General features: G+C 41.4%; 1 protein-coding gene and 1 long non-coding RNA gene across 2 annotated transcripts; one reads left to right on the plus strand and one right to left on the minus strand.

Annotated features, from left to right (window-relative positions):
- Positions 1–1,359: 1,359 nt before the first annotated feature.
- Positions 1,360–42,895, minus strand: RCC1L (RCC1 like). Its single transcript, XM_039849588.1, has 11 exons — positions 42,453–42,895; positions 28,785–28,914; positions 26,289–26,417; positions 25,345–25,411; positions 24,700–24,751; positions 22,886–22,970; positions 15,418–15,599; positions 11,111–11,198; positions 10,123–10,296; positions 7,618–7,703; positions 1,360–2,391 (listed from the first exon to the last, which is right to left on the minus strand). Exons 1-11 carry the CDS (start codon positions 42,774–42,776, stop codon positions 2,314–2,316), a joined length of 1,395 nt encoding a protein of 464 aa, XP_039705522.1. The 5' UTR covers positions 42,777–42,895; the 3' UTR covers positions 1,360–2,313.
- On the plus strand, positions 41,968–43,795 carry LOC120591840 (uncharacterized). The gene is made up of 2 exons (XR_005650011.1): positions 41,968–42,298; positions 43,462–43,795. It is a non-coding gene; the product is annotated as an uncharacterized LOC120591840 (long non-coding RNA).
- The last annotated feature ends 28,294 nt before the right edge of the window (positions 43,796–72,089 follow it).

The raw sequence follows: 72,089 nt of genomic DNA on the forward strand, positions 1-72,089 counted from the left end.
GTCCTCATACCTCTCAGGCCACACCTTTCTCTTGGGCTCTGCACTGACCTTGGCTACTGACCCCACATACATGAATGGACAGAGTCTGAGTGTAAGAAGAGGATATGTCGGGGTTGGCCCATGGTCACTTCATTCAGAGTATCAGTCAAACGCTCACTAAATGAGAGATTTTGTATAGGAACAAAATGATAAATCATAGCAACCAAGCTAATGGCATAGGTGGTTTCTGTGTCTGTGTGTGTTAAGTGCTGGGAGGGACTGGGGGCAAGCAATAAAAGCTGAAAAGGGACGTGAGTTGTCCACAGAGGACAACTATGGAAAAGGCCTGGTGTGTGGCAGATGCACTCCAACCACGAACTCCCATTACCCACAAAGATTACAGCCATGCCACCCAGCTGAGCAGACCGAGCCCGACTAGAAGACACTGGGTTTTAAGATAAATCCAAATAAATCCAAAGATAGCCCTTAGTATACCCTGGTTGCTGTGTCAAAGTGGAATTAATTATTGGAGCTGAATCTTGGTTGCCACTTGGTGGGAGGCTTGAAAACCATTCCTACATCAACAGAGATGCTCCATCACTACCATCACCTACTGTCCCTGACCTTCTGCGGCGCTCACTCTTCATAAATCAGCATGTGCTTTAAGGTGTGTATTACCTTGTGGTACCTGGCCCATCTAGCAGTTTCAGAAAGGAAAATGACAAATGGTTTTCAATTTCTATTTCAAGTTTTTGGAAAAGCTTTGCTGTAATAAACATAACTTTGCCCACAGAGAAGTGGAGGTAGCATGAGCTCAGAAAAGGGGTCCTGGGGCTGTTCCCCAGACACCACCTGGTTGGTTCTCACTGCCTCAGGTCATAGCAAGGACATTTGTTCAGTGACGATCCCACTTTAAGCTGCAACCTTCCTGACTTTGCCCATCTTTATGCTTAATTTTTCTCCATGGCCCACACAACCATCTAATGTACTTTGCACTTTGCTTGTTTATTGTCCATTGCACCCCTTAGAACTTAAGTTTCATGAGACCTGCTTACAGAAATTTTTGTTACCATGTGACCCGCTGTGATAAACAGTACCTGGAACATAAGGGGCACACACGTATTTGTTGAGTGACTGAATGAAAGGAAGGGGATGCAGGCAGCGAGTGAAATCTTGGTTTGTGACATAATTATGTTATTTTTATACCTCATTATTTTCTTTCAACTGAACTGTGGGAGTAAATTCTGTTCAGAAAATAGTTTTCAAGTATGACTGTCTTCTACTGTATTTTTCACTGGCTTCTAGTTGCCTCTTTATCAAAAGCCTTGTTTTTAAAAACTAATCTCTAAATGATCAGGTAAAATAAAAAGACCTCTTCAGTTCTTAAAAATAAAAAGGCAGAAAATAGACTTTATTCCCAAAGAAATTTTTTTTTAAGACTTTTTTGAAGAATAAGACAAGTTACTATCTCAAATGTTTTTCACAATTTTAGAATCTTTCTTCTCTAAGGTTGGCACTCCAGCCAAGCTTTTGCAGGATGTGTTCAGAGCCCTCAGCCCATAAGAATCTGGCCTCAATCTTCTTCCTGCAGGAGCATCTCCACTTTCCACGACGGGCAGTGAGAATGGTTATGACGCTGGTGACAGCTGTGGGCCCATGGGGTACCAAGCTGGCATCCATCGATATTTTCAGGGAGAACCTCAGTCCAAGTGATTTTGGTGCGTGTCCCAGCAGTGAACAGGCTTTGAGCAGCTGACCAGAATAGCTTGGTGGGCAGGAGGTACCCGAATGAAAACTCCAAGCCGAAGCCGGCCGGCTCCCTCAGTCAGGCTGGGGCTCAGCCTGGTGCCTACGCACAGCCTGCCCAGATACCCACCAAGAGCTCTGCTGTGATCCGAGAGGCTACAGAAGCCCTCCTGAGCACTACATTCTGCCAGGCCTCTTAAGATCAAATAAAATGGCATGCCACAAGAGCTCTAAGTTTTCCTAAAACCAATTTCTCAGGCGAGATGTGACACGTGTTCCCTGGAAAGAGCCAAGATATTCATATTATCCTCGCCCTGCCAGGGCCATGCAGCCCTAGGACTCATCTTGCTGGAGATCGGCCCAATAAAGGCAGCCATCTTGTGCTGAATTCAGCAGGTCTCACCCTCAGGTCAGGCCATTTCCCAGCACTTCCAGTACATACCTGCTGAGGGCTTTAGGAGAGAGTGCCACACTTCATGAAGGGCCCTGATCCTCTCTGGGCCTCATGAGAGTCCCACTGGCTGCCTCCGCTAAACAGCCCAAGTGATATGAGGCCAGGGACAGGCTTGAGCAGGTCAGGTAGGAGATTCAGATGAATGACTTGGCCAGAGTCACCATGTGATCCACACCACACGCCATATCCATGGGCTCCCCAGGCATTGTCACCTGAAAAACAAGACTCAGCACATGGGAAGGGGAAATGGCCAGCTGGGAGGCAGACAAGCTTGGAGGTGGCCCCACTTGGGCCTGATCCTGGCCCTGCCTCTTGGTAGATAACTGAACCTCTCTGGGCCTTGAGTTCCTCCCCTGGAAAGGGGAGTGCTCACGCCTACCTGGCGGTCTGCTGGAATGAGTAAATGCCCTCGCCATGGAAAGGGTCACCCCAACTGCCCACGTAGGCAACAGCAGACATTACCGTTCATGCTCACCCCTCTAAGAGGTTACTCTGGGCACAAGCACAGACCCTGAGTGCACATCCCACAGAGATTACTCCTGTCTGAGTATGACCCCACCAGAGGGCAAAACCTGTTCTCAAGCCCGGTGTTCCGTGACCTTTCCTAACAGTCACCACCACAGCTCCCTGGAGCAGCTTGAGAAACCCTTTCTCCTGCCTTCAGGGTCCACTTTGAGAATGAGGCCTCCTTGGCCCAGTGTCTTTACCCACTTCGCCCACAAGCTCCAGCTCCAGACACAAGCACACAAGTCACATGCTCACCCTTCAAGGAGGAATGTTTCCTGTGACTCAGAAGGTGTCAAAGCCCAGCTGGCAGTCTTGCTGACACTGCCCATCTATGCTGACAACATTTCATCACAGGAAGGCCCAAGATAACAGCAGAAAGCCCTTCTGGAATGTGGAGGCTCCATCCTGTTTGCCTTTAAAATAATTCATTGTTCTACAGCCTGGCCTTGGAAATGGGTGTCCCCAACAAGTCTAGGATTTCCGTATCTACATGGCCATGCCAGTTCTCCAGAAAAGGGATACTTTTCTTTTTCTTATTTTATTATTATTATTATTATTATTATTATTATTATTATTATTATTATTTTGAATAAGTATACATTTACATGCTTACCATATAAAATGACATAAAATGAAAAAGAACAAAAAGGTATTAAATACCTTTTACTACCACCCACCTTCATCCCCCCATTCCCCACCTTCCCTCTGAAATGGAAATTACTAGTTTCTTGTTGGCCTTCCAGAGGTTTTTGATGCAAAGACAAGCAAAGGCCAAGTATACTGTTTTCTTAGGTGGAAAATTTTAAGACAGTGCACCTGTACCACTTACTCCTCAGACCTCCGCCAGGACGCCGATGCTGCTACTCTGACCAGACCTGAATTCTGCCATCCTGCCCTGATGGTAACACTCGGCTGGGCAGTGTGACAGCTAGAAACGGGATGTGTAATAGCCTGTGGCATTTACTGAGCTTAAGAGAAGAAAAGGCCTGATCCAGATGGCCTGGCCTAAAAGCCCAGAGGCAGCAATGTCGACCCGGAGCTTGGCGCCTTTGGCATGGGGAGACAAATCCATTAAGGACTCCTGGCCACAAGCAAATGGATGCTAGTAACCAAGTTGTGCTTCCTGCCCCTCCTTCCCTAAACAAATTTCTTTTAGCAAAACCTATTAGAGAAATCACTAAACAAATAAGAGCAATGCCCTAGCTCATTGCAGAGGCTCACAGATGCAGAAATTGTTCCAGACTGGCTGGGGAAGCAGAAGACATGCTGCTTCTTTGGTGACTGGGCCCAGGTGAACTCTTAGCAACCTCTCCAGGCCATTAGAGCACATTTTATTGACCAGTCCCATGAAAAGTGCCACACTCCACACTAATCTGCAGCCAAGCTGCTGCACTTAAGCACCTCTGTCCTTGTTACCCTAGTGCTCTTGCCATTAGCACACAAAGCAGAGTAAACCACTGGGCCTTGGTTCACTCGCCAGGACGATGGTCTTGGCTGAGGATGGCCAGGGAAGTAGGGGCTTGGCCTCGGACACCCTTTCTGGGGGCAGCAGGTGGCTCCCCCTAGCAAGCAGTCACTCACAGCCTCACATAGTCTCTAAACTGAGTCCAAAAGAAGACTGCCCTCACCCATGTTTTATTTTTGTCCTTGTCAAGGTTAAAAGTAGTTTCTATTCTAAACCAATATATGCTCACAACATTATTGCATAGAGAAACAATTCTAAACCAGAAGCACATTTAGCCTGAGTGACTTAAAAGTTTGCGCAGAATCAATTTAGGAACCTCTCTTTCCACAATTACATGTTCCTAAAACAAGCACCCACCAGGTAAAAGACAGAAGAAAGCTAAGAAAGCACTGACTTGGGGCTGTGACTGGGCCCAGCAGATTCACCCATGTGGCTGCATCTGAAATTTCCTTCCTGGCACAAGTGACCAGCCTGAGAAAGGGAAAGAGCTCAGCTTGCAAAGAGGCACTGCCCCAGAGCACAAATTCCCACAGGGCACCTCTCTCCCAGGCATCGGCACCACCTCGGGCCTGTGGCTACTGAGGTGGCCATATAAGAAAGAGACTTGGAAGTCAGAGGGTTCCCCCCAGCTTGCGCTCCTAAACTCAGCCTGGTCCTGACCAGAGGGGCTCACTGTGAGGAGGCAGCACAGCCTGCAGGCAGAGTCCCAAGTTCACATCGAAGCCCCACCCAGAGTGACTCTGAGATAAATCCAGCCCCTTGGACTCCTGAAGTCAGTGTTCATAGGTGCATGCTGTGGGGGAAGGGCCCCAATCTTCATAGGTTGTTCTGAGGATGAGAACAAATGCAAAGCACCCGGCACACTGACAGCTCTGCTGTCCCCTCAGAAAGGCTGTACAGTTTGTTTGTGGAGAGCCAGTGCAATTCCCAGGGTTGAACGGTGAAGGCCATTCAAAAACTTCCCCTAGCAGCCTGTTCCCATGCCTACAATGCTGCCATTTAGGTCAAAGGGTCCTGTAAAGACCAGATGAAACCTGGGCAATGTGTCCCTGCCTCTGCATACTTCCTTCCCTCCACAGCTGGGAATCCTGAATCTCTGGCTCAGGCCCTCACAGAGGATGAGACTACTGTGAGGAGACCAGAGTCTCACAGTCAGACATATCTGAGTCTGATTCATGGCTCTGCTCGCTAGATGTGTAACCATGGAAGAAATTATTGAACTTGTCTGAGCTCTGAATATCAACATGTAGCAGAAAAAGATCCTGGAAAGCCTCTAGAAGAAGAGGTTTAAATCAGGGAGCTCAGATGTCACTACCTGGGCCTACATACTTTCAGAAAAGCCCAAGTTCTGTGAGTCTAAGCATAACTAGTTAGTACCATTGCAGGAGCTACAAATAATACTTTACTCTTTCTTTTCTTTCTTGAAATATTTTTAAATGATGTAACACATCTCCCACTGAAATAACAAAATAGAGTTGTTTAAAGAATAAAAGTTACCTGTAATTTTTAAGTGAGTAAAAGAATAGACTACAGTAAGATCCAACACCCAACAGACTAATCGAATCTTTAAGGAATCCAGCCTAGTTGACCCAAAACCTGGTTCTTGCCACCACTACTGTCCCAGAGCCTCAGCCTCACATCTTCGAGCCTGCACAGTGGAAAGGACCAGGCCCTCAGACCTCAGCATCATCCTTTACCCATCCCCATAACCCCAATCAACAGGTGACAAGGGAACACAGTGGCTCCACAAACAGGACTCAACAAACGTGAAAGGAGGATGACAGTTTGGCAAGAAAGCAGCTGTCACAGAGACAGACCGAGTATCCTTTCCCTGATGGCACAGATGCAGGGAATGGCATTCCGAGAGGGAGGCCTGGTAAGCATGGAGTCAGAGAAGCGGGGTCTGGTTCTAATGCAAGTGGTGTCAGCCCCCAGCAGCCTGCTGCTTCCAACTTCACAACCGGGCCCAAAGCTTAGCCCAGCCGTTTCAACAGGGAAAATGTTATTGATTTCAAACCTTATTTCATGGCAGGTAGGGAGCCTCCCGTCATAGTGGTCATTCATCCAAAACCCAGTTCCTTTACTGTTTCCCAAGCTTTCCCTCAGAATGGCCTTTTTAGTGAGGTTCACGAGAGGGCAGTAAGGAACTACCATGAAAACAAGTAGGACATCTAAATCATTGCATGAGGAGCCATCCACTGTCTACCAACTGACTCTCCATTTGTCATACATAATAGTATTTCCAGGCTCAGGGAACAAGTGAGCAAGCACCAATCAGCTTGGGAACAACTCTGGTGCACAACCATTTTTTTTTCTAACAAGTATAAAGTCTCCATTTTGATCTGTTCTCTTAGAAATTGCACCTATAGTTTTTATAAAGGAGTCAGGGCCTGCAGAGTGCACAGGAACCCAGGAGAGCCAGCAGCCGTGGGAAAGGCCAATGGAAACAAGCCTCTAAAATACCAAAGTGCCTCAAAGCCTTCTGTAGTGGGTTTTGACAGACAAATCCTTATTTTATGTAAATTACACATTTCTTTTGCATTTTTACATGTTTTTAAAAAATGCTTTACACAACTTCGAAACACACTATTAATATCAAACTTTCAAAGAAAATGCTCTGGCATGTATACACTTCTCCTCACAGAGACCGTCTCTGGAGGAGAACATCAGAAACCAGTACTGGTGGCTGCCGCTGGGACGAGGCATGGGAAATTTATTTTCCATAATACACTTTGTACCAAGTACATATGTTCTGCATTCAAAAATAAATAAATAGCTTTTTTTTTAGAAGAACTCAAAAATCTTAGTAAACAATACTAAGATAAACTACAACTGAAGAAAGAACTTTTTACCTCTTTAATTTTGAAATAAGCCTTTCTGTCTAATTGCATACTCCCCCTAAGAAAAGCCTTTATTTTTCCATTTTGGTGGTTGTAGATATTAAACATCCTGCTTTCTTTTAAATTTGCTGTAAAACATTCCTCTACATGGGCCTCTGTAAACAGCTCCTAGCATGCCAACTTCTTCATTTCGAATCACCCCCTTTCGGAGCCTCCCCAAGCCTTGCGGCACTCGGCCCACAGCCTGCTTCTCTCTGAGGCACCTGGTGTGCTTCTGCTTCCCTGCTCCACATACCTGAGGACAGCCTTTGATGAGACTTCTTATAGGCCACTGTGGGACTGCAACCCCACACAGGCCGTTCCCTCCCATTACTCACTCAACAGGCCCCAGGAAGGAGCAAAGGGCAGTGAGCCTGCAGCCTGAGAAGCTGGTACTGGGCACTTGATCTGGCTCCTCAATTGGAGAGCCTCACCTGAGGCAAAAGGGCAGGAGGAAGGCAGCCGGGACTGAAAGTGGGGGCAATTCCAGGACCCAGGGCTGGCCCAGCTGCACATTGGGCACTGCTGCCACATCAGCTGAATCTGCTCTGTGGACGTGATCTCAAGCCCGCCCAGTCTAGCCTTACCCTCCACGGGAAATACTGGTCTTCCAGGTGGCCGATTCCCAAGCACCCTCGGATGTTCTTGCCCCACACAAACAGCTCTCCTTTGTCTGCAAAGAAAGAAAATCGGTGGTTTGGTTGGGACTAGGCCAAGAGCACGTCTGAAGAAGAGGAAGGACCCTGCATGAGAACTTGCTTTCCAGAGCCTGGTACAAACAGAGCCCAATGTTAAATTTCAATTTCTATCAGACAATAATGCTTTCTTTTGAAAAGTAGACTGCCCTCATACCAAAAACATGTCCAAGCCCAAATTTACGCTGTGTCCATCACGTGGGAGATGAGTGTGTACATGAGGCCGTGGGCCAAGGTGGCTCCTGCTCACAGCCCACTCTACTTGCCCCTTATGCATACACTCCCTCACCAACAGCTATGTCTGACCAAACCCTGCCCTCTACAAATCTTGAGATCTGAGCATCCTCAAATCCTGATCATGCCATGGCCTTTCTAATTCGACAGAGTGAGAAATAAGGATATTTGTCATTCCTTGTCTGGGTTTCCATATCTTGAACATTCAGTCAAATGACATATGGTGACACAGGAACCTCTCTGGGCCAGGTCTATGCCTGTGTGCTAGGAACTGGGACAGGACAGTGAATGTAACATTCATGGTTCCTATCCTCATGAGACGAGTCAAACAAATGATCAAACCCATACAGACATGCTTACGAACTGTAAAAAGTGTCAAGAAGGAGAAGGACAGACAAAGTGCCATAGAGGTGAGTCCAGGAGATTGCATCTAGACCAGGGCATCCTCCAGGAAGGGACCTAGATCTGGTAGGGCAGCCTCAGTTGAGACTTCTGTCTACATCAGCTTTGGGCACTTCTTGGCACAAAGGCCCCATTTCACTGCCCTGCATCTGCCTAGTAAAAGTAGAAGAAAAGACATGGAGAAGCCAGGACTAAAATAATCTGGGCTAATTAAATAAGAAATTGTTTTGTTAGGAGCTATAAGAGGCACCCTGGTCGGACCATCATCCTTGGTCCTCCACCCCCAAATTTTATGTGTTTAACAGAATAGAACAGTCTAGCTCCCAAAACGTTAGCAGACCTCAGGATAAACCAAACAACTCCAGCCCCCAGCTGGCCATATGCGAACACTGGGCACACAGACAGTGGAGAAATCCAAGTTTGGATGCTCCCTCTACTGAGGGATAGTAACTGGCACTTGGAGGGTGGCTGTTGGGTCCTGGGGAAAACCTAGATAGGGATTTCATTTCAGTGTGATCAAAAATGGCCACATGGCATGACAGCAAACAGAAAATAGTCTACTCTAGAGAAATACTTCATATAGATTCTCAAGTATGTGACTCTGCACATAGTCCAAGCCTTAGAATAGTCTGGACAATAGATCACTGACACCTCCGTACTTAGTCCCTAATGACTCTTACTTATTAAGTCTAAGTAGCTTTAGAAAACTCACAGAACTAGACTCATTTGCAAACATAAGTGGCTGACTCTGCTTGAGTAATGGTGAGGGGTCACAACCCCAGTCAGCATTGCCACCACTTAGTACTTTAATACATACAATCAGGCAAGACTCCAACCTACTCGTGGTCCACATGACAGCTTGTGTGTTTTAAGGCACCCAAGGCCTGGAATTCAGATGGTACTGAATGGTGTTCATCTAGAACAGTCCTCACATGGGGCCAGAGAACACAAACGAGGATGACCTGAACTGAATGTTCCAGCCCAGATGTTTAAAAGAAAACAATTACTTACCATAAGATGAAAAAAATTTTTAATTGCAAGGAAATAGTGAATTTACTTGAGAATCACAAAATGAAATTAAATTAATACAGTCTGACAATTCAAGTCAACTAAAGAGGAACAAATTAAACTAACAGTCACTGTGGTGGAATAGGAGATTTAATCAAGAGGTCTGTAGGGTAAGTGGATATGTTATGGCTTTGTAATTTGGCAAATCTTTGAGAAAGTCTCCATTTCAGCCTTCCCTTTGATCATTCTCTCTCTCTCAGCACTTTGGAGAAATGAGGCAGATTTACTTCCACAAAACCACAGGATGATCTTACAAATGTTCCCCTTGCCATCCCACGTTCCTGGGTCAGATTCGGGTCTGGGCTTGGCCAGGCAATGGGATTAAGCCTCACACATTCATTACCTAATTACCCACTGTGGAAATGCCAAACCTCTGCTGGTTGCCCCCAGTATACCAACATATTCAACAGTCCCCTCTACTACCATTGACTGGTATCCTCTTGAGAAAATTCACTTTCACATTAGCTTAACCACAAACCAAATGAACCAAAAACAAAACTCCAGGATGAAAAAAAAGATGCATTATAAAACCTCAAGCCAACAACGTCTGGATTGGCTGCTCTCTTTAATTATCCACACAAAGGTACCACTCCACTGCATAGATGGAAACTGAGAGCTGCCCACAGTTCGGGATTCAACGTGAGAGAGTGAAGCTTTGTCAGTCTTTGAGGCTGCACAGGCTTGGTCACTTACTGGTAAGGGCAGCAAAGTGGCTGAGTCCACATCGAATGCGGGAAACCTGGACTTCTGGGTTGAACTCCGTCAAGCCAAAGAGAGTGGGTGGAATCATTTCTGGAAGAGCAGTTTCCACTAGGTTTGGTCCTTTCCCAAGAATTCCATAGCCCCAGACAAAAACATGTCCTTCTCCTACATTACAGGAAAAACAATGGTCAGTAAGTCAAACCAAGAGCAGCCCTCACTCACTAGAAATTCAAACTGCACCACCAAGATGTATTATATCCACATGGATTTTTTTTTTCCTCCTTGCTTGGCAAGAACATTCTGACATATATTTAAAATCATGTTTCTTTTCTCCTCTCTTAAATTCTTGCCGGTGGACTACGTCTAACCAGGTCACCAATCTCGGAATACAAACTTCCCACATCCTGAGGGTAACCTGAACAGGACCCATCCATAAATCACTCAGAAACCCCATGTGAACACAGGAGAGCCTTCAAAGGACAGTTTTTCCTATGAACAGCTCTAAGTTTCACACTGATCAGAAGACCAAGCCAAGTTCTAAACGACTTCTGGCCAGATTCCTAAAACTCTTAGAAATGATTTTTTGGTTATAAGAATTTTAATACTCATCAGTGGTACCAGATGTTTAATCCCAGAAGCATGGCTCTCGGTATCTAAACCCTAAGGCTCTTCTATTTGATTTTTGTTTCTTGGCACAGTCTCTGGCCCAGACTAAGGGGCGGGGAGAAAACAGTTCATTCTCCACTGCAGAGGTTTGCTACAGAATTACTAAGCTCTGTGCTGTCTAGTTGTCTACACATAAATCACAGTTATTATTTTCCTGTCAAGAATGTCACCCTCACCCTCTATTAGCTGAATTCAATCTAACGCGATCTCCCCCAGCCACATTCCCTTCCTTAGGCTGAGGTCTGCTGCCTATGAGGCCAAAGGACACCAACCCTTCCCCATCCAACCCCGGTTGCCTACAACAGGGTCTCACCATTTAGCACAGCACAGCCTGTCCCACCACATGCAGCCTGCTCCACCTTGCCCACTCCTGAGAAGGGTAAGCACTGGGGGATGTTCACCTGAATCAAAGGAAGGGTCCACACTGTTAGGAAGACAAACCAGTGAGAACTTGGAAATATTCTGGTCTTGTGTACAGAGAAGATAAGTCCCAGTTCATTCATACGTGCCACAAATATTCCCCAAACACTGAACATATGCTAACCATCTAACTGAGTGTTGGGAACATGAGAGACAGCAAGAAACCTGGTTCCTCTCTGAGTTTAGTCTAGTGGAGAAGACAGATGCCACACAAAATTAACATAAAATTAATTTGTCCTGAATGCAATGAAGGAAAGTACAGGGTCTCTGAGAATGAATGTCAAGGAGACCAATCTAGTTCAGGGGGAGGAACAGTTGGGGAAGGCGACCTGAAGGATAAGCAGGAGTAACTGGGTGAGGGGAGAAGAGCAGGATATTCCAAGTAGGGGAGATGGCACGTGCAAAGGGAATGAGTGAGCAAGGCACGTTCAGGGCAGTTAAACAAGTCAGAGTGGCTGAAGCAGAGGGACGAGGGAGAATGTGGTACAAGATACTAGCAGGGAAAAGGGAAGCCAGATCATGCAGGATGCTGTGGACTACAGTAAGAATTTGGTCTTTATCCTAAGCACAGTGAGAGGCCAGTAGGGGTTCTAAGTAGGAGAAAGAAATGATTTCTGGAAGGGAACATGATGGTCGTGGGTAACAATGGAGAAGAAAACAGAGCATGGGGGAGGGGTTGGGGTGGGGTGAGCATAAGTTCACTTTCAGACACACTGAACTCGCACTGCCTAGAGATGGCTAAGTGGAAATGTCAAGTGCTACTTAGTGATGTCTAGAGCTCTGATATGTAAGCTGGAGAGTCATTAGCATATAGATGGTAATTGCAGCACAGGTACAGATAAGATCTTCTAAAGGGGGAATATAGAGAAAAGGAGAGCAAAGTCCACTCCAGGAGGCTCTTCAACATTTAAAGGCCTGGCAGAAGAAGAGACCCAGTAAGTGAGATTAAGAAGGAACAACAAGAAAGACGAGAGCAATAGTAGAGTCTAGTCACCAGGGCAAGAGGAAGAGTTTTTTTCACAAAGATGTCATGGTTAATGTCAAATGCTGCTGAGAGGTCAAGAAAGATAAAGATTGAAAAATGTTCTCCAGATTCTTTATTATTATTTTAGCAACATGGAGGTCCCTGGCAACCATAGCAAGAGCCACTCAGCAAACGAATAAGGGTGAAACTCAGTGGAATGGATTGAGGAATGAGCAGGAGACAGTAGATAAATGCAGCTCTTGAGATGCTTGGCCTAAAAGGGAAGCAGGAAGTAAAGCAAAGAGGTAGGGAGTGGGAAGAACAGGAGGAGGTGGAGGAGTCCACGTAGAGCTTTTTAAGATAAAAGACACATGAGTCAAGTGTAAAGATTGATAGAGGGGCCAATAGAGAGGAATAGGTTGAAGTTTTGGGAAAGAAGACCCAACAAATGGAAGTATGGCTTCTGAGGAGGTGGGAGGAGATGGGATACAGGGCACAGAGCGAAGAATTAGCTTCAACAGGAAGAGATATACCTCCTCCACTGCTAGGAAAAGGAATGGATCCAGGGTGTGTACAGACACAGTTAAGTGTGTAGGAGTCATAGTGAGAAACTGAGGGCATTCTCATCTGATAGCATCTGTTTTCTCCATTAAACAAGAGGCAAGATCTTCTGCTGAGAGTGAGAGATGGGAGGGCCAGGGATTTGGAGAGTGAAATGTGGCCAACTGAGCTTTCCAGCAGGATTTGGTTTTGGCACTTCTACTGAGGAATAACTTTGGAAAGATAGATTTTAAGTGCTTCAGTGACAGCCATAAATCTTTATAGATTCACTTTCAAATAGAGACAGCTGAAAGATAACAGTCCTTAAGTTGATTCAAAAAGAATAAAGGGGCTTACTGATCTAGAAAATGTATGCTTAGGTGAAGTGAGGCTGTCAGGGCTGGGCCTGGCCTCTGCTGCTTGGCTCTCAGAGAGCTTCTTTATCTCACTGTGCTCTGGCACAAGGTCCTCAGCAAACACTGGGATACTCTAACAAAAAGCCACTGGAAACTACCACTGTTGTCACTGACAGGATGAGGCTCCAGCCACAGTGAAGAATCAAGGTTGTGATGGGCTACTTCTAAGATGACCCCCAATAATCCCCATGAACCCATTCACACCCATGTGTGATCCCCGCCCTTATGTGAGGACTGAACCTAGTGACTTGCTTCTCATGAGCAGAATGCCAGCAAAAGTGAAGGAAGGTCACTGCCAAGATTAAAATATAAAACACTGGCTCCTGTCTCACTGGCACTCTCTCTTGCCTTCTCATTTGCTCACTCTGATGAAGCCAGCTGCCATGTTGTAAGCTACCACATGGAGAAGTCTACATGGCAGGGAACCAAGGAAGGCTTGGCCAACAACTATTAGCTAGCCAACTGCCAGCAAGGAAGTGGAGTCCCAGTCTAACAGTCCACGAGGACCTGAATCCTGCCAACAACCACTGGTGTGGTCCTGAAGCATAGCCTTTCCCAGTTGAACCCTAAGATGACTGAAGCCTTTGAGAGATTTGGAGCCAGGAGACCTAGCTAAGCCACCCCAAGATTCTCGACCCACAGAAACTGTGAGATAATAAATGTGTGCTGTTTAAGCCACTAAGTTTTGGGGTCATTGGTAATACAACACATAACAATGATATGATGCTGGACACGTCCCCCAAAGGAAGACCATGGGAGACATTTTTCTCAGGCCTTGGTATCTGAAAGAGCAGTACTTCTGAATGCTTTATTTGCTGTTTATCTTACAGAAACAATGAATCATTTAAATGACATTTTCTTCTTGGCTTTGGCTACTAGGAAGCTCAGAGTCAAATCTGCAACCACTTCTAACTGACCAGACCATAGAGAATGTATTTTTTCATCTTATTAGCTAATCTTTAGTTTCCTTTAGTGCAGGTTTATCATTAATCTTTTTTCTCCATTCCTCTCACTTTTTTTTTTTTAATTATAGTTGACAGTCAATATTATTTTATATTAGTTTCAGGTATATAGCACAGTGGTTAGACAATTATATGAATAACGAAGCGATCCCCCCAGTAAGTCTAGTACCCACCTGGCACCATATGTAGTTACTACAATATTATTAACTATATCCCCTATGCTCTACTTTACATTCCTGTGACTATTTTGTAACTACCAATTTGTACTTCTTAACCCCTTCACCTTTTTCATCCAACTCTCATTAACATATATTAAAACCCTTCTGTATTTGTCAAAGTTTGATGATATTAAGGAATATAGAATGTTTTTTAAATAAGCCTTATCTTTTATAGATGAAAGCTGATATCAAGGATTTGCTTCAAAGTAATCGAGGGCAGAGTAGATGGAATTATAGATGTAAAAACAAAATTGGCCATTACAGAGCATGTTTTTTTTTGGAGGGAGGAGAGGCTTGTATAACCTTGTGACTATACTAAAAACCAGTAAATCATATACTTAAAAATCATGAATTATATCTTTTTTAAATGAGCCATTAGTTGGCAATTATTAAACATGGGTGATGGGTACATAGAGATTAACTATGCAATAAGCTATACTTTTTGTTTATATTTGAATTTTTCCTTAATAAAATGTTTAAAATTCTACTGTATTGTACTGATGGTGGTTCACTTCAGTGTGAAGAAGGGGATAGTGAAGAAAAGAGGCCACAGGCAGGGTTTCTACTGCTTTATCTGGGTAGGACAGCACAGGTGTCTTCATAGAGCTTATGATCTGTGTGCTCTGGGGGCGTATGTGTTATACTGAAACAAAAAGCATACTATAACATCATAGGAACTTAGATAAACAGCCTCATATCCCTTTTAGAACAAGACAGGTACCTGAACATACTTAAAATATGGCTGTAAATCAGTATTATCTCATTGAAGTATTGATAATGATGGCTTTTGAATCTAAGCTTTCTTTCCAGGCTATAATGAGACTGCCAAAAACTTGGAACCTTGAAGAGGCAGTCTCACAGTAGGTTAGGCCTTAACATCTTAGCACGTTGGTGAAGAACCTCTTATAAATGTCCTTATCACATTATATTTCCAAACCTCCCAGCACCATGCTGTATACATCACATTTGGTGAAGAACCTCTTATAAGTGTCCTTAACACATTATATTTCACGTTATACATCACATTTTGGTGAAGAACCTCTTATAAATGTCCTTAACACATTATATTTCCAAACCTCCCAGCACCATGCTGTAAGTACCTGTGTGGAATCAGTGACAGAGGCCAGCTGCAGGTACTCAGAGTTGCCCCAACCAAAGAGGCCTCCATCAGCAGACACAGCCAGGCAGCAATCACCATAGGTGGCAACCTGGACAATCTTCACTCCGGTAAGGTCTCCACCCAGCTTGGTGGGTACACTGGTGATATTGTAGTGACCCAGACCTAACATGATGGAAAATACTTTTACTTATTTATTCTCTTAACAAACAATTATATAGGCTTACTATATGTCAAATACAGTTTTAAGCACTTTACAAATACCAACTCAGAAATCCTGTGCTATGGTAACTTCCTTCTCTATGCTTTCTCAGAGGAAGAAAAAGACATAATTGTAATTAGACCATTTTAAAACCCTGTAAATTGTCTAGGTCTAATTCAAGTTAGAAAATTTCTCAAGATGAAAGACCACTATATGATGAACCTATTAGACTTTGCATAAATTACGACAAGCAATTTCTAATGCAATGTTGGGCTTGCTGGAAAATAAAGGAAATCTCTAAGAACCCATCCCAACCAAACCCTCCACCCCATCCCACCCTCAAAACGATAAATGGAAACAGGCAAACTGGCGTGGTAAACAGTAAACAGAGGAAAAGACAGGGCTTGCTTGAAGACAAAGTCACTACCAGCAATGCGACGGAGAGTAATCCCTGGGCAGCACACGTGGCAGAACACTAAACTACAGACTCCTGCTTAAACTGGCTTCCTCACAGGGGCTCAAAGCAGTTGTCAGACTAGCAGCACCCCTTCGCAACAGGCAAAAGCAAATCCAAATCCTCTCTGGAGAAAAGCATCTCCAATTTAGGCTCTTAGAGTTTCCACAAGTTAAATTCAATAAAATATGAGATCGCAATCAAAAATTACTAAACTCATAAGATGCCACTATGAGTGAGAATAAACAGAACCAACAAACAACCGATTTTAGACCCTCCAGACTTCAGACGCTGGAATTAAAATATACAAAATACAAATAACTCTGCATGCAATGTTCAAAGAAATAAAAGCAAGAATAAGAGACTATCAAGAATAACCAGGTAAATATGAACAGGAAACAATTAGAAATGAAAAAATATAGTCAAAATTAAAAACTCAGATGGGTGGCCAAAAACACAAACTACAATCTGAGAAAAGATAGGAGCATGAATTAAGATATGAAATATACAAAGAATTCCTTAAAATCAGTAAGAAAAAGACAAATAAGTCAACAAAAATGGGCAAAAATAACACATACATTTCAGAGAAGAAAAAACAAGACTGGTCAATAAACACGGAAAGATCCTCACTCTCAGTAGTAATTAGGGAAATGCAAATTCAAACCTGAGTGAAATACCATTTCACATCCATCAGACAAGCAAAAACTTTTAGGTAGACAATACCAAGCTTTGCCCTGCTGTTGTGGGGGTTACCTGTTACAACTATTTTAAAAAACAATCTTTGGAATACATATGCATACCCTATAACCTAGCACTTCCACTCACAGAATCTTCACTAGAGCTCCTAGAACTCTTGAACGCATCTACAAGGAGACATATAGATGGTCACAGAAGCACTGCTTGCTACATAACAAAAAGTTGTAAACCATCCAAATATCTATCAACAGGAAAATGAATAAATTGAGGTGTATTCCATAGTAGAATATCATACAGCTATAAAAATGAACTGCATTCAGTGAAGCGGGATACAAAATCAACACATGAAAATCAACCGCATTTCTATATACTAACAGTGAACAATCCAAAACAAGAAATTAAGAAAACAATTCTGTTTACAGTAGCATTAAGAAGAATAAAATACTTAGGAATTAACTTAATCAAAAAGGTGAAAGACTTGTACAATAAAAACTACAAAACATTGCTGAAAGAAATTAAAGAAGATATAGATGGAAAGACATGTTATGTTTATGAACTGGAAGACACAATATTGTTAAGATGTCAATACTATGCAAAGCGATCTACAGATTCAATGTCATTCCTATTAAAATCCCAACAATAATTTTTGCAGAAATAGAAAAATCCATCCTAAAATTCATATAGAATCTCAAAAGGATCCTAAATAGCTAAATGATCTTGAAGAAGAACAGATTTGGAGGACTCATACTTTGTGATTTCAACTCACTACAAAGCTACAGTAATCAAAACAGTGTAGCACTGTCAAAAAGACAAACATATACATCAATGGAATACAATAGGGAGCCCAGAAATAAACCCTCACTTATATTGGTCAAATGATTTTTGACAAGAGTCTCAAGACCATTCAATTAGAAAAGGACAGCCTTCTAACAAATGTGCTGAGAAAACTGGGTGCCCCCATGCAGCAGAAGAATAAAGCTGGACACTTAGCTAACACCATATACAAAAATCAACTCAAAATGGATCAAAAGACCTAAATGTAAGAGCTTAAATTATAAAACTATTGGAAGAAAACATAGGGCAAAAGCTTCACAACACTGTTTTTGGCAATGATTTCTTAGATATGAGCCCAAAGGCACAGGAAACAAAATTAAAAAATAAGTTATTTAGAAAGCCAGCTGATCCTAAGAGCTTTCATAACAAGGAGAAAAAATTTTTTTATTTTCTTTTTATTGTATCTGTATAAGATGACAGATGTTAACTAAACCTTTATGGTAATCATTTCACAATATATGCAAATCAAACCATCATGCTATACACCTTAAACTTACATAATGATATATATCAATTATTTCTTAAAAATGGGGAAAAAATTTAAAGAAAAAAATAAATGAATTTGGCTAATGAAAATTAAAAACTTTTGTGCGTCAAAAGACTATCAACAAAGTAAAAAGGCAATGCAAAAAATGGCAGAAAATATTTGCAAATCAAATAACTGATAAGAGATTCAGAATACAGAGAACTCAACAACCACAACAAAAACAACCTACTTAAAAAATGGGCAAAGGACCTGAACATTTTTCCAAAGATGATATACAAATGGTCAATAAGCACATGAAAAGATGCTCATCATCACTGACTATAAGGAAATGCAAACCACAAACGAAATAATCACTTCGCACCCATTAGGATGGCTACTATTAAAAATATATATACAAAAAAAAACAAAAACAAAAACAAAACCCAGAAAATAACGTGTTAGCGAGGATGTAGAGAAATTAGAACTTCATACATTGTGGTAGGAATATAAAATTGTGTAGTTGCTATGGAAAACAGTATGGCAGTTTCACAAAATTTTAAAATAAAATTACCAATGATCTAGCAATGCCACTTCTGGGTATATACCTAAAAGAATTGAAAGCAGGGTCTCAAAGAGAGATTTGGACACCTGTGTTCATTATTATTCCAAGAAGTAAAAAGTAGAAGCAACCCAAGTGTTCATCAGCAAAATGTGGTATATACATACGAGGGAATATTATTCAGCCTATGAAAAGGAAGGAAATTCTGACAGATGCTACAACATGGATAAATTTTGAAGACATTATGGTAAGTGAAATAAACTAGTTACACACACACACACACAAAGTATGATTCACTTATATGAGGTACCTAGAATAGTCAAATTCATAGAGACAGAAAGTAGAATAGCAGTTACCAGGGGCTGAGGAGGGAAGGAAGAATGGGGAGTTACTGTTTAATGGGTATAAAGTTTCAGTTTTGCAAGACGAAAGAGTTCTGGAGATGGATGGTGGTGACAGTTGCACAAGAATATGGATGTACTTAATACCAGTGAACTACATTTAAAAATGATTTTAAGATGGTAAATTTTATGTTATGTGTATTTAACCACATATCACATTTTTTAAAACTTGAAGAAAGACAAAAAACAAGTTCCAGGCTGGAGTTGGGCTCCCCAGCTATAAAGGGGAAAAAAGAAATTAATGAACTGTAGATACTTATAAAAGGGCTGAATCTTAAGAAACATAATGTTAAGTTTAAACCAATGTATGTAAGATACATATATACAGTATGACTCCTAAAAGAAACAAAACTAGTCAATACATTACTTAGGAGTGTGTATGTGCACATGTGTATAAATTTTTGTTCTCTCAAAGAAAGGAATAACAGAAATAAAATTTGGAATGGTGGATCTCCCTGTAGTAGGAAGAAAAGCATATGAAACAGGAGAGTCACACGTGGGTAGAATCTGCAGTATTGAGAATGTTCTAGGTCTTAAACTGGGTAGTGGTTTCACAAATATTGATTTTGTTATCATGTTTTGTAAGTTACATTTATGTTCTATATCATTTTTTGAGATAAAATTCACATAAGTTCACCATTTCAATCATTATAAAGTACATAATTGAGTGGTTTTCAGTATATTCACAATGTTGTGCAACTATCACCTCTAATTTTAGAACACGTGCATCACCCAGAAAGAAACTTCATATTCAATTGTAGTCACTCCCTATTTCCCACCTCACCCTCGACCCTGGCAACTGCTAATCTACTTTCTGTCTCTATGTATTTGCCTCTTCTGTACATTTCATATAAATGGAATTCCACACTATGTGTCTTTTGTGTCTGGTTTCTTTCACCTAGCATAAGATTTATACAGTTCATCCATGGTATAGCATGTATCAAAAGTTCAGTTATTTTATGGTCAAATAGCATTCCATTACATGTAAATACTGTGGTTTTTAAATTCATTTATCAGTTGATGGATATCTGAGTTGTTTCTAGTTTTTGGATATTATGAAGAATACTATGAACATTTGTGCACAAGTTTTTGTGAGGACAAGTTTTCATTTTTCTTGGATACATACCTAGGAGTGGAATTGCTGGGTCAAATGGTAATTGTTTAACTTTTTGAGGAATGGACAAACTGTTTCCCACAGCTGTTGTACCATTTTAGATTCCTACCAGCAATGTATGAAGGTTTGTATTTCTCCACATCCTTGCCAACACCTGTTATTATGTGAGGTTTTTTTCCTGAGAGTTACCATACCAATGCATGTGAAGTAGTATTTCATGGTATTGATTTGCATTTCCCTAATGACTATTTGTGTATCTTTCCATATGCTTATGGGCCATTTATATAGCTTATTTGGAGAAATATCTATATAAAACGTTTGCTCATTTTTTAATTGGGTTGTTTGTCTTGTTAGTGAATTATAGGAGTTCTTTATATATACTGGATACTAGACCCTCTTCAAATATATGACTTACAAATATTTCTTCCATTCTGTGGGTTGTCTTTTCACTCTGTTGCTCTTGTCTTTTGATGCATAAAAGTTTTTAAATTTTCGTGAAGGTCAATTTATCTATTTTTCCTTCTTTTGCTTATGATTTGGGTGTCATATTTAAGAAACTGCTGTCTAATCTGAGGTCATGAAGATTCACATCTAAGCTTTCTTCTAAGAGTTTTATAGTTTAGATTACATTTATGACTGATCCATTTTCAGGTAATTTTTGTAGATGGTGTATATAGGAGTTCAAATTCATTCTTCTGCATGTAGATATCCAGCTGTCTCAGCACCATTTGTTAAAAAGACTATTCTTTCCCCAATTAAATCGTCTTAGCACTCCTGTCAAAAATAATAGATCACAGATGTATGAGTTTACTTCTGGACTCTCAATTCTATTCTATTGATCTATGCTTATTCTTATGCCAGTGTTTTAATTACTGCTATAGCTTTGTAGTAATCTTTGAAATCAGAAAGTATGATTCCTCCAACTTTGTTCTTAAATTTTTTTTTTTTTTTGGCTACTTGTGGTAATTGTGGTAATTCTATATTAATTTTAGCATCAGTTTGTCCATTTCTACAAATAAGGCAGTTGGAATTTTGATAGGAATTGCACTGAATCTGCAGATCAATTTGGGGAGTACTGCCTACATATCATCTTTTGTATATTCTATAATACATATAAATTAAAAAGATTTTTTTTAAGTAATTCAAAATGTTGAAGATTTTTGAAAGAAAGGAATAGGATGCTCACATAGAAAGTACAAGAGAAAAGGAAAACAACTGATTTAGAAAGAATAGTCAGGGAAGCCTTCACTGAAGAGATGACATCCACGCTGAAGCCTACAGGATGAAAAGGAGAGCAGAGAGCATTCTAGGCTAAGGTCCTATGGCAGCAAAGAAGAGGGCAGGCTCTAGGAACTGACTGCAGGGGGCCTGCATGGCTGGACTCAGAGCCCAGCAAGCAAGGCAGTGAGGCTGAAGGAGGTGTAGCACATGACAGCAAGTTTTTAGAATGGCACCGGGAAACTTAGCCATGGTTATCTCCTGTGATGGGACTTTTACTCTTTACCTTATTCCTATCTATGCTGTCAAAATGTATCAACAATTTATTATTTCTATAAAAAGCTGCTTTTTAAAAATTACCCACATAGGATTTTAAAAATAAAGAGAAGCTTCAACTTTATATTTACCAAAAAGATGTACATTTAGAAAACTGGAATAGTAATTAAATTGGCACGCTTGAATTGACAATCCTCATTGCTAGAGAGGTTATGATTAAAGTGGTACTTCTGTACATTGCTGATGGCAGTATAAGTTGGTAAAACTTTTGAGAGGCAATTTAATAACACTCTGAAAACAAAAATATCCTAATCCTTCGACACACTCCTGAGACTTTATCCTAGGAATAACCCAAACGAAAGAAAAAGCTATACACACACACACACATATTTATACGGTATGTATATATATGTGTATATATATGTGTGTATACATATATATATATACACATATATATACACACATATACATATACACACACACATGCATACATATGATGGCATATTAGCTCCAATGGCTGCTGCACATCCTCTCCTCAAAAAGTATGCCTCCTCACGACAGGGTAATGATTAAGTAACTGTTCAATAAAATGATTAAATGGTTAATTTACCTTATGCTAAATTAATTTGATGTTATATTATACAAATACTAAAAACTGTAAAGGCGAAACTGTTAATATGGAAAAATGTTTTATGTAAATTTAAATAACCATATAAAATCAAACCTATGCTATTATTACTGTATAAAAGATGTACACATATGAACAAGGACTGGAAGAAAACATGAGAAAATGAACAAAGACGATTTGATGTGGTGGTAGGATTACTGAGGATTTACACAAGATTTAAATCTTAAATTTAAAGGCCCTTGCTTCAAACAAATATCAAAAACAAAAAATTAAATATATAAGGTTGATGAAGCTTATCCTTCGTTTCTCTTTCAATGATATTGTTCTTAAACTCAACCTCCTTTTAGGTGGCATTTGTTTCTTCTTGAAAAGGCTCAGAACTCTTTTGTTGAGGGGTGCTCCAATCCTCTAGCCAATCCTTTATTGATTCATTTCTATGGGAGCCAGGGGTGAGGGGATGGGCATGAGACAAACAAAACAGTGTTCCCCAGCAAGCAACAAGAGAGGTAAGAGTCAAATCAGGGAAGGTAGGTTCTAGCCCATGAGAGCCCTACGGCTCACAAAGCCATACTGCACTATCCCCCGGGGTGAAAGGTACACTACCTGTTTGCCCATCGGCACCCCATCCACAAGAATAGACTTCTCCTTTATCCGTTAGGAACAGACTATGGTCCTGACCACAGGCGACCTATTAGACAGACAGAGGTAAGGTTTATTGAGAAGAAATCCTTAGAAGCCCAGAGTCCTAGTCAATGGACTCAAAGCTCAGTAGCATTCCCTACCGCTCCTGAGCACCCAGTGGGCTGGGTCCAGGCAGGCCCTTATCTTTTCTCAATGCACCGCAGCCTAGCTTTTGTCTCCCACTCCACTGAACCTGCTCTTGCTAAAGTAAAGTGTCAGGTGTCGTAAGGAGCAAACTCAAGAGCTCTTCCACACTTTCCCACCTGAGGAACCACTCCCCCCTCCAAAAACCTTTCTCTTTGCCACTCCTCTCTTCTGCCTGTCTAATAGCATCCAGTCTCTGCCCAGCCTCTACTTCTTACCTTTCAGTGTTGGAATCCTCCAAGGTTGTCTTTTGCCCTCTTCTCTCCTCACTCTTCACACTTCCCTGGGAAACTGCATCCATTCCCAAGGCTTTTGCTGTCACCTCCATACTGTTATCTCCAGTCCCAACAACTCTACTGAATTGCAGACCTATTTTCCTAACTGCCTAATGAAAAGCACCCTTTATTGAACAGTTATGTCAGGCACTGTGTAAGTCAACAACCAAGACCACCCAGTACAAAACTGAATCTCAGGGAAGGTTGGTAACTTGCCCAGTTAACATGTGGAGAAGCAGGGACTTCAATTCACATCCATGTGACTCTGAAGCCTGTGCAAGAAGCACTACACTCAACTGCAAATTCACTCTTTCCCTCTTCTTCACTTCCCCCTCCCAGCCAACCCAAGCCTACTCCTCCTACAGTTTGCCCCAATCTGGGTTGAGAACATCAGCAGCCACTCATCTGTCTATGGAGTCACACTCAACTCCTTCCAGCTCATTCCCTGCCCGTCTAATCGAACCTCAAATCCAGTCAATTCTCCTTACACGTCTCCCACCTGTCCCTTTTCTCCGTGGCTTCTCACGCAGCCTTCATCACTTCCTCCCCCGACTAACCTCCACATCATGGCCAAAATTATCTTTCTAAATAGATCATGATTTGCTGTCAATCCCCCTGCTTAGAACCTTTGATAGGCCCCAACCGTCAAGAGGATAAAGTCTAAACTCCTTAGCAAGACATTCAAGACCCTGCACTGTTCACTCTGAACCTATCTTCCAGCCTATCCCACAACACTCCCTTGTAAGCATACCAAACTCCAGCCACACTGCACTTTCTCAGCGGTTAAAGCCTCCAGCTGCTCCCTCCTCTCTGCCAGAAAACTTTTCCTACCACCCATGCCAGGACTATCCGGTCAATTCCTCTGCCACCTCCTCCACGATGCCTTCTCTCCCTTCCATTCCACCCTTGCTAAACAATTCCCGTTTTGGTACTCTTATAGCACTTTTTACATACATTCACTTATGTGTTTAGTATTCAGGTACTTATTATAAGTACCTACCATGTGCCAGACACTGCACTAGGGTTGGGAATAAAATGATAAGCAAGACAAAGCCAGCCTGGAACATACACAGTGCTGTGATACACTCTGATACAGCTAGTTTTTTTTTTAACCTGTCTTCCCAACTAGAGTATTATCTCCCCAAACTTATTAAACTTTGTACCCTCATGATCTACCACAAATCCTGGCTTATAGTATGCAGACAATATAATCTTCACTAAAATAATTAAGAAAATCTGCCTATCAAATTTGCCATCACTCCCTTTCAAAAGTGCCCCAGGAGGCAGGATGAATGGCTCTCAGCCCATACCTCTTACCTGGACCACCTGTCCATCGAAGTCCTGCATTCTATGGACTTTGTGACTTTCACTACAGCCGGGAACCATTTGGGGAGAAACAAGAGATATGGTCATGGTGGTACCGTGGGGTTCTGACTCCTTCCCTGTCACTCCTAATACTGCCCACTCCGCCACAGTAACTATTAGGGAAATTCTCAAGGTCGGATATAAGGCAGAGTTAGACCTAGATAGACATGAAAGTAAAACAAAACAAACAAAATTCTTTGCTGATTTTCATATGCTGCCAGAGTTGACACTGGTATTTAGAACAACCAGCATAATGCAAGGAATTAAGGGTAAATTTTTTTTAAGACTAAATGAATAGGACTGAAACAGAGGAGAATTTTTGAAGTTAATCAATTTGGTTAAAAATACAAAACTAATTGAAAGAAGTTCTACACATTACAATCAATGCTCACGGGCCCTCCCCTTCCACCAAACTCATGTAGAAAGCTCAACCAGCAGTGGAACAATCCTCTCCACAGCTTTCCAGAGAATTCTCACTGCTCCTCACACACAAGGAATCTTGCTTACTGCTCTGTGGCTCTATCACACAGTAATCATTCAAGAAATGTTTAGTACTTAACACAATTGGGGGAAAGAGTAGTTTTTTCAGGAACTCACCTGTAAATTTCATTTTCAACCACCTTTCTTCCACACTGCCCATAAGAATTGTTTCCCATGCTGAAGACTAAAAAATAATACCCTCAGTTAAATCAATTCTTAAGAGTCTGAGAATATCAGGTTCATGAAGTTCTAGAATGTCAGGACTGGAAGGCAGTCTCAGAGAGTGATCCTAGTCCAACCACTCACCCTAGCTGCCAGTTGGTTTCCTTCTCCAATATTCCCAGCCCAAGCAGGCAGAGCCACAGGCATGTTGGGGTCTAGATGTGCTGCAACTGCCTGGGTCACCTTTACTGTTCTGCCTGCCTTTCACCCTCCCCCTCCCGGGATTCCACCTTACACAAGGCAAGTACCTCCTGTGAGAGGCGTCAGCATTCCCATTTCCTGAACCTGTCACTAGGTTCCCCTCAATGCAAAATCCCTCTTGAAAGAGTTTCTAAATACCACCTTCATTTTTCCCTACAAAGTATACTTAGCCAGAAAATTAAATTTGAAAGTCAAGCTGGCCTTTCCCTAGAAATAACCGCTGTTCATGAGAGGGTTGGGCTTATCTGGGAGCCTTGACTCTGAAAGCCTCTCCACCACTTGGTAGAAGTGTTAGCAAACAGGCTTCTTTCAGTACAATAGAAAAAAATCAAATGCATGTGCAGCCCAGCTTGGCGACTTTATGTAAAGAAAGTAGGAGGCTTTGATAAGGCTGCCTGATGTGTGCTGTGACATTTATAGATACCTAAGATTTTCCAAGAACCATAGAGAGCAGAGAGCATAAAAGATTTAGCCAGGGCTGACCAATACAGCTCTCCTGAGCCATCCTAACTGATTTGCTCAGGAAATGCCAACAGCTTCACTAATTAGATGAGGCTAAATCAAACAAGCCACTTGAGGCTCAACGGCAAGAAAGTGGCTCCCCCACTCCTCCAGCAATCTTGAACATGTCAATTCACCTCCTTCACCATCTGTGAGGACAAGAGAGTGGGCTCTGCCGCATGAGACCTGTAGCACCTGTGTCTCCTGAGGTCTGTCGAGAGGAAGTAGAACAGGTGAGGGCTCCAAAACATATTCATATCCCCTTGCTGTAACAAAAACAACCAGGTTCATTACACTGATCGAGAGTCATAGCACTTCTAACATTAAAAATCATATTGTCCAACCCCCACATTTTTAAACACAGATTTGAATGACTTACTCAAGGCACACAGGCTACTAGTGGAGCTAGAACTAGAATCCCAGTCTCCAACTCCCAACTCACTGCACCACTTTGCTGCCATTAAATATTGGGTAATTGAAAAGCATACTTAGTCTTATTTTAAAAATCTCTTTAAATGTCATTTAATTGTTTGAATTTTTAAGGAAAGTAAAAGCATTTTCTTTCTGCAATGCCCACTAAAATTTCTTAGTAAGGTGAAGAACAGCAAATATTGTTATATTAAAAAGAGGCAAAAAAAAAAAAATGTAGATGCATTTACTTGTATATATATTAAATCTCTCTAGAAAGATAACCTAGAAACTGTTAAAACAGGTTGTCATCAGAGACAAAAACCATGTGGCTGGGAGGCCAGAGGTGGAAAGCAACTTTTCATCATATATTCTACTGTGCCTTTAGGATGTTGAACTATATATAAAAAAGAAAATTTTAATATTTAAATAACCACATAAAGGGAAAAGTTTATGAGAAGTCACTCTAAAGAAGAACCTCATTGTTCTTTACAATCCCAATGGAGAAGCCAGATTGGACTATGTAAATAATTCCTCTTCTATGTTTTAACCGATGAGCTTTTGAATATTTATAAGGTAGGCTGGAGTTAAAGAGAAGGTCTGTAAATGCAATGGTTCTCAACCTACACTCCACTAAATAACTCATTTTCTCTTTTGAATGCATGCTTAAAAAGATTTTGTCTACCAAATAAATGGCATTATTACTGTTATAATAATATACTTGCTTATTTGTATTCTTTAGTGACTAATATAATTTTCAGACAGAGCTTTTGATCAGCATAGAATAACTGGTTCATCACAACAAGATAGGATTCTAAGCAAAATCAGAGAAACTGGACAATGTTGTTAGCTTATATGGCTTTATTAGCTGAAAATATATAGTACTTAAGAATACTGAAAAGTGACTCACATCCCCCTTTACTATATGCAAAAATCCTAAGGGCCTGGGAAGCAGTAAACACCTAACATTTAAAGGGAATCTGGCTCTAGATCCAACTACCAATTGACAGAAAATATAGAGGATCACAAAAAATGAGGACATACTCAGTAAACCCCAGACTTAAAAATTCTATAGGATAAAAACATGATTTCTTTAATAAATAAGTTTTAGATAAAAAAGATTAAAACAAACTTAAAAGACTTTTAAAAGTCTTATCAACCAATTGCAATGTCTGGACCTTATTTGGATCTTGATTCAAATAAATTTCTAAAAATTAAAAATTTAATGACATTTATGAGACAACTGGCAATTTGAACATTGACTAGAAAATTGATGATATTAAGAGATTATAATATTAATTATTTTTATATGTGATCATGTTGTTAACTTTTTTAAAGTCCTTATTTTTTTAAGAGATGTACTGAAATATTTATGAATGAAATCAATAATATTAGGAATTCCTTCAAATTTATTGAGGAGAAGGTGGGAGAAACGAAAACAAGACTGGCATGAGTTGATAACTGCTGAAGCTGGTGACAGTATACAGGATGCATTACACTAGTCTGTCCATTTCGACATATGACTAAAGTTTTCCTAATTAAAGGTATAAAAAAAAGTGATGTGGCATCTTACAGCTAGTAAGACTTCAATACTAGCTTACAAAATAACCTGATTTAAAATTAAGTGAAAAAAAGCAGAAAACAAAATATATGCTATGATCAAAATAAAATATAAATGAACAGAAAAAAATGAAGGTCTGTCTGATATATATAAATGAACAGAAAAAAATGAAGGTCTGTCTGGTATATACGTCTAGGTAACTTCTCCCTTAATTTAAAAAACATTTCTTATTTTTCTCATTATATTGTTTGGCTAATGTCTACTTTTAAAAATGTCATTATAAATGATTTCTAACATTTTTACAACTTTCAAACAACTAAAATAAAGCCTCCATCTTAAGGAGTTCATTCAACTTTTTTCCCAGACCATATTCTAGGTACTATAGAGTATTTCGGGCTATCTCCAAGCTAGGAAAGAAAGGTCATCTCTTTGGGGCCAAAAGGGAACATCTTTACTTAACAGCAAATGCCTTTTTGCCTAGAGGTTCAATATTATTACCAAAGAGGCTGAAAAACAATTAGTGCAGATGGTTTCAAACAATATTCCTTTAAGACTCCATCTAGCTTGTCATATGGTTTGGTTTATGTAGTCGAACTCATGAAAATCCAAAGGGAGCTTTCTTAGACCAATCACAGCAGAGAGAAGCCAAGGTGAGAATGCTTACTTTTATCTTTCCGGCTCCTATGAAATCCAAGCTGAGAATCTTTGTTAAGTCCCATACCCCAAACCTTCGTAACATCTTTGGTTTTAGAAGACAGCAATGTGAACCCATAGCCACAAGCAGCTGATGAAATCTGAAAAAGAGTTCCCATAAGGAATTAACCTATATATGCGATATCAAGTTTTTTTCAGCAACTTATGACAGGTTATTTACTCAATCCAAAAGTACATACTATTAAGATAGAAACTAACATTTATTGAACATTTACTATGGGTTAAGTGTTTGATATGTATTATCTCATTTAATCTTTACAGGGATCCTATGAACTAGGTATTATCATCATCCCCACTCACCCGGACAGTCTAGCATAGTAGTTAAGTTGAATACTGCCTTAGTTTACATCTTTGCTCTACTCCTTACCAGATGTAGACCTAAGATAGATTACTTAACTTCTCTGTATCTGTTTCCCTCTCTGTAAAATGGAAATAATAAGTGTGTTTCTCATTGGGTTGTTCTGAGGACTAAATTAGTTAATAGAGCTAAAATACTTACAGTAAATAGTACCTGACTTAATGTAAGAGCTTCATAATGTACTTGTTATTATTGTTACTACTACTAATAGTAGTATTTGGTAAATGAGAAAAATCAGGTTTCCTAGAGATTAAGTAACTTGCCTAATATAGTCACAGAGCTAATAAATGGAAACTATTTGATTACAGCATGCATATAATATCTCAAAAAGTCCAGTTTCGATGAAAAAGTACAAGACATGCAAAGAAGCAAGTAAGTGTGACCTATACCAAGGGGAAAAAAGCAGCCAAAAGAAACTGACAGTAAGTGGACCTAGATGTTGGATTTGTCAAAAACTTTAATGAACTGTTGTTCAAATAATTTAAAAAAAAAAAAAACTGTTTAAAGAATTAAAGGAAAACATGATGACAATGACTCAACAAATATGGAAGCTGAATAGAGAAATACAAATATTAAAACCTAACTGGAAATTCTAGAGTTGTACACTAATCAAAACAAAAAATTCACTATATAGGCTCAACAGCAAATTTGAACTGGTGAAGAAAGAATCAGTTAACTTAAAGAAATATCAATAGAAATTATTCATTCTGAAGAACAGGGAAAAATTTTTTTTAAAAATGAACAGTTGCCTCAGAGACCTATAACATAACAGGAAGTGTATCAACATTTATGTAATGGGAGTCCCAGAAGGGCAAGAGAGAAAGAGGCAGGTAAAAAATATTTAAAGAAATAATGGCAGAGCCAAAAGTATACAATGGCGAAAGGAAGTCTCTTCAATAAATTGTTGGAAACAGGAAAGCCAGATGCAAAAGAAATTACACCGCTATCTGACACCATCACAAAAATTAACTCAAAATGGATTGAAGACTTGGATATAAGACCTAAAACAATAAAATACATAGAAGAAAACATAGGCATTATACTTACCAACCTTGGTCTCAAGGGGTTTTTGTGAACTTGACCTCAAAGACATAGTAAGTAAAAGAAAAAAAAAATGGGACTACATCAAACTAAAAAGTTTCTGTTCAGCAGAAGAAATCAACAATACAAAAAGACCACCAATCAAATGGGAGAAGATCATTGCAAACAATCCTCCGATAAGGATAAATATCCAAAATATATAGAGAATTCATACAACTTGACAACAAAAAAACAATCCAATAAAAAGTGGGCAGAGAATCTGAACTCTTTTGCAAAGAAGACGGCCAGCAGATACATGAAAAAATGTTCAACAGCATTAGTTATAAGGGAAATGTAAATCAAAACCACAATGAGACACCATGTCATACATGTTAAAATGGCTGCTGCCAACAAGACAAGAAATAACAAGTTGGAAAGGATGTGGAGAAAAGAGAATCCTCGCACATTGCTGGAGGGAATGTAAATTGGTGCAGCCAGTATGTTAAACAGCATGGCATTTCCTCAAAAAATTAATAACAGAGCTACCATGTGACATATGACCTAGCAATCTACCTGAAAATTTGAAAATACTTATTTGTAAAGATATATGTACCCCTATGTACACTGCATCATTACTCACAATAGCCAAGACATAAAAACAACCTAAGTGTCTTTAGATAGATAACTGTATATATGTGGTATATATATACAATGGAATATTACTCAGCCATTAAAAAATATGAAATAGTGCTATTTCCAACAACATGAATAGATCTTGAGACTAGTATGCTAAGTGAGGTAAGTCAGATGAAAAAAGACAAGAACTGTGTAATATCATGCATATATGGGATATAAAACAAAAAGCAACAAATGAACGAACAAAACGAACATACAAACAAATGAAACAACAAACTCAGAGATACAGACAACAGAATGGTGGTTACAGAGAGGATGATGGGTAGAGGGAGAGCTATGAAGATAAAGGGGGTCCAAATACACGATGACAGGAGACTAGACTTGGGGTGGTGGGCACACAATAGAGTATACATATGTTGTATTATAGAGTTATACACCTGAAATTTATATAATTGTTACTTTAATAACTTTAATAAAAAATTTTTAAAGAGTGAACATTAGCATTTGAAAACAAAGAAAAAGAATGGCAGAAAATTTACCAATGGATCAGTTGTAGGCAAAACAACGGATCAAGATTGATCAACAAATCAGTTAAACTCTTGAAAAACTGAGAAAATCTTAAAAACAACAAAAAAATGGATTCATCAAGTATAAGGGAACAAGATCAAAAGCTAACTTCTCATCAGCAACAATGGAGACCAGAAATCAGAATATTTTCAAAGTGCTGAAAGACAAAAACTGCTAACCAAGAATTCCATATCCAGCAAAACTATCCTTAGAGAAATGAAAATAAAATATACAATCCCCCAAACTAAGAGAATTCACTGCTAGTGGACCTGCCATAATAAGCACTAAAGAAGTCCTTCGGTCAACAATACTGTATTAAATACTTCAAGATTACTAAGACGCTGGATCTTAAATGTTCTCACCACAAAAAAGAAACGATAATTCTGTGATATGGTAGATATGTAAGATAATGCTATGGTGGCAATCATACTGTAATACAGAAATGTATATGTTCATACATTTATACAGCCCATTGTACACGTTAAACTTACACAGTGTTATATGTCAATTACATCTCAGTTGTTTTTTTTTTTAAATATTTCAGGCCAAAAGGAAATGACAGTAGATGGTAACTAACAATCACAAAAAGAAATGAACTGTACCAATGAAAGTAATTATACAAGTAATTATAAGACATGTAAATATATTTTTTCTCTTCTCTTGAATGATTAGAAAGACAACTGCATAAAATAATTACAGAATTGTATTATGGGCTTAAAACACATAAAGATATAATATATATCACAACAACCACACAAAGGAGAGAGGAGGAAATGAAGCTATGTTAGAACAAAGTTGTTGTTTTTCAGAATTAGGTCACTATTAATATAAAGTAGATTGTATAAAGTAAGATACATATTGTAATCCCAAGAGCAACCACCAAAAAAAAAAAAAATACTAAAATAATACATAGTGAAACATCCAACAAAAGGTCCACTAGAAAAATATCTATTTAAGATAAAAGACAGTAAAGCAAGAGCAGAGGAACAAAAACGACAGAAAGAAACAGCAAAATAACAGGTGCAATCCAACCATATCAATAATTATATTAAAAGAACATGGATTGAATAACATCAGTGAAAATGGTGGAACAACAACAACTCTGGCCAATATTGTCAGGGTCACCTTTTCAGAACTCTGGAAATTAACCAAAAGCTTAGAGCAATCTGGAGTGTTTACTCGAGAGGCAGTTGAATCTCAGCAAGAACAGCATGATTTGTGGTGTTTTAACTTCACCTCTCCTCAACTCTCAAGTAGCCTTGACAACCAACAGCTTACAATCATGCTGAAAATTGGCAATCTAGCAGCCACTGAAGGAGGCAGAGTGGAATTGGAACTTCAAAGCCTCATTCCCAGAGAATTCTCATTTGAACTATCCCATTTATCTTTTGTCTCTGTGAATTTGCCTATTCTAGATATTTCATATAAGTGAAATCATACGATATTTATACTTTTGTATCTAGCTTATTTCACTTAGTATGATGTCTTCAAGGTTCATCCATGTTGTAGCATGTGTCAGAACTTCATTCCTTTTTACAGCTGAATAATATTTCGTTGTACGTATATACCACATTTTGTTTATCCATTCACCCGTTGATGGACACCTGGAATGCTTCTACCTTTTGACTGTTATGAATAATGCTACAGTAAGCATTGCTGTACAAGTATCTGAAAACCTGTTGTCAGTTCTTTTGTGTATTTACCTAGGAATGGGATTGCTGGATCATACAGTAATTCTTTCTGTGTGGTTCCCTGGAAGGCCCTACTTGTGAGGCAGTATTTATTTGACCTGATCCCTTAGTAAAGATGGGGAAATTTATTGTTTACATGACTTAAGAAAATCTGTCCAATTACTAGCTGTCTACTAAGCTAACTGAACAGAGACCTTAGTAGCTACACATGACAAAGAATATTAACTTTATCAAATTAGTTCAGAAAAGTCACTAAACAACAATAAACAGCAACAACAAACCCTAGGGAGGTGGGAATATTTTATTTCCAGAGTTGTCACATAGTATCATTTTTAATATCCAGTTTTCAACAAGAGAAAACACAAGAGATGAAAAGAAATGATAAATTATAGCCCATATACAGGAGAAAAAAATGCAGTCAACAAAAATAGCTCCTGCACAGAGTGGAGTGAACATGGACGGTATAGGTCAGCATAACAAAGGAGCACAAGGAAACATTTCAGGTGATGAATATGTTCACCATTTTGATTGTGGTGATGGTTTCACAGATGTACACATATGTCAAAACCTATCAATTGTACCATTTATTGTATGCCAGGTATAATTCAATAAGTCTGTTAAAAATAACTCTTAACTAGTGTTAATATTTTGTCTCTGGCCTAGTACTAAGAACTTTTATACTTTTTGGTTTTTGCTTTTTATTTTTAAATAAAAAATGAGGGAGATTTAAAAAATTGCTCCTGCAGAAGCCTAGATATTAGACTTAGGACAAAGACTCCGAAATCAACTATTTTAAATACATTCAAAGAACTAAAAGAAACCACATGTGAAAAACTAAAGGAAAGTATGAATACATAGAAATTTTGAAGCTAAAAAGTACAATAACTGAAATTAAAAATTCACTAGATGAGTTCTCATCATATTTGAGCAGGCAAAAAAAATAATCAGCAAACTTGAAGATAGTTCAACTGAGCTTCAGATACCTGTGGGACAAACCAAGCATACTACCATACATATAATGAGAGTCCCAGAAGGAGAGAAGAGAAAGGGGCAGAAAGAATTTTTGAATAAATAATAGGGTATAGTGGATGGGATAAATAGGAGCACAGAGAATTTTTAGTGCTGCAAAAATAATCTATATAGTACTATAATGACCAATACATGTCATTACACATTTGTCCAAATCCACGGAGTATACCACATCAAGAACAGACCCAAATGTAAACTATGGACTTTGGGTGATTATGATGTATCAATATAAGATCATCGATTTTAACAATGTATCAGTTTGGGAATGTGGGGGCGTTGATAATGAGGGAGGCTATGCATGTGTGTGTGGGAAATCTCTGTATCTTCAGCTCAACTGTCCTGTGAACCTAAAACTGCTCTAAAAAAATTGAGTCTTAAAAGAAAAAAAAAGAATGGCCCAAAACATCTCAAATATGATGAAAACATGAATCTAGACATTCAAGAAGCAAAATGAACTCCAAAAAATAAACTGAAAGATATCCACACATAGAAACATCATAATCAAATTGTGAAAAGTAAAAGACAAAGAATCTTGAAAGCAGCAACAGAAAAGTAACATCACATATAACAGATCTTCAATAAGTTATATAGCTGATTTCTCATCAGAAACCATTTAGGCCAGAAGGTAGTGAGATGGCTTTTCTTTCAAAGTGCTGAAAGAAAAAAAAAAAAAAAAAACCTGTCAACCAAGAAATCTACATTCAGTACAACTATCTTTAAGAATGATATTTAAAAATAAAACGAAGATGGTGAAGATGTGGGGAAACTGACATTCTCATACATTGCCTGTGGGAATGTAAAATGCTACAGCCACTGTGGAAAACAATCTGGAAGTTCTCCAAAAGGTTAAACATAGAAAGAATTACTATATGATCCAGCAATCCCATTCCTAGGTAAATATACAAAAGAACTGACAACAGGTTTTCAGATACTTGTACAGCAATACTTACTGCAGCATTATTCACAACAGTCAAAAGGTAGAAGCAATCCAGGTGTCCATCAACGGGTGAATGGATAAACAAAATGTGGTATATACGTACAACGAAATATTATTCAGCTGTAAAAAGGAATGAAGTTCTGACACGTGCTACAACATGGATGAACCTTGAAGACAGCATACTAAGTGAAATAAGCTAGATACAAAAGTATAAATATCGTATGATTTCACTTATATGAAATATCTACAATAGGCAAATTCAGAGACAAAATAGGTAGATGAGTGGTTACCAGGGGCTGTAAGTAGGGGAAAATGGAAAGTTATTGCTTAACAATTACAGAGTTTATGATTAGGGCAATGAAAAAGTTTTAGAAATAATAGTGGTGATGGCACAACACTGTGAAGTAATTAATGCCAATGAATTATACTTTAAAATGGTTACAATGGCAAATTTTACGTTATGTATATTTTTTTCCACAATTTTTAAAAACTAGTAACATACCAAAAACCAATAAATGGGTGAATTGTATGTGTGAATTATATCTCAACAAAGCTGTTTTTAAAAAAAAAAAAATTTTTAAAAAGAAGAAATATACTACCAAATACACAAAAACAGAGATTCATCACTAGCAGACCCGCCCTACAAAAAACACTAAAGAAAAGTCTTGAGGCAGAAAATAAAAGGACACAAGACAGTAACTCAAATCTACATAAAGAAATAAAGAGCACCAGTTAAGTCACTGCATAAGTAAATAAATTTTTTAATGAATAAAAATATAAGACAGTATAAATATATTTTTTCTCCTTTCTGATATAAAAGAAAACTGCATAAAGTGATAATTATAAATATATGCTAATGGGAATATGAGACATAAATATGTAATTTATGACAATAATAGCACAACAGAGGAAGAAAAGGACAGAGCTATATATAAGCAAAGTTTTTGTATAGTACTGAAATTAACTTGGTATTAATCAAAACTAATAAAAGAAATGACAAAGAAATTCAAATGTACACTAGGAAACAGCTATTTAACACAGAAAAAAGCAAAAGGGGATGGCCAGGGGAACAAAAAAAGATGACAAATAACAAAACAGCTGCCCTATATCCTACCTTCATTAAATTATATTAAATAAAAATGGATTTAACACTCCAACTGAAAGGCGGAAATTGGTAAAATGGATAAGAAAACATGACCCTACTATATGTAGTCAAGAGCCATGTTTAGATTCAAAGATACAGATAGAAAATGAAAAGTTAGGAAATTACATAATATACAAATAGCAATAAGAGAACTGAAGCAGCTATACTAATGTCTGGCAAAATAGACTTGAAAACAAAAAAATGTTACTGGAGACAAAGAATACATTTTACAATAATAAAAAGATCAATGCATCAAGAAATAGAACAGCTATAAATATATATGCACCTAGCAACAAAACCACAAAATACATGAAGCAAAAGCTGACAGAACTGAATGGAGAAACAGAGAAGTCAGCAATAGCTGAAGATGTCCATATCCCACTCTCAATAACTGACAGAACAAAAAGGCAGAAAATCAGAAAGGATACAGAAAACTTGAACAATGCTATCGACCAACTTGATCTGTCATTTATAATCTTACACCCACCCAAACAGCAAAATACACATACTTTTCAAACACACATGGAACACAGACCTTATGCTAGGCTATAAAACGAAGTCTCAATACACTTAAAATGACTAAAATTAAATAAAATAGGTTCTCCAACCACAACAGAATTAGAAATAAATAAATTAGAGAAATTCACAATTCAAAAATTAAATACTTCTAAATAACTCATGGGTCAAAGGAGAAACCACAAAAGAAACTGAAAACTACTTTAAGGTGAATGAGACAAAAACACAACATATCAGAATTGATGGGCTGAGCTAAACAGCGCTTAGAAGAAAAATTATAGCTATAAACACCTACATTAAATAAACAGACCTCAATAGTAGCCTAAACTTCTACTTTAAGAAACAAAAAAGGAGAAGGGAAAAGATGGCGTAGATGACAGAGGCTTTGTTCATCCCTCTTGCAACCACATCAAAGTTGTGACAGAAACACGGAACAAACAGCAAGCAGAGTCATCTGAGATCTAGATGAACAGAAGTCCTACAATTAGAGAGAGAAGTAAGAAATCAACCTGCAACAGTAGAAGATAGAAGCAGGCAAAGACATGAGGCTGCCTGGTCCCAAGAGGCTGAGTGTGACAAAGGCTATGGCAGTGGCAGCCGACAGCTGCAGACATCTCTTAAAGGGGCTGTGTCCGCAATTGGACTTTCATGATTACAGACCTGCCTGCTCTGAGCACCTGCGCTGCATCGGCTGCTCAGGCGGCACCAGGAATTTAAAAGGGGACACTTAGTTGATGGAGTAAGGGCCAGAGGTGAGGCTTTCTCCTGGGCAGAAGTGCTGGCAGTATCCATTGTTCCTCTGTTGAGCCCTCCCCATCCCAGTGTGCAGACGTAGCTCCACCATAGCTGAGACATCATCAAATTGGATAACGGAGGTCACTCTGCCCAGAGGATTCCTTGAGACTCCACCTCACCAACTCACAGCCCCGCCTAAGCCACATCCAGGTGTGTCCTTGGCAAGTCCCATGCTCCTTGCTGAGCCAACTCCAAGACCCACACAGGTGGAAGCTGGCCTCAGTTGCTGGTGTGGCCTCTTGAGGCAACAATAAGCACAAGATCTGTGAAAGGCTTGCTGAATTTTAACAGGTGGCCCCAGAGGGGCACAGCCTGGAGCTAAATTTGGCCTGCAGCTGAACCCCTCTCAGGACTGTGCCACTGGACATCTACTACACAAAGCCACGCTAATAAGACCAGAAGACAAGAGTTTTGCTTAATACATAGAAACAGACACAGAAAGGCAGTCAAAGAGGGAAGACAAAGAAGCAGAAACCATATGAGAGAACACAACAGAGATCTAGGAATAATGGAGTCAAGCAATCTAACAGATGCAGAGTTCAAAACACTGGTTATAAAGATGCTCAATGAACTTAGGGGAAGTGTAGATGAATTCAGTGAGAACTTTAACAAAGAGATTTTTAAAAAACCCATAAAAATGGAATTGAAATTATAAAAGGGAACCAGTCATAAATGAAGAACGCATTATCTGAGATAAAGAGTATAGAAGAGGAAATCAACAGAGTGAATAAAGAAGAGGATTGAACCACCACTACAGAGTGTGGGGAAGCCAAGGAAACTCAATCAGAGGATGGGTAAGCCAAGGACACTCAAGCAAAAAAAAAAGAAGCCAGGACTATAATAATTTAAGGAGCCTCTGGGACAAAATTAAATGTAAAAATATCAGTGTCATAGGGGTGCCTGAAGGAAAACAAGAAGTTGAAGAGCTAGTTGAAGAAATAATGATGGAAAACTTCCCTCAGGTGGCAAAGGAAATAGACATACAATACCAAGAAGCTCAGAGTCCCAAAAAAGAAGAGCCCAAAGAGGCCCACACCAAGACATATTATATTTAAAATGCCAAAAGTTAAATACAAAGAGAGAATCTAAAAAGCAGCAAGAGAAAAGCAGTTAGTTACCTACAGGGGAGCATCCATAGGACTGGCAGCTGATTTCTCAAAAGAAACTATGCAAGACAAAACATTCAACGTGATGAAAACCCAGGATGTATGACCAAGAAGACTTTATCCAGCAAAGCTATTATTCAGAGTCGAAGAACAGATAAAAAGATTCCCAAACAAAAATAAAGGAATTTATCAACATCAAGCTGGTATTACAGGAAATGTTGGAGGGACTTCTTTAAGAAGAAAAAGCATATATCAAAAACATGAATAAAGAATGGTATAACTACATTCCTACAAGTACTTGAAATGGAAAAGAATTAAGTGTTCCAACCAAAAGATATGAAAGCTGAATGGATAAGAAAGTAAGACCCCTACATATGCTGCCTATAAGAGACTCACTTCAGATTAAAAGACACACAGACTAAAAGGAAGGAGATGGAAAAAGATATTGCCTTAATAGAGCTGAATGAAATGGGTAGGACAGAGATATTGCCTTAATTGAGCTGAATGAAATGGGTAGGACAGAGAAAGACAAATATTGCATGATTTCACCAGCACGTGGAATCTAAAGAACAAAATAAAAAACAAAAAAAGCAGAAACAAACTCATCTATACAGAGAATATTCTGAGGGCTACTAGTTGAGAGAGGGGTGAGGAGAGGAAGGTGAAAAAGGGCAAAGGGATTAAGAAGTACAAAATAGACATGGAGATATAAAGTGAAGCATAAGGTAATAATTAACAATGTTGTAATAAATATGCAAGGAGGAAGAGTGGGGTGATCACTTTGTGAGTTATATAGATCTCTAATCACTATGCTATAACCTGAAACTAATATATTATTGTATGCCAACTATAATTGAAAAAAAAAATTCACTGAATTGTACAAAGTAAACCTGAGCAGCCAATTATCTATTATATTTCAATAAAGCTGGGTAAAAAAATCATAAGAGGAAAAAAAAAGAAACAAAAAAAAAAGCAAATTAAACCCAAAGCAAGCAGAAGGAAGGAAATAAAAATTCAAGTGGAAATCAATGAAACAGAAAATGCAAAAACAATGGAGAATGTTAATTAAACCAAATGTTGGTTATTTCAAAAAATTAACAAAATTGACAAATATTTATCTAGATAGACCAAGGGAAAATGAGAGATGATACAAATTACCAAAATCAGAAATGAAAAACTATGGAAATGTAGAGGATTGCAAGTGAATACTATAAACAACTTTATGCCAACAATATTAGATACCTGACATAAAATGGACAAACTCCTAGAAAGATGCAAATTATCAGAGCTGGCTCAAGAAGAAATAGAAAACTTTAATATCCCTATAACAAGTTTAAAAAATTGAGTTAGCAATTTAAAAAAACTTCAAACAAAGAAAGCCAAGACCCAGATGACCTACTTCATTGGTAATTCTACCAAACATGTAAATAAAACAAAATACCAATTCTTTACAAACTCTTCTAGCAATTCATTCTATGAGGACAGTATTACCCTGATACCAAAACCAGACAAAAGATCACAAGGAAAACTTCTCGACAAAATATTACCAAACCAAATCCAGCAACATATAAAATGTATTATTCACTATGACCAAGTGTAATTCATCCCAGAAATACAAAATTGGTTTAATATTCAAAGATTAATTAATGTAATATATCCTATTAATAGAACAAAGACAAATACCACACAATCACCTTAATAGACACAGAAAAAGCATTTGACAAAATCCAATCCCTATCCATGATTTAGAAAAAAGAACGCTCAACAAAGAAGGGAAACTTCCTCAACTTGACAAAAAGCATCTATGAAAATCATACTTAATAGTGAAAGACTGTTATCTCTCTAAGATCAAGAATAAAGCAAAGATATTGGCTTTCACCACTTCTATTCAATGATATACTTTAGGTTCTATTCAGTGGAATCAGGCTAGGAAAAAGTAAAAGGTTATTTAAATTGGAAATGAAGATGTAAAACTGTCTTTATTCATAGACAACCAGACAACATAATCTCATATGTAGAAAATCCTAAGGAATTCACAAAAATCTATAGAGCTAATAAATTCAGCAAGGTCACAAAATATAAGCTCAATATACACACAAAAAAAACTATTTCTAGCAATGAACATTCAAAAAATAAAATTAAGAATACAATTCTATTCAGAATAGCATCAAAAAGAATAAAATACTTAGGAATAAATTTAACCAAAGTGTAAGGCTTGTACACTGAAAACTACAAAACATAGTTGAAAGAAATTACAGATCTAAATAAATGGGTAGACATTCTAGGTTCATAGACTGAAAGACACAAAATTGTTTAGATGGAATTTGTCTCCAAATTGATCTACAGATTGTCATAATCCCTATCAAAAACCCCAGCAAGTATTTTTGCAGAATATGGCAAGCCAATCCAAAAATTCAAACACAAAAGCAAAAGCAAAAGATCAGAATAGCCACAATTTATAAAAAGAAAAACAAAGTTGGAGAACTTACATTTCTCAATTTCAAAACTTATTAAAAAGCTACAGTAATCAAAAGTGTAATTTTGGCATAAAGATAGACACATAGATCAATGGAATATAAATGAGAGTTCAGAAATAAACCCTTACATTTACAGTCAATTGATTTTCCACAAAAATGCCGAGACAGTTCAATAAGGAAAGGATAATCTTTTCAACCAATGATGCTAACACAATTGGATACTCACATTCAAAAAGACTGTTATCCCACACCATACACAAAAATCACTCAAATAGGTGGTTCATAGACATAAATATAAGAAAACTAAAAAGCTCCTAGAAGAAAACATAGAAAAATAATCTTTGTGAGCCTGGATTAGACAAAGATTTCTTAGGCATGCTACTAAAGCATAATCCACAGCAGAAAAACTTATCAATTGAATTTCGTCAATATTAAAAACTTTTGCTCTTCAATGGACACTATTAGGAACATAAAAAGAAAAGCCATAAACTGGCAGAAAATATTTGCACACATCATACATGTGATTAAGGACCTATATCCAGGTTACTTTAATAACTCTTACAACTCAGTATTAAGAAGTCAACCCAACTTCTCATTCATCTGTAACTTAAATACCGTTTCTCTTAATCTTCCTTTTTTTAGTGAAAAGGTCGTTTGTTATCCCTGACGGTGAGAAGCCAAACTGTTTAAATCTGCTTCTTTTTCATCGCCTATCAAGATTTCCACACCATTCCCAAGAACCTAAGCATCCATGTTTGCTCTTCCGAGTATTGGCTTCCGAGATAAGTAGCCCTCCCTTAGCTATCTTTTGCTGCATTTTTTTTCAAAACTAAGTCAGAGAGAGACCTCTTGTGCAACCATTCTAATGTGTTTAGAACGCTCATCCTTCCTCTCTCATCCTGTTACTGCGCCAGCTAACATTTCCTTTCTGAGTTGTTCACCGACTCCAGCCAGCTCATATTTTCGCTGACTTTTTGAAAAACTGCCTTTCCTAACAGAACTTCTGGAGTCACGCTGGCCAGAGTGCGAATCCCACAGCACATGCACCTACTAGCTGTGGGACCTGGGGCCTCTGGCTTAAAACCCTCTGGGCTTCCCTTTCCTCTCCTGCGGTGACAACCCCGACTCCCAGGATGATGTGCGAATGACGCGAGCCGGCCACACTACCCAGCATGTTTCAGGCATTCGGTAAATACTGGCAGTGTCCCTAACGCCCTCCCCTCCTGGGTCTGCAGCCCGCTCGAGGGTCGTTCTCCCCCAAATCTGACCACCCAGTGTCTCCAACTTCTCAAAGAGGGCCAAGGGCCGAGGGGAGTGGGAGGAATGGAGCCGCGGCCCGCACCTTTTGGTCCAGCTCCAGGCGGTAGGGCACCGGCTGGATCCTGCGGGGCGGCCGCGAGCCGGCACGGGGCTGGGGCCCGGAGCCGGGCAGCACGAAGGTGGGCACGCCCAGTGCCCCGGAGAAGCTGAAGCCCCACACGAATATGCGGTCGACGCGGGCCGCACGCTCGCCCACGTACTGGAACACGGGCGCGTCTGCCTCGGCCTCTGCCGCCTCGCGCCGGCTCCGGGAGCGCCGGGCCGCGGTCCAGTGCCCTCGCCCGGGTCCCGGACCCCTCAGCCGGCGCCCCAGCCGAGGTCCCACCGCCAGCGCTACCAGTGCCATCCTCGGCTTCACGCCTCAGCGGCCCCTGGGCGCCGCCATTTTGCGTAACCCTTGACCCCACGCCCCGGCGGAAGAGCCCGCGATCACGCTCACTACTGGCTGAAGGCAAAAGGGCTGAGGGCAGGCAAAGGCTCAGCGGGCCGGGAGGGCTAGGCGGAGCCAGGTATTGCCAATCCTTTTTGAGCTGGCGGTGAGGACCTGGTCCTGGCCCTGCGTGTCTAGTGCGCGACTGTTGTCCGAGCTCCGGCGCCCAGCCTTAACTCACGTTCCTGCTCAACGCACGTTTGCTGAGCCTGGCTCGGGCGGGCGTGGGCGCTTTTTTTTTTTTTTTTTTTGCCAGGCCCTTCGCTTCTTGCGGTCAGCAGGGGTAAAACTTAAGGGGTTGCCCATTCTGCGCAACTGCAGTATAGTACTCTTTCCTACTCTATTTTATTCCCTTTGCCACTGTTCTTCGTCATTTCTTTACCTAGTTGCACTGTTCCTGTTCCCATGAGCTACCAGGTCATTCAGTTTGTGCTCCAGCCACAGTGAGATAGAATGTAGCTCTTATTGTGGTCATTCGCTGCCCAAAAGACCGTAGTGATTCCCTGCTGTCTTCAATGCATTCTCCTCCCCAGCATCACCTTGCCTATTAGCCTGTCACGACACTTGAGTCAGGTGGTTCTACTTGTAATTTCTGTTTCAGGCCTCCCTACTTGGCAACACAGTGCCTCAGATGCCCATCCAATGCCCTTGTCTACCTGCAGTCGTCTGGCAAACTTCTACTCATCTTCTAAGATCCAACTCCAGCACCTTCGTTGAAGTTCCATGAAGGCAGCAACTTTAGTTTATTCAGATTGTCCTCATCAACTGTGTACTCGAGTTTAACGTGCAGCCAGGAGCAAAGGACACTCTCATGAATAAATGATCTAGCAGTCTAGGGACCTGGGTTCTACTCCTGGCTCTCTGCTCCTGACTTGCTGACAACTTGAGACGTTGTCTCCTTTCTCTGGATCTCACTTCCAAAATAAAGAGGTTAATATATATATATATACACATATATATATATATATGTATATTTAAAAATATATATAAATTTTATATATTTTTTGTGGTCATTCGCTGTATAGGTATATAAATTTTAAAAATTTCATGTATGTGTGTGTATATATGTATATATGTATATATATACATATATACACATATATATATATACACACACATACATGAAATGAAATTTTTAAAAAATAAATGAAGAATGAAGTGTTTGGACTTTATGGCCTGTAGGATCTATTATAGCCTGTTATAATTCATGACAGAGTTCCCAAATACAATCTCCAATACTGAGGGCAAACTATTTTTTTCTTCCCTCCCTTGCTTCCTTTCTCTCGTTTTCTTTACATTGCTTGATACTTGGAACTAATCCAGTTTTAATGTCCTCCAAAAACCAGTTCAAATTACTTTGCTGTCCTGGAATGTGCCTTGGATCCAGTCTGTGAAACATGTTTTTATGATCCGTGGAGAAAGAAATGTGGTTGATATTTTACCATTCTGTGGGGCTGTTTTACAGCAGATGATCAGAGAAAACTGATAAGGTGTGGTATCCATGAGACTGCTCTGCAGAGGCCTCAAACTATAAGGAACATAATTAACCAAAGCTATGAGATCAGTAGTCGGCTGGGCTATGAAATCTATCCTCTGTTTACACTGAGGTCATGCTTTCCTTGGACTGCTCCCAGTGACTAAATGAGGCAGACTTGCTCTTGGGAGGCATGGATTGCTCTGATGGTCAGCTTTGGCTGGAGGCCTTACCAAGCCTTTTTTAGACTACATGGCAATATAGGACACTTTTACCTAGCCTCCCCTCTCTTTCCCTTGCTTCAAATTAGACTTGCATCGTGGCCTCATGGCTCTCCCGGGTTTCCCAGGCTCCACTCACCTCTATTTTCTCTTACAGAGACATTTCCCCTAATAAAATCCTTGCTGGTTTAATTCTATCTTAGTGTCTACCTCTCAAAGGACACAAACTAACATATAAGGAAACATATGAGCCCAAGCATGAAAAAAATGAGTAAGCCATTAGGTATCCTGGGTAGAGTGTTCTAGACAAGGGGTGCAGCAAATACAAAGGCCCAAAGTTGAAAGACTGCTTGGGTGTGTGTGCTGCTAACTGACCCAAACAGCTTAAGCTAACCCAATTCTTAAGTTGTTTTTGGTAGATGATGATAGCCACGAAAAACAGACTTGGTCAGGGTTAGACAAGCCCCTAATAGGGGTTAGCTATGATATAATGAAAGCGAGTATCAAGTCAAATATTGTCACACAGACAGACATTTACTTAAAAACATTCATTAGGAAACAGGGATCCAACAATCCATAAAACCTATTCTGTAAGTTCAAGAAAGTCCCAGCTCTCTGTCCTTTTAGATGCACCTACCAGCCCTGGGCATGAAAGGTTTTTTCAAGGCAAATAAAACATTCCAGAAACAGAATTTTGTTTCTCTTTTAACAGCAGTTAGCATTAGGCCTGACAGAAGTGCCTGGAGATCAAAACCTCAGGTACCATCTCTAAAAGTAAAGACCTCACTGGAACCTCATTTCCTGTTCATTCATGCAAAGGAGGGAATAGCTCAAAAAAGCTGCTTTTCTAGTCTTGTCTACCACCAATTTCACAAACGAAAACCCAGTTCTCACCCTCCAATGCCAATTATGTCAGGTCTCAGCTCCAAATCCACTCTTTATTGCTTGCTTTGGGAAAATTAAGATGGGCTCTTTAGTAATTTTTCCTGGAGAAACATAGCAGGACAAAGAGGCCATCCTTCTTGGTTCCAGGTGCATGGAATGGCTTCTCCAGCACCTAGCTCCTTTAGCATTTGGTTGCCAGAAGCACAGAGCAGCCACCAGCAGCCCCCACCCCCCGCCCCCGGGCAATGTCATATAAGAGTGATCCCAGAGGACCTTCCATGAGCATTCCTTTCTTTGGCCCATTGTAGGATGGGTCTCCTCCAAGTTTCTGAATACACAGCACTACAGTAACCCTGTGAGCCATGTTGTGCCTTTTCCACAAAGGTCTGGGGTTCAGCTCTGGGGGTGGCCTCTTTCTGGGGTTGCCCCATCTCAGCCTTAAGGGTGAGCTGCTCTTTATATCTATTTTTCCAGTATTTCTTACTGTACCCTTCTTACCGGCCAATCTCTCACTCCAATCTATTGTTATCATTAGTAAGTCTTTATAGTAAAGTTTTCTTTAAGTCACTGGGTGGTTTCTGTCTCCTCATTGGACCCTGACTGGTACACCAATTAACAAGCCACTAATTTCACCAAACCCATTTTTATCACTCATTAAGCTAATTAGCAAATCTTCCAGTGTGAGGAGAGAATGCTGAAGACTCCTGATAGCTGCCTCTGGGTGTGGCTCCTCTGAAATGCTGGCTGACCACACCTGGAGTGTGTAAAGTTTGGGACCCCCACACACATCACTTCACTCCACCCCCCACCCTGGCCACAATACAAGGAAGGCAGTAGAATGGTTAGAGCTGAGTGAGAGGAAGTGAGAAAGGTAGGGAGATGACCTTAAAGATGGAGGTAAGATTTGGGCATTTTCTTTGGCGTTTTGGCCATTGTAAAGTTTTGAGCTTTTACCTAAATTTGTAAATCTATAGAGGTGTATTGGAGTAGGCAGTCGAGTGTCCTTGATCATTCTCCTTGGCCTTATGTCTGATGTCTCTGACATGGGGGTGGGGGGAACAGTTCCACACAGGTTTTGAGTCTCTTCAAGCTTCTTGTCCTATGTGTATGCCAAGCATATTAAAATTTCTAGCAAAAACTCCTCAGATGCCTCAGGCACAGAGAGGAGCTAAGGGGGTCCATACACACAAGCAACTTGGAAGGGAAAAAGAATTAACATCCTAGAAGTAACCCTAAACCAATGGGGTTAGGAGCCAATGAATAAATGCTACCACTGAAGTCCATTAGAGGAGGCCCCTGTCCACTCCTTGGGGGTCCTGGCAGAATTAGGACCCCACTGGCCATAGCAGCAACCTCAATAATGTCCCTTATATAGGCTATTCCTGCCTGACTCTTGGCACTCCCTCACTCCTATTCCCTAGGGTCACCTCCCAAATGAGCCACCAGAGCACAAATCTTTCTCTGTGGCTCTGTTCTGGGGGGATCACGGCTTAAACAGTTGGGACCAGAAGTGGGCAGCTGCTACCCCTTGGTTTGTTGTAGCATCATAATTACAAAAACCCTTGCTTGTGGTGCAGGGTACAGGTACACACAAAGCATTTGGTTAAGCTGTACACACCTATTATATGAATAGTATGTGGTCACAGTAATTGCAAGGTTTGTGCAGTTGGCTAGCTCTATTATCTGTGGAGGAAGCCTTGAACAAAGATAATGACAGATTCAGATCAGCCAGCTGTTTACTCAGAGCATGCTATGAAAACAAGCAGTCCTCCATGATGCTGTTTAAAAAGACTTTCATCTCCTGCAGCCATAAAGGAGACATAGGCCTAGGATCTCATTGTGAGTAATAAAAGGCATTTCTGTCTACCAAGTGACTAGTCTTGTTACTGTGGGCATGAGTGTTCACTCTACTTCTTAGAAAGAACCAGGCTTGAGCGTGTGTGAAATGTTTTCCACTCGAGTTTACCTTGAAAATGAGACCGGCATGGTGTCGTGTTTTCAAACATCCACTCTACTTCCCCGGATCCAGGCAGAGGACTGGGGCGTGGGTCATGGACTTCTATCCACATTTTTTTTTCTACCAAGACAGTCTTGTTACCGTGTGCCAAGTCCTCTATTGAAGGTTCCATTATGAAAATTTAGGCTATATTCTGTGGCCAATGTCTCCACTACTTCCTGGAAATAGCAACAATGCTTGGCCACACTTCCGAACTCCCCAATCGAGTAGTGTCCCTGGTTCCTACAGGCTCACATGAGCCACGTACTACAATTCTATCAGTCAGTAAGCTGTTTCCTCTTACAACAGGGACTGTACTTCCTCATTCAGGCTCTACTGAGAACTGCTCTAAATATTGGTCTACAGGCAATGAAGTGAATTGAGCTGCATCTTGGGAGGATGAGCACCATTTTGGGAGGGTTCCATTCAGGTGGAGTCTTTGTCAGGTACCTAGACAAAGGGAGGCTGCTCCCCTATGTCAAGGAGGAGGGGCCACAGCTACTGGTCTTGAAATTAGAGGGGGAGTCTGTGTTTTAATATTCCTGGGTTCAGAGTCCCAACTCCCTGTCCCAGTCTCAGGTTTCCACTACTTCGCTATAAGGGCCCAACTTCACCATGGGAGACCTCCAACCTCCTTTGCAGCAGCTTCGTTTGTGGGCCATGCACTCCACAGGAGTTTCTATTCACAGGTGCTACTTTGGGTGTAGTGTGAGTAGTTGTTTTGTCTAGTTTGTTATCAATTAGATGGTCTTGACCTTCGGAGCCTGGGCCTGCACCCTAGTTCCTGTGAGGAGAGTCCAGGCTTCGTGTCACAAGCCTAAGCTTTCATTCTAGTTTACCTTGCATAAAGACAGGCTTGTTGCTATGCGCCTAGGACATCACTCGACATTCGTTAGGGAGCAAAGGCTTAGAGACATGAGCCTAGGCCACCACTTCAGCCTCTGTTAGGAAAATACATAAGAAATACCCACAACACCCAGTCTGACCCCTGCTCCCAGAAATTCTTGGGGAGACATTGGCTCACAGAATCAAGCTGTCATCTCCTAGGAGGAGGAAGAACGGAGGACTCGGTTCACGGCACCAAGACTGTCCTCCGTTTAAAGCATTTACGATAGAAATTTGGGCCGATGACACCACCCTTGTGTCATCTTATCTGTCCATTCAGCACAACATGATCCCAAGTCACCAATTTCCATTTTGCCAATTATTGAAAGGTGACCGAAACCTACAGCACAAAACCTTTCTCCTGGTAAGAAAAGATAGTATGGGCACTTAGAAACTTGGCACAAAGCCTGGAATCTTCTGTCAGGAACTCAATTGGGGAGCTTGGAAGCACAGCCAAACATTGTTCCTAATTCCAGGAAGTAGAGTGGAGACTTTGGCTCACAGAATCTAGCCTAAATTTTCATAATGGAACCTTAGGTGAAGGACTTGGCACTCGGGAACAAGACTGTCTTGGTAGAAATAAAAAGTCAGTAGAAGTCCATGGCCCATTAACCAGTCCTCTGCCTGGATCGGGGGAGGTAGCGTGGATGTCTAAAAAAACGACACCATGCCGGTCTCATTTTCAAGGTAAACTCGAGTGGAAAATGTTTCACACACACTCAAGCCTCGTTCATTCTAAAAAGTAGAGTGAAAACCTATGCTCACAGTAAGAAAACTAGTCACCTGGTAGACAAACAATTCCTATGGGGTCTTTCAAGACTCCCATGTGAATCCAGCATGTGACTGCCGCATGATTCTCTAGTGATTGCTACGTGATTTTCAGGTGACTTTTACCTTATTCCTCTTCTCCTATCCTAAACCAAGTTTTTCCAAAACATGTCTCATAAACTTCACATTATCATTATTTCAGCATTGATGCAACGTCTGTTAAGCAATTTCTTCTCATCAGCAGGGCCTGAGGTTTCCAACCAAGAATAGTCCGGGAGTCACATCTGAAGCCGTTAATAGTTCTGCTCACAATGACTCAGCATTTTTGCTACAATACAGTAAAATGGCAGCTGCTGTTTCCACTGCTCTAAAGTAGCTTCCCAAAGCACACTCGGCCTCCAAATTTCAACGCGGTTAATGTGTGACAGCCAATTCCATTGCCTCAAGCAGGTTACCTGAGCACAGGCAAGACTTTAGACCAGTTATCTAAGAATCATTGTCTGGTAGCCTATACCGCTGTCCTCAAGCAATTCTCCTCATGCAGACCTGACCTTTCAATTGAAGGACAGTGAGGTTGCCGTCTCAGTCATGCTCTATTATGCACAGACTGTCTTTTTGTCAAGGTTTATGTGAATTTTACCAAGGAATCTCATAGGGTAACTCAAAATTGAGCCTTGCACCATCATCCAATGTCACATGATCTCCCTGTGATGCCTCTCTTGATGTTCACGTGATTCCCACAGGGTAGCCATGTGAATATCACCAGATTCCCGCAATCTTGCTATGAGATTTTCAGGTGACTTCCCCCTCATTTTCTGGTGCAGGCCTAAACCAAAGGTTTCCAGAAAAAGTTGAAGGAACTGCCTCAATTTCAATATCTCAGCTTTCTTTGTATGGTCATTAAGCCAATCCGTATTAGAATTTGTAGTCTGAGGTCTTCTGTAGAGGAATTGGAGGCAGCTATTCTTTCCACCACGAAAAGGTGTCCTCACAATGACTCAGCATTTTATCTACAATACAGAAACATGGCGGCTGTTGTTTCCACTGCTATCCAGTTGTTTCCTCACAGCACACTCAGCCTCCAGGTTTCAACGTGGAAAATATGCGACTGCTGCCTCCACTACCATAAAGCAGGTTTTCTGACAACAGACAAAACCTGAGGTGAATTAAAGATCATTGTCTGGCTTCATATACCATTGACCTCAAATAAGTTTTGTAATGTGGACATGACATTCGATTGGCGGTCAGTTAGGAAGCTATCTTGGCCAACTTCTGTTACACAGAGACTAATGTTTTCTCAGAGTGTATGTGAATGTCATCAAGTGATATGCACTCGTCATTCATAAGGGAGCACTACGTCATCCCCATCTTTCACATGATCTCCCTGTGTTTCATACAGGCCAGTCTCTTGATGGGCATATGATTCCCACTGGGTGGTCATGTGATGCTATCATGACTCCCATGAGGCCATGGTCCACAGGTTAGCATTGTTTAATTTTGAACAGACTAGGCAAAGACCAACTCATACTACCAACATCTTAGACCCAGTGATGGAAACTAATGTGCAGTTCATGACCCACAGACAAAAGCTGTGTACATTTAAAAAAAAAAGGAACTCCGTTCATGGTGACAGTACTGTCCTCCCATCAAATGATGTAGACTGGAGACCTGGGCCCGTGACACATAGCCAGTCTCTTCCTAATAATAATACAACAGAGCCCTGGTTTAAAGCCACCACACCTATCCTCATTGAAAATTCTTAGATTGGAGATCTTAAACTGCAAGGCCAGTCTTTCCTCTGGTAAGACTATCTTTCTTGGAGAACTTGAACCTTTGCTCCATGTCTGGAATTTCTCTTAGGAGCAAGAGTGATGACTTTGGCTAGCAATTCCAATATCTTTACCTTTTCCAGGAGGGAAAGCTGAGACCTCGTCCCACAACATATCTTCTGTCTTTTCTTAACAGAGACTGAAGTGGTGGCCTGGGCTTACGGTTCTAAGCCTGTCCTCCCCGAACAAATATAGAGTGGTGTCATAGGCCCACAACGACTAGCCTGTCTTTATTCAAGGGTAACTAGAATGGAAACTTAGGCATGTGACACCAAGCCTAAACTCTCTTCACAGGAACTAGAGTACAGGCCCAGGCTCCTAAGTTTAAGACCATCTAATTGATAACAGACTAGACGAAACAACTGCTCACACTACACCCAAGGTAGCCCCTGTGAACAGAAACTCCTGTGGAGCACACGGGCCACAAAAAAGCTGCTTTCTCTAAACAGAAGGAAGAATGGAGGCCTCTGTTCCTACCAGCAACACTGTCTTCCCTTGATAGGATGTGGAGTGGTGACACAGGCCCAAGGCACAAAGCCTGTCTTTTCCTAAAAATAAGTACAAGGTAGACTGGGACCGAAGGCAAAAACATGTGCTCCCTGAAAACTAGTAGAGAGGAGACTTTACTCCACAGGGAAAGCCTGTCCTCAGGTCAGAGAATCTTAACTCGAGACCTAGGAACTTGTCTCCTTCCTGGATTTCTAATCTGGAAACAGAGTGCTGACCTTGGTTTGCAATTCCAATCCCTTCTCCTATTTCCAGGAAGCAGAGCTGAGACATTGGCCAACAGCATATCTTCTGTCTTTCCCTAACAGAGACCGAAGCAGTGGCTTGGGTTCATCTCTAAACAAATGTCACCTGGAGCCCTAGGTACGCAGCAACAAGCCTTCTTTATGGAAGAGAAACTAGAACGGAGACTGTGGAAATCGGCACCAAGCCTGGACCTCCTAAAAGGAAATAGTTGGCAGCCCTATGCCCACAAAGTCAAGAACATCCAATTGGTAACAAAGTCCAGACTGAAGACCTAGTCTCACACACCCAGCCTGACCAGTGCTTCCAGAAACTTGTGAGGAGAACTTAGCCCACAGAACCAAGATGTCATCTCCAAGGAGGAGGAAGAACGGAGAAGTCAGTTCATGGCACCAAGACTGCCCTTCCTTTAAAGCATTTACAGTAGAAATTTGGGCCAATGGCACCAAACTTGTGCCTTCCTAACAGTCCATTCAGCACTACCTGGTCCTACTTCACCAAATTTCCCTTTTGCCAGTTATTGAAAGGTAACTGTAACCTACAGCATCAAGCTTTTCCCTTGGTAAGAGAAGGTAGTGTGGGCGCTGAGACTCTTGGCACAAAACCTGAAGTCTTCTTTCAGGAACTCGAGTGGGGAGCTTGGAAGCATGGCCAATCCTTCTTCCTATTTCCAGGATGGAGAGTGGAGACTTTGGCCCACAGAATCTAGCCTAAATATTCATAGCGGAACCTTAGGTGGAGGACTTGGCACATGGTACAAGACCGTCTTGGTAGGAAAAAAAACTTGATAGAAGTCCATGGCCTACAACCTAGTCCTCTGCCTGGATGGGGGGAAGTAGAGTGGATGGTTCAAAACTCGACACCATGCAGGTCTAATTTTCAAGATAAACTCGAGTGGAAAGCATTTTACACATATCAAGTCTGGTTCATTCTCAGAAGTAAAGTGAAAACCTACGCCCACAGTAACAAGACTAGACACTTGGTTGACAAACGATTCCACGGGTCTTACATGACCCCCATGTGAATCCTGTGAGGTGTTCACGTGACCGCTGCATGATTTCCTAGTGATTGCTACATGATTTTCAGGTGACTTCCACCTTATTATTCTTCTACTATCCTCAACCAACTGTTTTCAAAACATGTCTCATAAACCACACATTTTTAATATTTCAGCATTGATGCATTGTCCTTTAAGCAATCCCCTCTCCTCAGTAGGGCCTAAGGTTTGCATCCAAGAATAGTGCAGGAGTTGTACCTGAAGCCATTAAGAGTTATGCTCACAATGACTCAGCATTTTTGCTGCACTACAGCAAAATAGCAGCTGCTGTTTCCACTGCTCTAAACTAGCTTCCTCAAGCAGACTCAGCCTGCAAATTTCAATGTGTTTAATGTGCAACAGCCGCTCCCATTGCCTTCAAACAGGTTGCCTGACCACAGCCAAGATCTCAGGCCTCTTATCTAAGAATCATTGTCTGATATTCTACATCACTGCCTTCAAGAAATCTTCTCCTGCAGACATGACCTTTTGACTGATGAACAGTGAGGTGGCTGTCTAGGCCATGCTCTTTTACACACAGACTCTCTTTTTCTCAGTGTATGAGAATTTTACCAAGGACTCTACAGGGTAACTAAAAAGGGAGCACTGATCCATCACCCTATGTCATGTGATCTCCCTGTGAGGCCCTCAGACCAGTCTCTTGATGGTCACATGATTCACATCAGGCAGCCATGTGAATATTGTGAGATTACCGCGTTTTTGCTATGAGCTTTTCAGGTGGATTCCACCTCATTTTCCTCTGCTGGTTTAAACCAAGACTTTCCAGAATACACTGAAGAAACTGCCTCAATGTCAATATCTCAGCTTTCTTTTTATACTCTCTAAGAATTTGTAGTCTGAGACTTGCTATATAGTAATTCGGAGGCAGCCTTTCTTTCTGCCATGAAGAGGTGTCCTCACAATGACTCAGCATTTTACTTATAATGCAGCGAAACGGCGGCTGTTGTTCCCATTGCTATCCGGTCGCCTTCTCACAGCACACTCAGCCTCTGGGTTTCAACGTGGCCATATGTGACTGCCGCCTTCACTGCCACAAAAATGTTTGCTGACAACAGACAAAAACTGAAATGAATGAAGGATCATAGTCTGGCCACATATACCGTTGTCCTCAAGTAAGTTTTGTAGTGTGGTCACGACTTTCGATTGGAGGTCAGTTAGGAGGCTGTTTCGGCCACAATCAGTTACAGACACTAATGTTTCCTCAGTGTTTATGTGAATTTCATCAGGTGATGTGTACTCGTCATTCCAAAGGGAGCACTATGTCATCCCCATCATCACATGATCTCACTGTGTTTCATATAGGCCCTCTCTTGATGGGCACATGACTCCCACGGGCAGTCACGTGTTCCTGTCGTGACTCCTGCAGAGCCATGGTCCAGAAGTTAACACTGTCTAATTTTGAACAGACTAGGCAGAAGACCTACTCACACTACCAACAACCTATCATGTGACAGAAACTAATGTGCAGTGCATAGCCCACAGACGAAAGCTGTCTACACACAGAAAAGAAAGAAAACCTCCATTTATGGTACAGTACAGTACTCCCTTCAAATTATGTGGGCTGGAGACCCGTGCCCATGACACAAAGCCACTTTCTTCCTAACAATAATACAATGGAGACTTGGTCTAAAGCCACCAAGCCTGTCCTCATTGAAAATTAGTAGATTGGGACCTTAAATTGCAAAGCCAGTGTTTTCTCTGGAGGGAATATCTTTCTTGGAGAATTAGAACCTCAGATCCTTGTCTGGATTTTCTCTTAGGAGTGAGAGTGCTGACTTTGGTTTGCAATTCTAATCCCTTCGCTTTTCCAGGAGTTAGGGTTGAGATCTCGTACCACAGCATTTCTTCTGTCTTTTCTAAGAGAGACTGAAGTCGTGGCCTGAACCCACGGTTCTAAGCCTGTCCTCCCTGAACAAATGTCGAGTGGAGACCTAAGCCCACAGCAACAAATCTATCTTAATGCAAGGTAAACTAGAATGCAGGCTTAGGCTTGTGACATCAAGCCTGGACTCTCCTCACAGGAACTAGAGTGCAGGCCCATGTTCTCAAGGTCAAGACCATCTAATTGATAACAGACTAGACCAAACAACTACTCACACTACACCCTAGGTAGCCCCTGTGAATAGAAACTCTTGTGGAGTGCATGGCACACAAACAAAGCTGTTTTCTCTGATTAAAAGGAAGAATGGAGGCCTCCATTCGCACCAGCAACACTGTCTTCCCTTGAAAGGATTGCACGCACAATGCCACCACATTATTAAACGTAAGCAGAACCGTACACTGATACTCATAGAAATGTTCACCCAGGCACACACATGAGGGCATTTACATATTTTCACCTGACTGGATATCACACAATCATGTCTCTGTCTCACATACACACACACACACAGACACCAGACACACAGAAACACACATACACGTACTTACACACAGGGGGACACTGTGAACTCCTAGCCAGAAATCTATTTGGATTCAGTTCTTTAGAGATTGAGGGACATGGAACAGGTCCACTACACCCACAGCAGGCTGGGAAAATGAGGCAAGCCATGGCTGCACCTGTTTGATATAGACATATGAACACATGAAGGCCCCCGACGTCAAAGAGGCTTCCTAGCCGGGCTCTCAAAGCCTCCAGAGGCCTTTCTCTTCTGTGCTCCACATGCCTAGGCCTAGCTCAGTCTCCTCAATCCACTGATTTCCTGGCCTCAGGAGGAAAGAGACTGTGCCTGGCAGCATGGCTGGCAGAGGGAATGTGGGGTCTCGCTTTCTGAGGTGCTGGCCAGGCCTAATAAAATATTACCCAACCATTTGCCCCCAAGACCCAGTCCCTGGCTGCCTTAGCCTGGCTGATCAGTGGGCTTGACAGCAGCCAAGGTCCCAGGAGGAGTGTGCTTGCTGGTGGTCCAAAGCCCTGCTGTGGACTAACAGACTGCCCAGCTTGAGAGTGTGGGAGGGGCAGAATGGGCTGCTTGCGTTGGATCAAGTAGGTGAGGATTATGGCTGTGGAGAGGGGTAAGGATGCTGGTCAAATGTGAGAAGGGAGGGCGGTAGAATTGGCAGGAAAGGAGTATGAAAACGTGGAGGAGGCTGGGAATGGGTTACCTGGAGGCCAAAGAAGGTGGAAGGGTCCTGGGAGTTTACTTGAAAGGTGAGAGTGGAAAGAAAATGGAATGGGGTGTCTGGAGAAAGAGTGGGGCTGCTTTGTCATGGGGAGACACCGCAGAATAAAGGAGGAGAGAGCCCCCTCCCTGACTGGCCCTAATCAATTCGATGGGCAACAGCTGTGATTATTGACAGCTCATCCCATCTCCAAGAAGTGTTGATTGGGCAATTCACCAGTACCAATCCCAGAGCCTGGAAAAGCTGAACCCCTGACCAGTTGCCACTTCATACCCAGGCCCAGAGGGCCCTTCTAGGTTTCCAAGTGCCCTGGGCCTTGTGGGACCAGTTTCAGAAGAGCAAAGTGAAGAAAGAGAAAGAGAAAGAGAAGAAGCTCCAGGGAAGAGAGGGAGGCATGGCTCGTGTTCATTTCCTGATCAGTCAAGAGGCCTGGGGCGAGAGTATGAATATCAGTGAACTGGACACTCAAGGCAGGGTGAGATTGGCTGCACCACTGCCTGCTGCCTTGCAGACCTTTAGGGGTCCTGCAGGTGCTGGTTCGCCAGGAGGGGCAGAGCTGTGACATCCAGACCTCCCAATTTCAGGCCCTTTCCAGGCAATTCCTTCTTAACAGTAGTGGCCTGAGGTCTGCATCCAAAAATAGTGGCACCTGAAGCCGTTAAGAGTTATGCTCTCAGGCCAATGTCTTGATGGTCACTTGAGGCCCACGGGGCAGCCACGAGAATAACGCAAGATTCCAGCGTTCTTGCAATGAGACTTTCAGGTGGCTTCCATCTCATTTTCCTCTTCTGGCCTAATGCAAAGGTTTCCAGAACACTTTGAAGGAACTGCCTCAAGATCAATATCTCAGCTTTCTTTTTATGATCGTGAAGCCAGTCCGTATTAGAATTTGTAGTCTGAGGTCTTCCATAGAGGAATTTTGGGGCAGCCGTTCTGTCCACCATGAAGAGGTGTCCTCACAATGACTCGGCATTTAATCTACAATACAGCAAAATGGTGGCTGCTGTTCCCATCGCTATCCAGTGCCTTCTTCACAGCACATTCAGCCTCTAGCTTTCAACATGGTCAATATGCAACCACTGTCTCCACTGCCACAAAGCAGATTTCCTGACAACAGACAAAACCTGAAGCGAATTAAGGATCATTGTCTGGCCGCATAGACCGTTGATCTCAAGGAAGTTTTGTAATTTGAACACGACATTCGATTGGAGGTCAGTTAAGATACACTCTTGGCCACATCTGTTAAACAGAGACTAATGTTTTCTCAGTGTTTATGTGAATTTTACCAAGTGATCGGCATTTGTCATTCTAAAGAGAGGACTACGTTATCCCCATCTGTCACATTATCTCCCTGTGTTTCATACAGGCCAGTCTCTTGATGGACATGTGATTCACCTGGGTTGGTCACATGATCCTGTTGTGAATCCCATGAAGTTATGGTCCCAAGGTTAACACTGTCTAATTTTGAACAGACTTGGCAAAAGACCTGCTCACACTACTAACAGCCTAGACCCTGTGCCGGAAACTAATGGACAGTGCATGGCCCACAGACCACAGTTATCTATTGTTACAGAAGAAATAGAAGACCTCCGTTCATGGTAACAGCACTGACCTCCCTTTAAATGATGTACGTTGAAGAGTGGGGCGCATGCACAAAGTCACTCTCTTTTTAACAATAATGCAACTGAGCAGTGGTCTAAAGCTACCAAGCTTGTCCTCATTGAAAATAAGTAGATTAGAGGCGTTAACAACTAGGCGAGTCTTTCCTCTGATAAGAATATCTTTCTTGGAGAACTAGAACCTGGGCTCCATGTCTGGAATTTCTCTTAGGCGTGAGAGGGGTGACTTTGGCTTGCATTCCAAAGCCCTTCACTTTTTACAGTGTATAGAGCTGAGAGCTCATGACACAGATTTCTTATGTCTTTTTCTAACAGATTCTGAAGAAGTAGCCTGAGCCCATGATTCTAAGCCTTTGTCTCAGAATGAATGTCGAGTGGTGTCCTAGGCCCACAGCAAAAAGCCTATCTTTATGCAAAGGAAACTAGAATGAAAACTTAAGCCTGTGACACCAAGCCTGGAATCTCCTCACAGGAACTAGCGTGCAGGCCCAGGCTCCCAAGGTAAAGACCATCTAATTGTTAACCGACTAGATGCAAGAACTACTCACACTACACCCAAGGTAGCCGCTGTGAACAGAATCTCATATGGAACTCACAGCCCACAAACAAAGCTGTCTTCTTTAAACAAAAGGAAGAAAGAGGTCTTCATTAGTCGCAACAACACTGTCTTTTATTGAAAGGATGTGGACTGGTGACCCTGGCACAAGGTACAAAGCCTGTCCTTCATAACAATAAACAAGGGTGACTGGGACCCATGGCAATAAACCTGTCCTCTCTGAAAATTAGTAGACAGAAGACCTTACCCCTCAGGGCAAGCCTGACCTCAAGTCAGAGAATCTTAACTTGAGACCTAGGAAATTGTCTCCTGCCTGGATTTCTAATCCGGAACCAGAATGCTGACCTTGGTTTGCAGTTCCAATCCCTTCTCCTATTTCCAGGAAGTGGAGCTGAGAAATTGGACCACAACATTTCGTCTGTCTTTCTCTAAGAGAGACTGAAGGAGTGGCTTGGGCCCATAATTCTTAGCCTGTCTATTCTGAACGAATGTCGCCTGGAGTCCTAGGCACACACCAATTAGCCTGCCTAATGGAAGAGACACTAGAACGGAGACTGTGGAAATCAGCAGCAAGCCTGGACCTCTTAAAAAGATGCAATTAGCAACCCCAAGCTCATGAAGTCATTACCATCCAATGGGTAACAAAATTCAGACACAAGAACTAGCCCCACACACCCAGCCTGGCCACTACTTCCAGAAACTAGTGAGGAGACCTTGGCCCACAGAACAATGATGTCATCTCCTGGAAAGAGGAATAATGAAGGACTCATTTCAAGCACCTAGACTGTCCTTCCTTAAAGCATTTATGATAGAAATTTAGTCCATTGACACAAAACCTGTGTCATCCTAACCCTCCACACAACCTGGTTCCATGTCACCGATTTTCCCTTTTGCCACTTATTGAAAGATGACCATAACGTCCTGCACCAAGCCTTTCTTTCCCCTGGTAAGGGAAAGTAGTGTGGGCACTTAGAGACTTGGCGCAAAGCTTGAACTCTTTTTTCAGGAACTCAGTTGGGGAGCTTGGAAGCATGGCCAAGCATTGTTCCTAATTCCAATAAGTAGAGTGGAGACATTGACCCACAGAATTTGTCTCAATATTAATAACGGAACCTTAGATGGAGGACTTGGCACATGGTACAAGACCATCTTGGTAGAAATGAAAAGTCAATAGAAGTTCTTGGCCCATGTCCCACTCCTCTACCTGAATCGTGAGAAGTAGAGTGGATGCCTGAAAAGAAGATACCATACTGGTTTCATTTTCAAGGTAAACTTGAGTGGAAAACGTTTCACACACACTCAAGCATGGTTCATTCTAAGAAGTAGAGTGAAAACTTAGGCCCAGAGTAAGAAGACTAGTCACCTGGTAGACAAACGATTCTCGCAGAGTCTTTCAAGATCCTCATGTGAATCCCGCGAGGTGTTTAGGTGACTGCCAGATGATTCCCTATTGCCTGCTACATGATTTTCAGGTGATTTCCACCTTATTCCTCTTTTCCTATCCTCAACCAAGTGTTTTCAAAACATGTCTCATAAACTGCACATTTTAAATATTTCAGCACTGATGCATTGGCCATTGAGCAATTCCCTCTTGACAGTAGTGGCCTGAGGTCCACATCCAGGAATAGTGCGGAAGTTGCACCTGAAGCCATTAAGAGTTATGCTCACAATGACTCAGCATTTTTGATACAATACCGCAATATGGCAGCTGCTGTTTCCACCGCTCTAAAGTACCTTCCTGAAGCAGATACAGCCTCTTAATTTCAACGCATTTAATGTGCTACATCCACTTTCATTACCTTCCAGCAGGTTGACTGACCACAGCCGAAAATTCAGGCCATTTATTGAAGGATGATTTTCTGATAGCCTACACCACTATCTTTAAGCAAGCCTGAGCAGACCTGAGCTTTCGATTGAAGGGCAGTGAGTAGGCTGTCTTGTCCACTCTATTTTACTAAAAGACTCTCTTTTTCTCACTTTTTATGAGGATTTTACCAAGGAATGCAGAGGCATAACTCAAAAGTGAGAGCCACACCGTTACCCAATGTCACATGATCTGCCTGTTATGCCCTCAGGCCACTCTCTTGATGGTCAAGTGATCCTGCAAGGCATCTTCGTGAATATTGCAAGATTCTTGCATTCTTGCAATGAGACTTTCAGGTGACTTCCATTTCATTTTCCTCTTCTGGCCTAATGCAAGAGTTTCCAGAACACATTGAAGGAACTGCCTCAATGTCAGTATCTCAGCTTTCTTTTTATGGTCATTAAGCCCGTCCGTATTAGAATTTGTAGTCTGAGGTCTTCTATAGAGGAATTCGGAGGCAGCCGTTCTGTCTGCCATGAAGAGGTGTCCTCACAATGACTCAGCATTTTATCTACAATACAGCAAAATGGCAGCTGTCGTTCCATCACTGTCTAGTCCCTTCTTCGCAGCACATTCAACCTCCAGGTTTCAACACGGCCAATATGCGACTGCTCTCTCTACTGCCACAAATCAGGTTTCCTGACGACAGACAAAACCTGAGGTGAATTAAGGATCATCATCTGGACACATGTACCATTGACCTCAAGTACGTTTTGTGATGTGGATACGACATACAATTGGAGGTCAGTTAGGAGGCTGTCTCGCCCACCTTCTAATACACAGACTGTTTTCTCAGTGTTTATGTGAATTTTATCAAGTGATATGCTCTCGTCATTCCAAAGGAAGCACTACATCATCCCCATGTGCGACATGATCTCCCTTTGTTTCATATAGGCAGGTCTTTTATGGGCACCGGATTTCCACCGGGTGGTCAGGAGATACTGTCATAACTCTTGGGGGCTGATGGTCCTGAGGTTAACACTGTTTGATTTTGAACAGACTACGCAAAAGACTTGCTCATACTACCAGCATCCTAGACGTTGTGACGGAAACTAATGTGAAGTGCATGGCTCACAGACCAAGCTGTCTACAATTCCAGAAAACAAAGGAGACCTTGTTCATGGTAATAGCACTGACTTTCCTCCAAATGATGTAGACTGAACACTGGGGCCCATGACACAAAGCTACTCTGTTTTTAACAATAATACAAATGAGCCATGGCCTAAAGCTACCAAGCTTGTCCTCATTGAAAATTAGTAGATTAGAGACTTCACCATCAAGACGAGTCTTTCCTCTGGTAAGAATATCTTTCTTAGAGAGCTAGAACTTTGGCTCCATGTCTGGAGTTTTTCTTAGGCACGAGAGGAGTGACTTTCTTACATTTCCAATCCCTTCACCTTTTACATGGCGTAGAACTGAGACCTCATCCCACAGATTTCTTCTCTTTTCCTAACAGATACTGAAGTAGTGGCCGAGTCCATGGTTCTAAGCCTGTCCTCTCAGAACAGATGTTGATTGGTGTCCTAGGCCCACGGTTCCAAGCCTATCTTTATGCAAGGGTAACTAGAATGAAAACTTAAGCCTGTAACATCAAGCCTGGACTCTCCACACAGTAACTAGGGTGCAGGCCCAGGCTCCCAGGGTCAAGACTGGTAAATTAATAAGCGACTGAATGAAAGAACTTCTCACACTACACCCAAGGTACCTCCTCTGAACAGAAACTCATATGAAACGCATGGCCCGGAAATAAAGCTGTCATCTCTAAACAAATGGAAGAACAGAGGCCTCTGTTAGTCCCAGCAACATTGTCTTTTCTTGAAAGGATGTGGACCGGTGAACCTGGCACCAAAAAGCAAAGCTTGTCTTTCCTAACAATAACTACAAGAATCACTGGGACCCATGTCAATAAACCTGTCTTCTCTGAAAATCAGTAGACAGGAAACCTCACCCTTCAGGACAAGCCTGTCATCAGGGAAGAGGAACGTAATTCGAGACCTAGTACCCTCTCTTTTGGATTTCTAATAGACTTCTAATTCAGAACCAGAGTGCTGACCTTGGTTTGCAATTCCAATCCGTTCCCCTATTTTTAGGAAGTAAAGCTGAGAAATTGGACCACAGCATTTTGTCTATATTTCATAGCAGAGACTAAAAGTATGGCCTGGGCCCACAGTTCTAAGCCTGTCCTCTCTGAACGAATGTCGCGTAGAGTCTTGGTATACAGCAACAAGCCTTCTTTATAGAAAAGACACTAGAACAGAGACTGTGGAAATTGGCAACAACCCTGGACCTCCTAAAATGAGCTAGTTGGTAACCTCAAGCCCACAGTCATAACCATCCAATTGATAACAAAGACCAGACCGAACACCTAGCCCTACACACTCAGCCTGGCAACTGCTTCGAGAAACTCATGGGGAAACCTTGGCCCACAGAATTATGATGTTATCACCTAGGAGGAAGAAGAACAGAGGACTCAGTTCAAATGCCAAGATTGTCCTCCCTTTAAAGCATTTCCGAATGAAATTTGTGGCAATGGCACCAAACTTGTGACATCCTAACACTCCATTCCACAAAAACTTGTTCCATGTCACCGATTTTTCCTTTTGCCACTTATTGAAAGATGACCATAAACTACTGCGCCAAGCCTTTCTTTTCCCTGGTAAGAGAAGGTAGTGTGAGTACTTCAAGGCTTGGCACAAAGCCTGGACTCTTCTTTCTGGAACGCGTTTGGGGAGCTTGGACGCATGGCCATGCATTGTTCCTAATTCCAATAAGAAGAGTGAAGTTTGGCCCACAATCTACCCTAAATATTCATAACGAAATCTTAGGTGGAGGACTTGGCACATGGTCCAAGACCGTCCTGGTAAAAATAAAGTCAGTAGAAGCCCATGGCCCATGACCCAGTCCTCTGCCTGGATTGTGGGAAGTAGATTGGATGTCTGAAAAGAAGACACCATCCCGGTCTCATTTTCAAGGTAAACTTGAGTGGAAAAAGTTTCACACACACTCAAGCCTGATTCATTCTAATTAGTAGATGAAAACCTACAACAAACAGTACGACTACTAGTCACCTGGTAGACAAACGATTACCGCGGGGACTTCAAGTCCCTCATGTGAATCCCGCCAGGTGTTCACTTGACTGCAGCAGGATTCCCTACTGCCTGCTATGCGATGTTCGGGTGATTTCCACCTTATTCTTTTTCCCCTATCTTCAACCAAGTGTTTTCAAAACTTTTCTCATAAACTGCACATTTTCAATATTTCAGCATGGATTCATTGGCCTTTAACCAATTCTTCTCAACAATAGTGGCCTAAAGTCCCTCTTCAAGAATAATGTGAGAATCGCACTTGAAGCCTTTAAAAGTTATGCTCACAATGACTCAGCATTTTTGCTACAAAGGAGCAAAATGGTGACTGTCACTTCCTCCGCTCCAAAGTAGCTGTTCAAGCCAACTCGACCTCCAAATTTCAATGTGGTTAATGTGCGACAGCCGCTGCCCTTGCATTCAAACAGTTTTCTGGACCAAGCCGTAACCTCAAGCCAGTTATCAAAGAATCATTGTTTAGTACCCTACCGCTGATCTCAAGCCAGTCTTCTCATGTAGACCTGAACTTTCAATGAAATGGCAGTAGGTGGCTGTCTTGGCCATGCTCTGGTACACAAGGACTCTCCTTTTCTTTGTGTTTATGTGAATTTTACCAAGGAATGTAGAAGGGTAACTCAAAAGTGAGTGCCACACCATCACCAAAAGTGACGAGATCAACCTATAATGCCCTCGGGCCATTCTCTTGATGGTCATGTGATTCCCGCAGACAGGATGTGAATATCAAGAGATCCCATGTCCTTGCTACAAGATATTCAGGTGGCATATACCTCATTTGTTACTGCTGGCTAAAACAAGAAATTCCAAAACATGTCAAAGAAACTGCCTCAAAGTCAATATCTCAGCTTTCCTTTCATGGTGGTAAAACCAGTCCCTCTCAGAACTTGTGGTCTAAGGTTTGCTAGAAAGGAATTCTCAGGCAGCCATTCTTTTTGTCATGAAGAAGTAGGTTCACAATGTCTCAGCATTTTACCTACAATACTGCCAGGTAGGAACTTCTGTTTCTACCATTCTAAAGTACCTTCCTTAAGTAAACTCAGCCTCCATATTTAAATGTGGTTAATGTTTTAAGCAGCTCCCATCACCAACAAGCATGTTGCCTGACCACAACTGAAACCTCAGGTCAGTGATCTAAGAATTGTTGTCTGGTAACTCCTGTCCTCAGGAATTCTTCTTATGCAGAATTGATCTTTCCATTGAAGGGTAGTGAGGTGGCCTTCTCGGCCACGTTCTCACACACACGGATTCTCATTTTCTCTGTGTTTATGTTAATTTTACCTAGGAATGTAGAAGGGTAATTCAAGAGTGAGCACCATAGCATCACCCAATATCACGTGATCTTCCTGTGATGCCCTCAGGCCAGTCTCTTGATGGTCACATGATTCACACATGGCAGTCACATGAATATCACAAGATCCTGCATCTTGCTACAAGATTTTCTGGTGACTTCCACTTCATTTTCCTAAGTTGGCTTAACAAAAGATTCCAGAACACTTTGAAGGAGCTGGCTCAATGTAAAATTCCAGAACACTTTGAAAGAGCTGGCTCAATGTAAAATTTCTTCCCATGGTAGTTAAGCATATCCCTCTCAGAATTTGTAGTTTGAGGTTGCCAGAGAGAAATTCTGAGGCAGTCATTCTTTGCACCACGAAGAGTTATACACACAGTGAGTCAACATTTTACCTACAGTCCAGCAAAATGGCAGATGTTGTTTCCACCGTTATCAAGTCACTTCCTCCCAGCACACTCAGACGCCAGGTTTCATCATGCTCCATATGCTACCCTGGGCTTCTTTGCCATAAAGAAGGTTACTGACAACACACAAAACCTGAGGCGAATTAAGGATCATCATCTGGACACATATATCGTTGACCTCAAGTATATTTTGTGCTGTGGATAAAATATACAATTGGAGGTCAGTTAGGAGGCTGTCTCGGTCATCTTCTGTTTCACACGGACTGTTTTCTCAGTGTTTATGTGAATTTTATCAAGTGATATGCTCTCGTCATTCCAAAGGAAGCAGTACGATATCCCCACGCGTGACATGATCTACCTTTGTTTCATATAGGCAGGTCGCCAATGGGCACTGGATTCTCACGGAGTGGTCGGGAGATATTGTCGTGACTCTCGGGGGCTGATGGTCCAGAGTTTCACACTTTCTAATTTTGAACAGACTATGGAAAAGACCTTCTCACACTACAACCAACCTCGACCTTGTGATGGAAACTGTTGTGAAGTGCATGGCCCACAGACCAATGCTGTCTACTCCTACAAAAAACAAGGAGACCTTTGTTCATGGTAACAACACTGTCCTTCATTCAAATGATGTGGACTGGAGACTCACACCCATGATTCAAAGCCAGTCTCTTCCTAACAATACAATGGAGCTCTGGACTAAAGCCACCAACCTGTCCTCGTTGAATATTAGTAGCTTGGAGACATTAAATTGCAAGGCCAATCTTTCCTCTGGTAAGAATATCTTTCTTGTAGAATTAGAACCTGTGCTACATGCCTGGTATTTCTCTTATGACTGAAAGCGGTGACTTTGGCTTGCAGTTCCAATTCCTTCACCTTGTCCAGGAATTAGAGCTGAGTCCTATTCCCACAGCATTTCTTCTGTTTTTTTTTTTTTCCTAACAGAGTTCGAAGTGGTGGCCTGGGCCCAAGGTTCCAAGCTCGTGCTTCCTGAACAAATGTCAAGTGGTGTCCTAGGCCCACTTCAACTATTTTGTCTTTATGTAAGAGAAACTAGAATGAAGACTTTGGCCTGTGACACCAAGCCTGGACTCTCCTAACAGAAATTGCAGTGCAGGCGTAGGTTCCCAAGGTCCAACTGTCTAATTAATAACAAATTAGACCAAACAACTGTCTAATTAATAACAGATTAGACCAAACAACATCTCACATTACACACAAGTGAGCTCCTGTATGCAAATAATCGTGTGAAATTTATGGCTCACAAACAAAGTTGTCTTCTCTAAACAAAAGGAAGAATGGAGGCCTATGTTTGTGTTGGCAACACAATCTTCTCTTGAAAGGATGTGTTGTGGTGACATGGGCACAAGGCACAAAATCTAGCTTTTCCTAAGTATTAGATCTAAGGAGACTGGTGCCCATGGCAATAAAACTGTGTTCTCTGAAAAACAGTAGAGAAGAGACCTTACCCCACAGGGCAAACTTGTCCTTAGGTAAGAGAACATGATCTCAAGACCTAGGACCTTGTCTCCTGCCGGGATTTCTAATTGGAAACCAGAGTGCTGACCTTGGTTTGCAGTTCCAATTTCTTCCGCTATTTTCAGGAACTAGAGTTGAGAACTGGACTCACATCATTTCCTCTGTCCTTCCCTAACAGAGCCTGGGGTCAAGCTTCTAGCTTGTCCTGTCTGAATGAATGCCGCCTTCAGTCCTAGGCACACAGCAACAAGTCTTCTGTTGGAATAGACACTAGAACGGAGACTGTGGAGATCGGCACAAAGCCTGAAACTCCTAATAGAACGTAGTTGGCAGCCACAGGCCCACAAGGTCTAGACCAACAAAATGGTAACAACACCCAGCCTGGCCCCTGGTACCAGAAACTCTTGGGGAGACATTGGCCCACAGAACTAAGATGTCATCTTCTAGGAGCAGGAAGTATGGAGGACTCGGTTCATTGCACCAAGACTGCCTTTTCTTTAAATATTTATCATAGAAATTTGGGTTGATGAAACCAAACATCTGTCATCCTGAGTCCACTCAGCACAAACTGGTACCAGGGCACCAATTTTCCCTTTTGCCATTGACTAAAAGATGACCATAACCTACAGAACCAAGCCTTTCTGCTGATAAGAGATGGTAATGTGGGCACTTATACACATGGCACAAAGCCTGGACTCTTCTTTCAGGAATTTGAATAAGGAGATTGGGAGCACGGCCAAACATTGTTCCTATTTGTAGGACTTCGAATGGAGACCTTGGGCCAGAGTATCTCGCCTAATTTTTCATAACAGAACCTTTGGTGGAGGACTTGGCGCACGTAACAAGATCGTGTTGGTAAAAAAAAAAAAAAAAGAGAGAGAGAAAAAAGAAAAGAGAAAAAAAAGTTGATAAAAGTACATGGCACAGGATGCTGTCTACTGCTTGGATCAAGAGAAGTAGACTGGATGTTTTTAAACACGACACCTTTCTGATCACATTTTCAAGGTATACTCGATTCACAATCAAGTCTGGTTCATTCTAAGAAGTATAATAAAAACTTACGCCCTAGGAAAAAACCAGTTACCTGAGTGACAAAGGATACCCGTGGTGTTTGCCATGACCCCCAAGTGTATCCCGCGAGGCGTTAATGTGAAGGCGCATGATTCCATAGAAATTGCTACATGATTTAAAGGTGATTTCCACCTTATTCCTTTTCCCCTGTCGTCAACAAAGTGTTTTCAAAACCTTTCTCATAAACAGCACCTTTCCAATATTTCAGCATGGATGCAGTGGCCTTTAATCAATTCCTCTCAACAGTAGTGGCCTAAAGTCTGTCTAGAAGAATAGTGCGAGATTTACACCTGAAGCCTTTTGATGTTATGTTCACAATGACTCAGCATTTTTGCTACAATAGAGCAAAATGGCGACTCCTGCTTCCTCTGTTCCAAAGTAGCTTGCTCAAGCCGATTTAGCCTCCAAATTTCAACGCGGTTAATGGCTGACAACCGCTGCCCTTGCCTTCAAGCAAGTTTCAGGACCAAGCCGTAACCTCAGGCCAGTTATTGAAAAATCATTGTTTCGTAGCCTACACTGCTATTCTCAAGTCAGACTTCACATGTAGAACTGACCTTTTGATTAAATGGCAGCAGATGGCTTTCTTGGCCATGCTCTAGTACACAATGACTCTCCTTTTCTTTGTGTTTATGTGAATTTTACCAAGGAATATAGAAGAGTAACTCACAAGTGAGAGCCACACCATCACCCAATGTGACCAGATAACATATGATGTCCTGAGGCCATTCTCTTGATGGTCATGTGATTCCCGCAGGACAGGACATGAATATCAAGAGATTCCATGATCTTGCTATGAGATTTACAGGTGGCATACACCTCATTTGCCGTTGCTGGCTAAAATAAGAAATTCCAAAACACATTGAAGGAACTGCTCAATGTCAATATTTCGGCTTTCTTTCCATGTCATAAAACCAATCCCTCTCAGAATTTTTTGTCTAAGGTTTGCTAGAGAGGAATTATGAGGAAGCCATTCTTTCCGTCATGAAGAGATATGTTCAGAATGACTCAGCATTTTTCTACAATACAGCAAGTTGTTTGCACTGTTTCTATCACTCTAAAATACCTTCCTAAAGTAAACTCTGCCTCCATGTTTAAATGTGGTTAATGTTTTGAGCATCTCCCATGGCCTACAAGAAGGTTGCCTGACCACTAGTGAAAGCTCAAGCCAGTTACCTAAGATTCATTGTCTGGTAGCCTACACTGCTGTCCTCAGATAGTCTTCTCATGCAGAACTGATCTTTCCACTGAAGGGCAGGGAGGTGGCCTTCTCAGCCATGGTCTCATACACACGGACTCTCTTTGTCTCTGTGTTTATGTGATTTTTACCAAGAAATGTAGGAGGGTAACCGAAAAGCAATCGCTACACCATCACCCAATATCACATGATCTCCCTTTGATGCCTTCAGGCCAATTTTTCTGATGGTCATGTGATTCTCGCAGAGCAGCCATGTGAATATCATGAGATTCCCGCATACTTGCTATAAGATTTTTGGGTAACTTCCACCTCATATTCCTCAGCTGGCCTAAACAAGGGTTTCAAGAAAACATTGAAGGAACTGGCTCAATGTCAACTCCTCAGCTTTCTCCTCATGTTTATTAAGCCATTCCCTATCAGAATTTGTAGTCTGAGGTTTCCTAGAGAGAAACTCTGAGACAGTCGTACTTTGCGCCATGAAGAGGTATCGACACAATGACTCAGCATTTTACCTACAGTTCAGCAAAATGGCAGCTGTTGTTTCCACCATTATCCAATTGCTTCCTCACAGCACACTCAGCCACCAGGATTCATTGAGCTTTATATGTGAGTCCCGCCTCCTTAGCCATAAAGTAGGTTTCCTGACAACACACAAAACCCGAGATGATATAAGGATCATTGTCTGGACATATATACCGTTGACCTTAAGTATGTGTTGTAAGGTAGATACGACATACTATTGGACGTCAGTTAGGACACTATCTTGGCCACCTTCTGTTAACACAGACTAATGTTTTCTCAGAGTTTATGTGATATGCTGTTGTCATTTCAAAGAAAGGACTACATTATTTCTATGTGTAACATGATCTTTCTTTGTGTCATACAGGCAGGTCTCCGATGGGAACAAGATTCCCACTGGGTGGTTAGGAGATACTGTCGTGACTCTCGGGGGCTGATGTTCCTGAGGTTAACCTTGGTTTGCAGTTGCAATCAGCCCCTATTTTCAAGAACTAGAACTGAGAACTTACCCACAGCATTTCTTCTGTCTTTCCCTAACAGAGACTGAAGAGGCGGCCTGGGGTCAAGCTTCTAAGCCTGTTGTCTCTGAACTAATGCAGCCTTCTGTCCTTGGCACACAGCAACAAGTCTTCCTTATGGAAGAGAAAGTAGAGAGGAGACTGTGGAGATCGGCACCAAGCCTGGAAGTCCTATAAGAAAGTAGTTGGCAGCCACAGGCCCACAACGTCTAGACCGACCAAATGGTAAAAAAGTTCAGACTGAAGACATAGGCCTGAAAAACCCATCCTGGCCAGGTACCAGAAACTCTTGGGGAGACACTGACCCACAGAACGATGATGTCATCTCCTAGGAGTAGGAAGTACGGACGATTCAGTTCACGGCACCAAGACAGTCCTACCTTTAAAATGTTTATGATAGAAATTTGGGTCAATGAAACTAATTTTCTGTTATCCTAAGAGTCCACTGAGCACAAACTAGTACCAGGGCACCAATTTTCCCTTTTGCCATCGATTGAAAGGTGACTGTAACCTACAGCACCAAGCCTTTCCGTTGGTAAGAGAAGGTAGTGTGTGCTCTTATACACATGGCCCAAAGTGTGGATTCTTCTTTAAAGAATTTAAATGGAGAGATTGGAATCACAGCCAAGCATTGTTCCTATTTCCAGCAATTAAAGTGGAGGACTTTGGCCAGAGTATCTCGCCTAAATTTTTACAACGGAGCCTTTGGTGGAGGACTTGGCACATGTAACGAGACTGTCTTGGCAAAAAAAAAAAAAAAGCTAATAGAAGTGTATGTTTCAGGATCCTGTCTACTGCCAGGATTAGGAGAAGAGTGGATGTTTTAAAACACGACACCATTCTGGTCTCGTTTTCAAGATAAACTTGAGAGGAAAACGTTTCACATACTACCAAGCCTGCTTCATTCTAAGAAGTATAGAGAAAAACTTCTCCCTTGGGAACAAGACCAGTTATGTGAGTGACAAAGGATACTCATGGGGATTGCCATGACACCCATGTATATCTTGAGAGGTGTTAACATGACTGGCGCATGATTCTTAGTTGTTGCTACCTGATTTTAAGGTGATTTCCTCCTTATTCCTGTTCCCTGATCCTCAACAAAGTGTTTTTAAAACTTTTCTCATAAACTGCACATTTTCAATATTTCAACATGGATGCACTGGCCTTTAACTAATTCCTCTCAATAGTAGTGGCCTAAAGTCCACCTCCAAGAAGAGTGCGAGAGTTGCACCTGAACCCTTTCGATGTTATGCTCACAGTGATTCAGCATTTTTGCTACAATAGAGCAAAATAGCGACTGCTGCTCGCTCCGCTCCAAAGTAGCTTGCTCAAGCTGACTCAGCCACCAAATTTCAATGTAGTTAATGTGCGACAGCCGCTGCCCTTGTCTTCAAGTAGGTTTCCGGACCAAGGCATAATAGGCCATTTATTGACAGATCATTGTTTGGTAGTCTACAGCGCCGATCTTAAGAAAGTCTTCTCATATACACCTTACCTTTCGATTAAAAGGCAGCAGATGGCTTTCTTGGCCACGCTCTAGTACACAATGACTCCCCTTTTCTCTGTGTTTATGTGTATTTTACCAAGAAGTGTAGAAGGGTAACTCTAAAGTGAGTGCCACACCATGACCCATTTGACCAGATCAAACTATGATGTCCTCAGGCCATTCTCTTGATGGTCATGAGATTCCCACTGGACAGGGCATGAATATGGAGAGATCTCATTTCTTTGCTACGAGATTTTCAAGTGGCATACACCTCATTTGCTGCTGCAGGCTCAAACAAGAAATTCCAAAACACTTTGAAGGAACTACCTCAATGTCAATATCTCAGCTTTCTTTCCATGGTCATAAAACCAATACCTCTCAGAAATTGTAATCTAAGGTTTGCTAGAGAGGAATTCTGAGACAGCCGTTCTTTCTGTCATGAAGAGGTATGTTCACATTGACTCAGCATTTTACCTACAATACCGCCAAGTGGTCACTGCTGTTTCTACCACTCTAAAGTATCTACCTCAAGTAAACTCAGCCTCCATATTTAAACGCGGTTAATGTTTTGAGCTGCTCCCATCGCCTAAAGCAGGTTACCTGAAAAAAACTGCAATCTTCGGCCGGTTATCTAAAAATCGTTGTCTGGTAGACTACACTGCTGTCCTCAGGCAGTCTTCTCACACAGAATTGATCTTCCATTGAAGGGCAGTGAGGTGGCCTTCTTGAACACGCTCTTGTACACACGGATTCAATTTTTTCCCTGTGTTCATGTAAATTTTACCAAGGAATGTAGAAGAGGAACTCAAAAGTGAGCACCACACCATCACCCAATATCACGTGATCTCCCTGTGATGCCCTCAGGCCGTCTCTTGATGCTCAGGTGATTCCCATGGGGCAACCACGTGAATAACGCAAGATTCCTGCGGATTTTCTATAAGATTTTCAGGTGACTTCCACCTCATTTTCTTTACCTGGCTTAAACAAAGTTTTCCAGAACAGGTTGATGAAACTGGCTTAATTTCAAATTCTCACCTTTCTTCCCATGGTCGTTAAGCCAATCCCTCTTAGAATTTGTAGTCTGAGGTTTGCTAGAGAGAAACTCTGAGGCAGCCGTTCTTTGTGCCAGGAAGAG

This window comes from Pteropus medius, unplaced genomic scaffold (assembly GCF_902729225.1).
Source record: "Pteropus medius unplaced genomic scaffold, Ma_sr-lr_union100, whole genome shotgun sequence".
Lineage (NCBI taxonomy): Eukaryota > Metazoa > Chordata > Mammalia > Chiroptera > Pteropodidae > Pteropus > Pteropus medius.

Coding starts and splice junctions, on each gene's coding strand:
- RCC1L (XM_039849588.1), bottom strand. CDS start 42,776: ATGGCACTGGTAGCGCTGGCGGTGGGACCTCGGCTGGGGCGCCGGCTG. Junction 7,704..10,122: donor CCACTTTGCTGCCCTTACCA/GTAAGTGACCAA, acceptor CTTTCTTTGCAG/ACAAAGGAGAGCTGTTTGTG. Junction 2,392..7,617: donor ACCAGTATTTCCCGTGGAGG/GTAAGGCTAGAC, acceptor CTTGTTTTTCAG/GTGACAATGCCTGGGGAGCC.